Genomic DNA, 69,399 nt, shown 5'->3' on the forward strand with positions numbered 1-69,399 from the left:
GGAGGTCATCCTGTGAGGAGGATATTGAGAAAGGAAAAACAAAAAAGGCAGCGCTACCAGAAAAGACTGATCAGCCTCCAGTGACTTCCTGCTTTAAAACCAAGACCAATAATTCCTTTACTCACAACTTAAATCACTTTGAACCTGTGTCACCAGATCTGTTTAGGGGCATACCCGTTTTTTCTGGCAGCATGGGACAAGGTCTTTGTTGCCCTCCGCATCCTTCATCTCCACCGGGCCTCCCTCCGATATCATCAGTGCCCACATTTTCCGCTGTCCATTCCTCTCCTAAGCAACCTCAAGAGCACAGAGCTGTCAACATCCCCCCTATAATTACCCGAACCGAAAACTCTGTTCAACCCCAGGCCCCACAAGTCAAGCCTCCTCCATCATCAAAGTCACAGCAATCTCTCTCTACAGCCACTGTCCTTGCTCATCCTCCTCCACATCAAAACCAAGAGTCTGTCATCTCCAAGAAGGCTCCTATCAAGCCCCAGACAACAGATCAGAGATCTGCAGTGAAAAAGCCCATCAATGTGTCTTGTCAGAAATCTCGGGGTATCAACCCTAATGCTGCCCCCTTCATTTCAACTAAGGCACAAGGGCATCCTCTCCCACCACCACATCAAAACCAGGAGTCTGTTATTTCCAAGAAGGCTCCTATCAAGCCCCAGGCAACAGACCAAAGGCCTGCAGTGAAAAAGCCCCTCAAGATGACTTGTGAGAAATCTCTCAACCCTAATGCTGCTTCCTTCATTTCAACTAAGGCACAAGGGCCCACTAAGGTACAGCCCCTCACTGTTAAGGCATCATCAGGGACTGCACCCCCACTGAATGTATCAACTACTGCCTCTAGTGGTAACCGCGGTAGCAAGAGCAAAATGGACCCCCCTGAGGTCTCTGAGAAATCCTCATCTCTCAATGTGCCACCAAACTCTCCACTCTCCAAGAAAGCTTTAGAAAAGAGGATAGACTTCTGGTGAGTTTGTTGTCTGTTTTTACTCTATATCTTGAAGTCTTAAAATTTAAGATAATGTAAAATACATTTTCAATGTGATAGGGAGGGCCTCTACTTTATGTCTGATCTGTGTTGACGGGTGCCTAACAGATGGTCTGGTATGCTCCCTTATCAGCTTCATAAAGAATCAAGAGATCAACCCTTCGCCTCCTACTCTACACAAACAGGCAGTGGTGCGGAGGGCCCTAAATGGAGAGCCCTACAGTGAGGCTGCCAAAGGCCCTGTAACTAAAGTCAACCCCGCTCGCAAAGAGACAAAGGCCCAGAAGAAAATTAGAATCACCAAGCCATCAAGCAAACAAGCCACCGATTCTCCCTCTCTTGCTCCAGGGAATGACTCCAGCATTACACAAACAAGTCAGCCATCAAGTAAGCCTTCAAACATCCCAGCATCTATTGCACCCAGTGTTGCCCCAGTGCCTAGCACACCGGCAGTCACCCCAGAGCCAGTGCCTGGCAAACCAAGAGCTGCACCACTGCTTGGCAAACCTACTGTTGCAACAGTGCCTAGCACACCGATAGTTACGCAAGTCCCCATTGCCTCCGAACGTAACAAACCTACCTTTATTCCAGAGCCTATCAGAAAACCCTCATCATCCTTGGTTCCTTCTGCACAAAAAGAGAAGCTATTGGGAAATCAAGCTCAGGTAAATACTAAGGCAAAAGCGACTGAAACACTGGGGTTGAGAACCACCCCAAACAGTTCCAAACAACCAGCCATCCGGCCAGCGGGTAATCCCCACTGCTGTCCCAAATCAGAGCAGGGTCGTGCCTTGGCAGTCAGAATAAGGCTCCAGCTCAAGACGGCTCAACCAATAGATGGCAACCAGGGCACTCCTGAAAATGCTGAAGCAACTCCTGTCACCAAGCAAGTTAAGCTTCCCTCTGCAGAGAAGAAGCTCTTCCAGCAGGAGGCCAGCGCTGCCACAAAGGAAAAGAAGCATGAACCCGATCCACTCATAATGCCTTTGGCCACACAGGCTAAATACCATGCAGAGTCAGAGATATTGATGGACAGATTTAGGAAGCATACCATTGAAAAGGCGACACAAGACAATCCCTGTGTAATTGCAACTACACTTTCTGAATTTCACTATTACAGTGGTGAAGTACAAAAATATATAGATAAAAAATGCTCCAGTTTTTCCTGTAGTGCTACAATAGTGCCCCCACCACACATGAGTGACACCTCTATAGTCTTCAATGCCATTAGTGAGTTGTGCAAATCCAACACAACCACCACTACAGCGGCAGAAACAGAAACTACCCAATCACCAACCTCAGATGTCAACCCTACTGCAGCTCCAGCTCAGGGTGCTGCTACACTAGTTCCTCCAACCCAGGAAAGGTACCCACTAAAGGAACCCAAAGCATCATTTCCAGCTTATTCAAACAAGACTACAGGGAAGGAGAAGGAAGCGAGGCAGGATGACAAAGAGAGCAAAACAGAGGAGATTCAAGATGAGCCATCATCTCCTGAACGCCCACCCCGTCCAGAGGGCCGCTGGCACCCCTTCAGCGTGGACCGGTCCTGCTCACGCAAGGCACGCTGCCAGCACAACAATGCAGCGCTGCCGCGCAACATCACAAAGTGGTGAGTCACAAATCACACTTCAGACGTTCTCCTGGCAAGCTGCAAAACTATTCACCACAATGTTCAATGTGGCATTTCACTGGATTTTGTAATCAAAGGCAGTAGTGTTCAGTGGTGTAGTGGTCAGATCATATTAATTAATATTCTGCTGTTCCTTCCCACACCGATCCTCACTCCCTGCATTCATTCACCTATCCTCAGGTTGAATGTAAGCCGGAACTACCTGTGCGAACCTCCTTGGGTCACCACGGCAACACTAGCAGCTTCCTTAGCGCTGAGAGAGAGGCCAGAGGGAGGAGGATCTTGACAGTGAGAAGGCACTCACATCAGCCTTTCTTTTTTTAATGCTTCAAGCTAAATAGAGTGCAATATAGATTAGGGAGGATATTATATCCTGTCTTCTACAAACCCGCAAAATAAATGCACTTATTCAGGAAAAAAAGGTTTTATTTGGAATTTTAGTCATTCATATCAAGAGACAAACATTAGTAGTTCCCGCATCAGATTACAAACCATTTAGGGGGGACAAGTAATTACCATTTAAAACACCTGCAAACTTTAACAGCAATTCTCTTTGTCAGTTGCTAGGATACAAGGCAAGGGCGTTGAAATTGAGTTTTGTGAGCACTACTGAGGAAAACATTTACTTACATACAAAACTAGCTGCTATACTTCTTAGTACAACAAAATACCAAATACTAGGTGTGATTCAATAAGTCCCCATTATTCTGTGTGACACTGAAAGGCAAAGTATTATATGGTCACTATACTGGAGCAGTATATCTATTTGTTATTGGACTGCGACCAAACTGGTTCTGACAGGCCCAACTTAAACATGTTTCATTTTCAGTAATCGGTCAGGAGGGCACAAAATGTTCACATCAGCCTCCCCAATGCAATATGGCAACTTGGACAATAGAATGTACAGTCCTCAGCACTTTGAACTTTCCAAACAGACATGTTAGAAATCACTGCAGACATGGCCAATAAGTGATGCCACCACTTTATTACTTCAGTAAATCCCTTTTAAGTATAAGCACACTGTCATACTGGCTGATCCAAAACCCAAATAGTTAGCTAATGAGGACAGCCCAAAATGTTAAAGCCCAAATGTTGGATTACTTTGTGAAATCGAGTGACGGATCAATTAGTCTGACAACCTGTTTACATATATCATACAAGGAAATTGCTGTGTAACTGATGAGTGGTTATAGTGTGTGTGTGTGTGTGTGTGTGTGTGTGTGTGTGTGTATGTATGCGTGTGTGTTCCTCGAGTTGAACTACACAATCATTTCCAGCTGTCGTGCGTATTCGATGACCTGCTGTGCCAGCTCTGTGGAGGGTATGGTCACCTCTTCTGTCCGCTGCTGCTGACTGCTGAAAGAATAATAGCCATCTGAGCTCTGAGTCCATCCCCTCTGGAAAACAGCAAACAGCAAATAAATACATTTGACATGGGTGCAGGACCATGAACATATATTGTGCATGGAGAATTAGACACAAACCTTCTTGGCATACTCTGTCATCTTCTTTGGGGAGGAGAAAAAAAGCACCCGTGTAGCTTCATTAAACTGGATCTGCTCATAAGCCTTTTCTATGCACCCAGCAATCTCATCACTGCAAAAGGTAAAACATTGACAACTTTTGAGTTGAGCGTTCATTCTTGGTCTAACTGACATCTTCAATTTCTACAGGACATTGAGTGATTCAAATATTTGTTATGAATCTAAATCTCACATTACCCCCCTTACCGAATAGTGTCGAGCAGGATGTCAATGAAAAAGGTGTAGCTCTCAGCAGGGATATTTCCTTTGGCAAGAAATACCTTGTTGTAGCTTCCCTCCATCAAATACTATATTTAAAAAAAGAAAAGATTAAAGTTAATACTGCTGAAGTAACTGAGAGTGAATTTACCAAGCAACTAGAAGTAGAAGTAACTAAACACACCTGCTCAAGAGAAACTGGGTGCCTGATGTATACGTTGGTCTGTATGTCTCGTGCACTGAGCCTCTCCAGTTCTGTATGGAACTCTGATACCCGGTTCTGTGACAGCAGGAAGAGCAGATTCAGCCCAAGCAACTGGTGCATGTAGGCTGCATCAGGCAACTCCTCTCTAAATAAAGGGGAATAGTGAAAAAAGGAATAAATCGAAAAACCAACATTTGGGAACAGTTCAGAATTGAGCATATCACTTTTTAGAAATGGTTGAGTGCCTGATTGAAGCACACATTCAGATGAATAGATTATATTACTTGTAATCAAAGTAGTAGCATTTCAGCTGAGCCATGTATCTCTCAAAGGAAGGGATGTCCTTCTTGAGGATACTCCACAGGGCTCCAATCTCCAAAACATCACCTAGTTGAAACATGAAACTGTAATGGTAACATTGCTCATGTAAGCCTCTAAATTGCCTAAGAAAGTGATCATTTCGACAGTCCTTATTAGAATAAATGACTGTGGTAATATTAGCTAGCTGAATGATCAAATATGAAATAAGTCATTTTGTATACTGGAATATTGCCCTTCTCAGTCCTGTTGTCGCATTACGCTCGCTCATGCCAGACAACAGTCCTTTCACCCTCCATTCACTTCGCCGTCAAAATAAATCGGTGTCGGCCTATTTAGGAGAAGCTTCAAAGCACCGCCACCACCACAGAAGAAGACTACCTCGGAAAAATAATTTCACTCGGACAGAACGCGTCTAAAGTTATTTAATGGTAGCGCCGAGGCTTCAAACCCCAGCATTTGTTTAAATAGACCCTTTTGCTTAGGTAAGTGAAGTTTCATGTTTATCTGACACTTGTAAATATGAGCGCCTCTCCTAAATAGGCCGACACCTATTTATTTTGACGGCGAAGTGAATGGAGGGTGAAAGGACTTGTCTGGCATGAGCGAACGTAATGCGACAACAGGACTGAGAAGGGCTAACTGGAACAGTGAGATAAAATAAAAAATAAACAATCTGAATTCAAAACATGGTTTGACTAGGCTATTGGTTACATCATGTTATATCGCAAGCTGTGAGAACACGATAATATATACGTAATGCATCTATTTAGATGGGTATTTCAAAGCCACATTCTTAGAATTAATTGATATTGATTTTTTTTTGCTGACAGCCAAACGCTGCATTTGAATCACAGCATTTATTTGAATGCTTGAATACTCACGAGCTAAAATGAGCTGCTGTTTGGTGAGCTTGGTCCCAGATGTAGGCAAGAAGTTTAGTTCCAATAAGGAGATCTGAAAAAGATGAGACCCTCTTTACTGGACAACAGGATACGGAACTGAGTCACACAAGGCACAGTCTATTTACTGTGCAGTCCCGTAAAAAAGCATTAAACTCAGACGGCTGGCTTTAGCAATTTTGCTAATACAATCTATTTGTGTTTATAGTCTAATGGTGCGTTAGTTTATAACTGGGAGGTGGCAAATTGCGACTTGCTACTAGAAATTATTAAATAAAACGCTGCATGAACTCGCACTTCCTCGTCGCAAATTCGGATGTTTCTCAGCCCCCAGTTGCCGGCTGATGTCAATATCAGATCATATCATATATCATATCAGATCATATCAGATCATTCGCTCTAGCTCGAATGCAGGTCGGAGGTGGGGATTTTGCCACTTGCCACGTCCGACCACAAACGAACGCACCATTAGAGAGTATTCGGGTATTTTGGATACGGCTTCAGTAAACACGAGCCGTTCCGTGGGCTAGCTAGTTTTCCTGCAGTTTCAGGGAATAGTCGGAGCCCAGCTAACGTCAGCGTAAGTTAGCTAGCTAGCGAGCCAACCATAGCTGGCCAGACAGCTCATTTACAGTAAAACTCCCACAAGATTACAGTTTGAGGTCTAAGAAAGAATAACTTTACCTTAAGATTGCTCAGAATTTCTCCACATTTGGTAAGATTGGGATTTTTCTTGTTCCATTCAGTTTTCAGTGTTTCATACAGCCCCGCGGTCTCTCTCAACACAGACGCCATGGTGATTCTGCAAAATGTACGACACCGGCCGTATACAATACGGCCTGTGATTGTCGTAAACGTATCACTGTTACTAAGGTAACGTCTTCTTCGTTTTCGTTTCATTTTTCAGTCAAAATGCTCTTCCCTGCCCCCTACAGATGAATAACAAACATGTGCGTATAAAAAGCTATCCGCCAGATGGCGGCCATTCAACGTGGAACATATCTGTGGTTTCAGCCCCTTTCGTCCTTGGCTGGATGAGGAATTCCCCAAGTAAACACTATGTGACGTATTAGGGGACCCCTTTTTAGCGGATTCTCGTAGGGGTGTTCCATCCTTGGGAGGGTGTTCCATCCTTGGGAGGGTGCTCTGTTAGAGTTTTGACGACTATGTGAGTTTTGACTCGTGGTCAACCATGGTCTGTGTGCCACATACTGTACCCTAAGCTGTAGGCCCCTACTAGGCAGAAGATTTTCCATCACAGTAACAGTGCTCAGCAAACTCTTATTGAGCAATAACTAAATACTGCATTTTGTATTTAGTCTATCAGTTTGTTATGTAACAATTTAAAGATTTGACACTCCTGTGGGAATTAAGAGATGTTTCAGCAGTGATTTGGAAATGGGTATGGTGAAAGTCTGCTATTCATGGCATAAGTTACAGTAGGCTAGTTACTGCTCTGCTGGAACAAATGTTGATGAGAGTTGCAAACTTGATATTTCATTGAATGACTTAGCCTACCACAGTCTAAAACAGCTTTATAGACAAGTGCTCCCCCCATCTCTCTCTCTCTCTCTCTCTCTCTCTCACTCACTCACACACAGACACACACACAGAGGAACCAAGGGTGGGGTTTACTCATGTTTTGAAGGAAAACTCCAAATAGGGGGATGTTGTTAATGTCTGTCATAAAGGTACAGCGTCTAAATCTTGTGCAGCATGAGCCCAAGGAAACTTAGCAGACCCTAGGAAAGGAGATATTAATAACTCAGGCCAGCCCACATTCTTTGCATGTGAGTCACACTGTAAACCAGAGAGCGGGGAGGAATGAGGTGGATTGCCTCTGTTTTTCATTTGTATTTCTTTCCATGGAGGAGTGGACGAGGGAGGCAGTCAGGGAAACCACCCCTCCCGGCACAAACCTTGAAAGGTTCACAGAGACATGCTCACATACAGGTCACACATACATGCTCTGAGATGCACTTAACCAGAGAGTGTACAAAGAGTGTAAACAAGTAAGACCTAATAATATACATAAACGTTTGGTTAACCTGAACTGGAAGGCGCTATGAGATGGCTGTTTGTTCAGGAGAGAGAGAGATGGAGTGAGAGGGCACTCACTGGAAAATGGTGGTATGGAGACTTGGCAGGGTAGACTATGAGTCACTGTTCATCTGCTGTCACGAAGAGACTAGGCTGTGTGTGTGTGTGAAAGAAAAGGTCTGTCTGCAGTGAACTCCAAATGAAAACATAATCTTGTTAAAATGTTGTACAGCTACTGTATGTGGCTACAGTATATGTACAGTTATACATGATATATGGATGGCATGGATGGTTGTATCATTTCCCCACTCAAGTTCATCTAGTCATCAATCACCACATAAAGGTTGAAAGAATTAGTCAAAAATGGCAAAGGCACAGTCAATGAAATTTATTTGATAATGATAGTTGACATATGAAGCTGTTGGTGGAGCTGTGTACAGTAGTCAGTGAGATATTAATACATCTTTCTTTCAGTTCTATAATGGCATGTGACATTCATTTATAAAACAAGACAGGTTTGGCCTAGTACATACAAAATCAACAGCAATAATTACAAAATCTGAAAAAGTAAATCACAAAAATACATACAATATACTATTTTTTTGGTAGGGAAGGGAAATTGTGTCAGGGAAATATAGAAGTGCATTCAGGTTATTGGTTTGACCAGGATATGTCAGTCAGCGTTATCTTTAAAAAATCAGTTAAGCACAGATAATGCATATTATCAATTCTTTCTTGTTTATTTTCTTGCGTTGCTAGATACACTGTAAAGTAAATATGCTATGGTACAAGTGAAAAATGTGACATACCCTCATTAATGATGTGAACACCAAATGCTGCCATTAAACATTTGAATACAAAATGTGATCCTTTATTGCCATTGTTGTAGCAATAATATTGTAAACATTGTAGGAAAACTAATGAATCACATTTGTTCTGAATCTCCTCTTTCTTAACGAAAAAAGGCTCTACATAATAGAATGGTGCTAAAGAAATGCAACTAACTAGAAAGAATGGACACCAGTCTCTATTTTGCCGTAGCTTCACAAACACATCTGGATGAAATAATGAGAAGACTAGTAGGGGCACAAGAACATGGAGTATGGCGAGCAAAAGGAACTTGGTAACGGACAAACACGGGTCAGTGGCGGGAGTTTAGCAGCCATCAGAGGAGAGTCTCTGTAGGCCCCAGTGGCAGTGTGAAAAGTCTATGCATCAGAGCCTTTCTGCCTACGCTTGGAGGGGGGAATTAGCCGGTTGGGCAGCTCAGGGGGGAGGCCATGGCCCTCCAGCTTGACTTCAATCAGGTGGCTGGCCAGGGCAAACTCCTCATCATCCAGCATGCCGTCACGGTCCACGTCCGACAACTTCCAGATTCGGCCCAGCACTGAGTTGGGCAGACGGGTGCTCACCATCCAGTCCTTGGCCTTGGTGCCGCTCAGCTTCCCCTCGTTGGGCGCCAAGTTGTAGAAGATCTCGTCATACTTGGGCTTGTCTTTGGTCACCACCCAGGCCTCCTCCTCCTCCTCCTCACCGTTCTCCCTGTTGTGCTCGGCGAAGGGGTCCCCCTCCAAGAAGGGCCCGCCACGGGTCCCCAGGAAGGCTCCGCCCTGCACTCCCAGGTGGTCCCCGGCCTCCAGCTCCTCCTGACGCAGCAGGGGCATCAGCTTGGCGATGTCGTTGGACAGCAGCTCATCCAGGGCCACCATCAGGTTGGGCTTGAGGGTCTTGAACTTTGTGAAGTCATGGACCAGCAGCTGCTCCTGAGGGCGGGAAACAAAGGCATCACTCATCCTGGCCACAGTCATGACATCCTCAATAATGTAGTCATACGGGGTGACTCCTTTAGGCACTTTGTCAATGCAGTCAGACTGCGTATCTGTATTGGTAGACTGACCTGCATCTTGGCGCAGTCTGGGAAATCTCCGGGGGAGATGTGGTGCTGCAGCTGGATCTTGGAGAAGATGACTGGCAGCTGGTAGATCAGGTTCTTCTTCTTGTTGTCCTTCCTGAAGACTGAGGGCATCTCTTGCTTCAGATGGCTAATGATGTGGGCGTGAACCTGGGAACAGACAGAGGGATATCAATCTATATTTCCTTGAAGTTCCCTATAGGGAGGGAGGGAGAGAGAGAGAGAGGTATCCTCAGCCCCTCACCCTGACCAGCCGCGCCCTCTTCACCAGGTCGTTGAGCTTGCGCAACGCCGCGTTGCGAGGAAGGTTCTGGATGTCAGTGAACAGGTCCTCCTCCTCCAGCTCAAACAGCTTGCGGTTGTCTGGGACCAGCAGTGGCTCGGACCAGAAGGACCCGATGTAGACACGCAGGACCTCCGGGGTGCCAAACACCTTGCCCAGGGACCACATGAGGGCGCCGTACACGCGCATCAGCTGCTGGGTGTCCACCATGTCCGCCTTGTTCAGCACCACGCGCAGCTTGTCCTCGTTGCCCCTCAGCGCGCCAATGGCCTCGGAGAACTCGTCCGAGATCTCCAGCTTATGGGCGTCGAACAGCAGGATGATGCGGTCCACGCGCTCAGCGAACCAGCGCAGGACAGCTGGGAAGTCGTAGCCTGCAGAGAAGAGCGAGCGCCAACGGTCAGTCGGACATTCACACCTGACATTTAGCGGCATCTTAGGGTGTTAGGTTTAGCTTGGAGACATACAATAGCTCTCTCACGCAGACGCACGCACACACGCACACATGCACACACACACACACAGAGGGGAGGAGGTCAGCATAGACACAGACCGTTCACACCCCTTGTCTGACTCTTCACATCTCTCTCCTTATCTCTCTCTGTGTCTGTGTTGTGTCCATCTTCACACCACTGCTTCTCCCTCTATCTCTGTAATAGATTCCTACTCTACCAGCCGCCTTAGATGTGTTACAATGAGAACAAACAAGACCTTGGAGGGAACAGCTCCACCGCTAACAAATCATATTCAAATAGTACTTTTGTGTGAGTGCAAACTTTTCAATTTGCATTGTCTTGATTTCTCCAACATGATCATACTCATACTTGTGTTAGTTAGTCATGCACAAAGCTGTGTGTAATATTGGTTTGAACAAAGGGTGGATGAATGGAGTGAATGACAATAGATAGAAAGTGATGCGTGCTCAGAGGTTTTTTATCCTCATCAGTGTGCAGATGTACTGGAGGAATCGGAGGAACTCTTTGCCTGTGCTTTCCCTGTTCCTAATTATACCCTAACGCTCCTCTCCCTTACCCCAGAGGGAGGCGTGCCTCGCCCTGCCCTGCAGTCACACCGGGACGGGGGACACAACACATGGGTTAGCCAGGTGAGAGGAAGGAGATGAGGTGGTGAGCGGAGGTTCAGGGATGCGTGTCTCTGCAGGCGAGGCCCCCATACCCTCTCCTCACCTGGTCCACTTCGCTCACCTCTGCTCACCCGCTGCTTAGCTCCGGACAGGATGCCCGGCGTGTCGATGATGCTGATGCTCTCCAGGACCTGATTGGGCAGCTGGGCACACTGGAACCTGCAACACATGGCCAGAAAGAGGAAAACATTATAGACTCTTTTCCCCATTGACGTGAATGGAAAGAATGTGAAACATCTCTTATCATGGCAGCGAGTGTGATCTAAGGAGCAGACTGCGACCTTGCTGCGCCACTCCCAGTTGGCCCATTGTGTGGGAGCAGGCCTCCCAATGCTCTGGACTTCCTGAAGGAAAATGACCACTACAGCCAGAATCAAACAATACGTCCTGCTAATGATGTGTGGCTTAGAACAACAACCCCTACTTCCTGACTCAAAGTAGTTTAACGAGCCCGCTGTTTCCCAGGACAGGAAGTCAAGGAAAAAGGAGACATGCAAGTCACAAACAAAACCCGTGGAGGTGGAAAGGGACTCCCCTAGCCTAGAACATTGATGTCAGAGCTGAGCTGGACATTGTACAAAGCTCTGACTATAGGGAGTTCCTGGTTCCTGTCAACAATGGAGCTCACTGGCCCGGACCTACAGTATCTGTCCTGCTATTGGCCACTCCTCAGTCAAAGATGGGACTACAGTGTGATAGGTAAACATGGCTTCTATGACGCCCGTAGCCATAGGCTACTTGGAAAAATACCCAGAGAAGGCAGCCCCAAACACGGTGGAGGAAAGTACTGTCCTGAGTGTTATGTTTCGCGTACACACTCTCAGTTTGACCATGTCTCTGACCTCATCTGTTTGTCTCTGGGTTGCTGGGCTAAGAAGCCCTCTGACCCTGTCTTTGAACTGGCATACATTGCAGTTCTCCTCTGAGTACACCATCTTTCACCACCCTCTCTGGCGATATCGCTCCCTTTCACAATTTTTCCACAAATAAGGCAAGTCCCTCCCCACTCTGAAATTTGGCACGGAGGCTTGAAATTCCAGCGAGCAGAAACTGACGCAGTTTTTGTGTTATCTCTCCCTCCCTGCTCTCCTGATTCTTGTGGGGGGATGGGCTGGAAGGGGGGGGGGGTACACCTCTCACTTGGTCTCACCATCCCACGCTTTCATCCTTATCTTGCACCCTCAACATTGAAGTTCAAGTTCAAGCTCATTTGTCATATGGGGCTACAGTGTACAAGTGTGGTACAAACCAGTGTGAAAGGTTTAAAATCAACCTCAGCAGAACCCTCACACTATACAATGGGCGAGGCATTCCTGTTCTCACCTGTTGAGGAAGGTGTTTCCAAAGGGGTTGAGTTTGCGGAAGGGCTTGTTAGGGTCCACGATGAGAGCATTTCCTGGGATGACCCCCTCTACCTCTCCATGCATGATGGCAGTGAAGCAGTCGGTGGTGGGCTCAGGTCCCACCCTGCTACCAGGGACATCCTGCTCCAGCAGGTATCTTAACACACACGCACACACATCATCATTATCACACAGCAAATACTGTATATTGGAATATACCCATTAACAACCAGAGACTATTATGTCAATTGCTCAATCTAGTCACATCTCCCATTCGTAGCAATCTCTTACTTGATGAAGGTGGTCTTTCCTGTGGAGTACTGTCCCACCACCAGCACCATGGGCTTGTTGTCAAAGTCTGCGTCCTCCAGGCTCAGTGAGTGGAAGTCATGGAAGCCGTAGTACTGCTCAAGGGGCAATAGCTTCTTACGGTACAGGGACTTCAGCCCCTCGGTCACCGTGCGGATGACCTCAGGGGTCTTCTTCACGTCCTTCCTCCCCCAGCGTGACATGCTGATCGACTAGACGGATGTGAGGGAGCTAGGTAGTACCTGAAATGAGGTGTATATTACTTGTTGACGTGTATATGACTTGTTGACTCCTCTTTTTGCGTATGGATGCTTCCTGAAAGGGGAACCTCGGAAGGCCCTCGGGTGCTTCCTGTATTTATGTGCACGTCGATCACTTATCCTTGGACCCACCTCTTCTCTTCCAGAAAGACGTCGGAGCTGATGTCTGACTCGGACAGTGTGTTTTGCCTTCACCCGCTGTAGAAAGTCACCACACTGACTTTCAAAAGTCTCTAAAAAAAGACAAACAAAGAGTTGGATTGATGTGAGTGCAGTACCACTCCGCAGTTAAAGTAGACTAAATAAGCATCGGTCGGAGGCTTAAGCCGTGCTGTGAGAAGGCTCGCCTTGTCTTTTCCTATGGATGTGGATTCTGGAGCGAGCTTTAGCCCACTGGGAAAGTAGAGTGTTGTCAGTGCATGCCTGGAAAAAGTTGGTGTGTGGAAAACACACACCCTGCCCAGTGTCCACGTTAACACTAGCCTAGGTCATTTCCGTACATTGAAATTAGTAAGCTGTTCCATTTTTTCCAGAGGGCTGCTCTCAGTGGGACGTTAAATCAGTGATCGGTGACAGACTATCAATTGTTCGCACCGTGAAACGCTTGGAGTGGTTCTGGAGCAGACACAGCAGCGCCACACACACACACCGTCCCTACATGCACAGACACATTCTGCCCCTTTCATCTCACAGGCTTTGTATCCCACTCTGTCTACACCCAGAACAGAATTAGATACAGTATCAGCAGTGCGGTAATGTGAAGGTGTGGCAATGGTGGTGATACAGTGCTGTCCCTTCTTATTAGAGGTAGAGTGACGGAGCAGGACACCGACCGGACACACATCAGCGGACACCAAGTCATTGATGGAGAGGCACTCACACTGGCAAGCCTCATCTGAACTGACAGAGAAACTCTGCCTGCCAGAGAGTAGGCTGGAGAGCGCAGATATGGCGAAGAGGGTTTGTCAAAATGGCGCAGCTTGCAGATGGCTGAAGAGGGGCTGGCAGCTTGGCATGAGGCATGTCATTTGAGCTAATAGATTTGAGATAGTAATCTCTGCGGTAGCATCTGTGAGAGATGATTTGCTACATGCTCCTACATGTATACTCATGGTCTGGGTTAGGCTTTGACTGGAAGTCTCAAACTTAAAATATGATGGAGAATGGAATGGAAAATGCCTTGTGGGTTTGTTCACCGCAAGTGCAATGGTCTTTGGACCTGGAACAAGAAAGTGAACAATTTACATTGCAAAAGCAAAATGTAATCTATGTGAAAAAGAACTGTATTTGAATGAAGAGAAAGCAAATATATTTTAACGTTAACATGCACACAGTTTAGTAGTAGTTTATATAGGCCTATGTATGGACAGCATGTGGCACTTAAGATTTCAGTGGAAATTGTTACTCTGGTACCTTACGGCTGGCTCTCACATACAAACCTTCCTGCTTCACTTAACACAATTAAGGCTTAATTTTTTCCATTAACACAATTTACATGAGTGTCTGGGATATGAAATATAGTCAAGGGGCATTTTGTATTAAAGATGGACAGAAATAAACATAGCCCACTTCTAGAATAGAAAAAAAACATGTTTTTACCTGATGATGATGATAGTTTTTCCGAGCACCTAAATCTCTCCTCTGCCTTCTGAAGTCTGGAAAAAGTTTTGACTCGAGGACAGCAGATAAAGGGATCTCTGGGATGGGCTGCTGCTACATGTATGGGTGCACGTATGTCAATAAAGATGAGCCTTCAGCAGCGGATGATTGCTCTCCAGGGTTCTAATAGGTTTGAGCTGAGATCCGGGTCTGTCAGAGGTCCTTGATCTGCTTGCTGAGGGAACACAGGGACTCTCGTCTCAATGCACCTCCTCTTCAGGGATGCCTGCTGATCTCTCTGGGGCAAGCCTTAAAGCCCTGCTGTGTGGGGCAGGGATGAGACCTGGTATGGCCCGGGAAGGGTGTGTACATGTGAGAGGGGGGTTCTGAATAAATGATTTGGGTGGAGTCAGTTCCTCTTAGCTAGGTGACATAACACACCACACAAAGGCATCACTGTGCCTTTATGCCCATTTGACATTATAAATTGGTTGACAAACACAATCTCGTGGTAGATCCTTTGCACAAAAAAGTTTTTTTTCCCCATCATTCCTATCTTTTAGGACTACCACATGACTCACTGTAAAAGGCTTGACAGTTTTTCCCCTCATCAGTCTTAACCATGGATGTGGCCTAAACCCTGTTGCTCCACCCAAACTCTCTGAACCCTTCAAGCGCTCATCTGATTTTTCCAGCTCCACGCACCCCCTGGTGGCTGGAACATGAATCACACCATCCCCTCAATCCCTTCTCTATCATCATTAGTCATCCACTGGTATGTACCCTACCCAGCCTATCAGAGATTTGTTTCTAGGCACTGACCGCGAGCGATTCTAGACGTACACGTGATGAATGTTTCATAAAAGAAGCAAGGTTTAATTTACAGTTTTACTAAATGTACATTGCTTTTTAAAAAGTGTCATTATACACAATAAATACAATACAAAATTAATCTGTAATACTATACTTCAAATTCTCTTAAGGTCTTTTTTTCTGTTTTCTTACATTATTGTTCTTTTTTCCGTGTCATTGCTCTCGCTGTGTTTGAACTGTCCACCAGGCTGAGAAGACGGATGAGGGGGGAGAAGAGACCGTGAGTGGGACAAAGTAGAGGCAGAGGTTGATAAAACGTGAAAAACGGCCATCTGAAGACTGGCCTGCCACCTGTTGACAGAAATGCATAACGTCCCGAATCTGGCATCGCCAGCAAGAGGGGTCTACAAAACATGTGCCTGAAAAATCAACGTTCAAACAGAAGAGGAAAGTGTTTTAGCATGTCAATTTCATTATTACACGTTCATTTTACACCTTGTTGTTACAGTAATACAATTCCCAAGAGCAGCCACAAAGTAAACCACTTCACTATAAAACCAGCTGGCTCAGCATGATACACCTAATCAAATATTCAACATGGATATGAAATGTAGATTAACTGCCTAGTGGGAGATTTACAGACTAAACCAGTGTGTTTGTGGTGTCATCACACTTTGAAGAAAGAGTAAAGGAATTGTATAATGAGCTGATAATGAAACCAAACCAGGTCACATGCCCCCCCCCCCCCTCCACTCTCCTCCATTCCCCCTCTCCCTCCCTCCCTCTCTATCCATCTCATTCTGGTTTGGGGTCACCTAGAGGGCAGATGGAAGCTGGGAGCTCTGCTGAGTGCTGACAGCTGCTCTGTGGGCGCGGGCTGCCTGGGGACAGGTCAGGTGGGCAGCCACCAACAACACATGATAGAGGAATGTAACAATGCAGGGGGCTGAATGAAGAGTGACTCGGACAATAATAACCTCAGACAAACTTGTCTAATTCTGTGACCGTAGTAGAGGGCTAACTGTGACAGCTTCAAGCTACATACTTTCCACACGACAGAATGACCTCCGACCCCTCCTCTTCTTTATCCACCCACGGTGAGAGCATTAACACAAGCTGTAAACAACAAAGAAATGTTTTTTTGGACAACTCAAATAAGCAAAACAAGGCCAACAGAGCTCGGCAGAGCACAGTGATACTGTTTAGAGACTGTCCCCCTCTCTCTCTCTCTCTCTCTCTCTCTCCCTCTCCAAGTCCCGTGTGTGTGTGTGTGTGTGTGTGTATGTGTGTCAGTCTGCCCTCAGGCTGAGGGGCTGTTATCTGCTATGAGTCTGGGGCACCAGGCTGCCATTGTGACCACGGCCAGCCACCTGAGGGCGCTGGACCAGGGAGGGGGACGAGGAGGACGACGAAGATGAGGGGGGAACTGAGGGTCTGTGGGCCGCCGCAGCCGAGCCCCCTGGCCGCTGGCTTTGGTGGTGGTGGTGGTGCCGGGCGCCGCCCCCTTTAGTTCCATGCCTGCGGGCGGAGGGCCCTTGCTGCAGGTTCAGGATGCTGTCGATAGCGCTCTGCAGGTGATCGGTCAGAGAGTCGTCAGGCGGGCTTCCGCTGGAGAAGCTGGCGTTGTCCATGTCCATGTCGGGGGAATCGGACTTACAGCGTTTGGCGGGAAGCGAAGAGTCTCTGGTGCAGGACTCGGCGGGGGAGGGGGGCCCCGGGGCATGCTGGTCCATCCTAAATGTCCCGCCCGCCCTCTGTCTGTTTTTGCTGCTCGTCCTCTTGTGCCTCCCTATATCGGCCCCGGGTTCCGCGTGCTCCGCCTCTCTCTCCTCCTCCTCCCCCTCCTCCTCTCGGTCTGAGAGGTGCGGGCGGTGGTGGTGGTGGTGCTGGGTGTTTTTGACCCCGCGGTAGAAGGCGTCCTCTACGTGGTCCAGGCTCTGCGCGGGGTCCCCCAGCCTCCCCCCACCATGGCCCGGGTCCGAGTGGGGCTGCGAGGCCTTGGCTCCGCCCCTCTTCTCCAGCGTCACGCTGGCTATCACCGTCCGCTCGGGGGCGGAGGGGGGAGAGGGCACCTGGGGTTTGGGGGGAGAGGAAGGGACGGGCCTGGGGTAGGGCAGGCTGTCGCCGCCTCCCCCCGGCACGCCCGGACGGACGCGGGGGCTGATGTTCACCCGGTAGGTCTTCCTCAGGGGCAGACGGCACGTGGTCTGGGGGGGCGTGGCCGTGGAGGCGGGGCTGCGTTTGACGCCGCCCGCGTCGTGGTGCTCCAGAGTACCGTTCATCTGAGCCGTGGAGGAGGTAGAGGACGCCGACGACCAGGCATGGGAGGAGGAAGGGGCGGAGGAAGACGACGAAGGGGGCGGGGCCGCGCCGGAGGGGGCCGTGCCGTCCCTCTGGGTGGGGTTGGGTTGCGTGGTGGCTACGGCGGCTGTGGAGGAGGAGGCCGCGCTACAGGTAGGGGGTGAAGTCCTGATGACAGTAGTTATGGAAGGCGCGGCTGAGCGGGCCTTCGGTTGTGGCTCGGGGGTCTCGGGCTGGGGCTGGGGCTGAGGCTGGGGCTGAGGCTGAGGCTGGGGCTGAGGCTGGGGCTGAGGCTGGAGGTTGTGTTGCTGTGGCTGCCTGTGGACCGGGTCTAAGGCCGTGTTGTGGACCACTTTGCTGAAGCCCGCCTCCTGTTTGATCTTCAGCTTCAAGCCGATGCGACGGCGCGCCTCGTAGGTCTTCATGGGCGGTTTGCTGGTTCGCTGAGGGAGAGTGTCGTCGTCATCGGCTGGCCGGGAGGAGGAGGAAGAGGAGTAGGAGGACGAAGAGGGGGGCGGGGAGCGGCCGAAGGACGAGCTCTGCCTGGACGCCTTGTCCGCAGGCCTGACCGATGGCGCCGGGGCTGGAGAGCAGCTGCTCGACCAGGACACAGACGCCCCCCCTCCTCCCTGCTTTATGACCAGTTTAGTGGGGGGGAAGTGGCCGGCGGGAGGGGCCGCAGCGGCGACGGGGGCCAGGGAGGGAGCCGGGGGCGGGGCGACCGCGGGAACAGCGGTCGCGGCGGGGGCCACAGGCACAGGAGCTGGCCCGAGCGCAGACATCCCGCTGTTTGCTGAGCTGGGCTCGGCAGACAGGGGGCGCTGCTGGGCTATGGCAGCTGCACTCTCCAGCATACGGGAATTGGCCACATACTCTTCTGGGGAGAGAGAAAAACAACAGAAAATAAAATCATGAGGAGGGAATACCAGTTAGGGAGCGAAGACCACTTTAGCTACGAACGCTTGTGTGCGTGTCTCGCCGGGGCAGGTCAGCGTACCGGGCCTCTCCTTGGCCAGGATCCTGTCCTGACTCAGAGCGATCTTCTCCTCCTGGATGAACATCCTGTCGATCATCACCATCTCTGCTGAGGGACCTAGCCTCTGCTCGGGTTCAAACGTCAAGCACAGTTTAAAATACAACTCGAGTGCGAGGGAGACGGTGATTCATATTGAGGGATGGGGGGGGGGGGGGGCTACGCATGTGTAACTTGTAACTTATAAACTTACTTTGGATTCCTCAAAGAGCAAGTGGCGATATTTATCGATCATAGCCTGGGTTCGTCTCAGCAGCTGACTGGAGACGCTCTCGAACTCGTCGTCCACTGAAGAGGGGAGAGGAGGAACGGTTTGAGACTCTGCGGGCGGGGCGGGGGTGTGGATCGTGAACGGGGGTGTACGGACGGGAGGGTGCGGGGGAGGCTGGGGGAGGGGGTGAGGGGTTACCTCTGAGGTAGTCGTGCGGGGAGGACGTGGTTCCCTGGTAGAGATGGTAAGGCAGCAGTCTGTGCAGTGTGTCCTCCAAGGAGCGGAACGGAGAGCTGTGGTCGGGATGCAGCACCGAGCCCTGCTGCTTCCTCAGCTGCTCCAGCATCCTGCACACGCACACACACGCATAGACGCACACACACACAAATGTGTGCGCACACACAACACGCAATTCAACACACAAGACTCTTTTACTATATCTTAATTTACAAGAGCCTGCTATTCTAGAAGAATCCAAACACCACACCCACACAGACAGACCACCATACCTGGCTTCCTTGCTGGGCTCCATGCTGAAAGGCATCTTCACAGTTGCAGTCTGTGACATGGGACAAAGGAAAAACACCATGAAAACCAGCACCAGGACAACCTGGAAAAGCTAAATAAAGCTAATAAAGTAATATACTAATATACTTAAGCTATATAAACGAAGCCATGGTTTATATTCCGGAGAGGAAACGTGTCCTTACCTGCGTCTGTACTGGAGCAGGGGGCTGTGGAAGAGTCATCTGAGACAGACCTGTTCCCAACACCTGGATCTGCATCCCAGCCTTGCCCAGGGACAGACCGCCCACCGAGCTGATCACTCCTGGCTTTTGGCAGAAACGGGGGGGGGGGGGGGGGGGGAGAGATAGACAGAGAGAGAGAGGAGAGAGAGAGGAGAGAGAGAGTTAGAGCAGTGCAAGGCTTTCCAGAGGGATATGGCCAGCCAGTGGGAAAAAGTAGCCAGCTATGGTGGTAACATTTTGGCTATAAAAGCCCAAATTTGGTCGCCTCTGGTACATCCTAATGCCAATATTCTATCATATACACTGATCTCAATTATTGCATATATTAAAGGAGTAGTAAAGGGAAAAATCATGTTTAGCCCTGTTTTAAGGTTACTTCTGATCATATACAATGGTTCAGATCAAGTTGACAAAACTAGCACTTTTGAGAAAGTTGATAATTGCTCTACCACCGTTTTGGTCATTCAATGGATGTATGTGGGTGGGCACCGTGAAAAATCATTCAAAAAACGTTAAAACGTCAAAAAATGTTAAACTCTCAATTTCAAAGACAAGAAACTCACCGAGGTGTTAGTTGGCGTTCTGACATATAATTCGCCATAAAGTAAGATTCTAGTTCATCTGGAAAGGCTTTTTTAAATATTTAGCATAGAACTATTGTCATAGAAATTGTAATTTCACTACCTCCCTCAACCTTTCACATAGCCCTTTTCAGTCCTGTTTTCGCATGCTCGCTCATGCCAGACAACAGTCCTTTCACCCTCCATTCACTTCGGCGTCAAAATAAATAGGTGTCGGCCTATTTAGGAGAGGCGCTCATATTTACAAGTGTCAGATAAACATAAAACTTCACTTACCTAAGCAAAAGGGTCTATTTAAACAAATGCTGGGTTTTGAAGCCTCGGCGCTACTATTAAATAATTTATTTTAGACGCGTTCTGTCGAAGTGAATTTATTTTTCCGAGATAGTCTTCTTCTGTGGTGGTGGCGGTCTCTTTGAAGCTTCATATAATAGCTTCATAGCTTCATTAAATATTTAGCATAGAACTATTTAGTCGCAGCACATACGTGTGTAAACTTCTGCAAACTAGGTAGCCTAGCAACATAAACAATAACAATAGCTACCGTAAGTAGTTCCGCTTCCTGAATCCCCTCTGCGGATTGATCTACATATCTACAACGGTCGCGTCAATACAAGTCGATGGATTTCATAAAATGATCAATAAAACCTTACAGGATTCATACTTTGCGGCGAATTGGATGTCAGAACACCAACGGACACCAATTACCCCCTCGGTGAGCTTCTTGTCTTTGAAATCGAGAGTTTAACATGTTTTTGAAAGATTTTTCAAGGTGCCCACCCACATCCATTGTATGACCAAAACGGTGGTAGAGCAATTATCAGACTTTCTCAAAAGTGCTAGTTTTGTCAACGTTTTGATCTGAACCATTGTATATGATCATAAGTAACCTTGAAACAGGGCTAAACATGATTTTTCCCTTTACTACTCCTTTAATGAGTTTGCCTGCCTGATTGTAAAATTGTAGTGACTTATTGTGAAGAAGAATTAGGCTTTTTGTGTGTTTTAGTCCACAGTCCTATTAATATTTAAAACCATGCATATTCCTGAGTGATCAGAACTTTTTTAATTAAGTCGACCTTATTTTTCATTTTATTTATTGACACCTTCACTGTAAGGATTATCAAGACGTGCCACAATGATGGTTAATGTATTGTTTTACTAAAAACATGAATGCACTCTTATTAAAATATAAGGTTTTCAGGAAGAACATGCTTTTATGTCTAGCCTACGTATTGATCATGTACAGTTGTTGAATGAAATTGGTTGTCTTCTCGTCGATCTAGTGGTCAGTATAATTGACTTATTAACTTACTCTTGCTAGCATTGTTCTGAGCAGTTTGGAATTGATTAGTGTAGTTATAGGCATGGGGAAACACCGCCCATTGACCACCTCACACCTTTAACGAAGGGTTCTGTGTAATATGACACATATGTAACTTATGAATATTTTATGCAACGGGTAGTTTCGACCTCGCAATCTGATTGGTTAAGAGCCGTTGTATATTTACGATATACCATGGGCAAAGCCTCTTTACCGTTCTATGTGAAATATTACTGCGCCAATTATTACTGCCTGTAAAAACGTTAGTTCCATTGTGTAACAGTCTGTTACATTACGGTTTCTCCTCAAGAAAAATGGAAACATTCAATGTCAATTTTGAGTTGTTATATCCGTCCTGTAGCCTACCACTCTGGTTTATCATCACCACTTTTGCAACTCTCAGTTGCACAGCAAAGGTACACTTCGTTCATGGCTAGCTAGGTTGGTCAGGAGCATTAGTTTGGTTGCTAGGGCTCATTGTTTGTCGTTTTGAAACTCCATAGCAATGTGATGGCTTTAGGAACTACCTTTCTTGTCAGAGTTCACTAAAATCGATATTAAGACACAAATAGTAGGTATTTATCCCTTAAATGTTTCCCGATGATGTAACCTTTGTATAAAAGCAATAACTCACTTGATGGTTGTGGTATATGGCCAATATACCACGGATTGTGCTGGTCGACGGCACTCAGCTGCGCCTCGCGCCTATGACCGCAGCACAACCCGTGGTATATTGGCCATATACCTCACCCTCTCATGAGTTATTGGCTCTGCCCAGCGACTGCTGGCGGAGGGTATATTTTCAGTCTTGTGTGTTATTTTGTTCGTTCGGTCACATAGCAGGATTATACAAAAAAAAGCGATTTTCATGAAACTCGGTAGAGGGGTGTAGCATTGGCCAAGTAAGAACACATTCAATTTTGGTGCGGATCAGAATCACTGGGCGGATACACAAAGTAAAAGAAAACAACATTTTCCATACTTGGACCGGCTTCCTTCACTTAATATCTACTTCTCCTGCTGGGTTTACTATACTGCCAGTGGCCGAGCGGTAAAGTATCAGTTTAGCAATGCAACAACAGGGGTTCCCGAGGTCGGCTTTTGATATCAACTTTTTGTTTTTGCTGTTTACACCTAATATTGTCTTATGTTTCTATGCATGTAAAAGAAAATCATATCTGATTCATGAAAAACAAATCAGATAAACACTGTATTAGGAAAAGTCGCATTTTCTTAGCCTGGATCCTGTGGTATTAGCCCACATATAAATCATAAGCTCCCTGCACATCTGGGCTGAGGTTTTGCCCCTCGAGTATCAGGTTTAACTCACTATGTGTTCTTTTTAATTTGGGTGTTGACGCAAACGAAAAATAGTATTATCCGTCACATAGCCCTCCCAGAGGCATGGACACAGGACTAGTGCACTTCTACCCCTCCCAGAGACATGGACACTGGACTAGTGCACTTCTACCCCTCCCAGAGACATGGACACTGGACTAGTGCACTTCTACCCCTCCCAGAGACATGGACACTGGACTAGTGCCGTCCTTTTTACCCCCCAGAGGAATGAACACTGGACTTAATTTCTGAATATAATTTTGTCTTTTATGTCTTCTGTTATTGTCTGTAATGGCTGATTGAAAAAAAGTACACAAGTATGTTCAGTTGTGTTCATACATGAACACAATAATAAAAACCACTATCAGTTACACCACCAAAAAGCTTACTCTTGTGCTATATTTATACCGAGAAGTGAATTTAACCATTTCAACTCGATTACACCAGCAAAATGCATTAACGGGCGGAGCCCGGTGCTCTGAGCTTTTTTTACATCCGACCGTTTGCAGCTAAATGAAAGGATTCTGTGTAAATATTTAACTTCTGACCATTGTGTTACATTCATCCTACTCTATCAAACTATGATTGCACAGTAAAGCAAATATCAAGGTTCAAGAAGCATACAATTATTTTCACAGGGCTATATGCACCTATCTCTGCTCTCAGTGTTGTCCCACTCCGCATAAAGGCCTAAACGTTTGACATGACATGAAACAGGACCGACAATTTTCTTCTTTAAGAAGCCGGCCAGAGGCTGTAGATTTCCACAGCACTCTAGCTTCCTTCTGGGTGGCATCCTTCCTCTCTCCTTTCCATAAGCCGGCGCTTATGGAAAGCTCTGGAACAGGTGTGATAGATTCTCAACTGCAGATCCCATTTTGTCCTGTTGCTCACCTGTAAAGACTGTGTAAGGCTGGCTGGAGTCACCACCTGGTTAACCGTTGCTCCACTGGGTCCTTGGCCTCCTGAGAATACCTGCAGGTCATTGGGCGCTGAGGAGAGACAATACAAATAAAGGGGATACGTTATTATTATTTTTTTTTTTACAAATGTACAGTCACCCATGGATGGGCACGCTAACCATAGCCTGTGTTTTTATTTATCTTTACACTCATACATACTATAGTTCATGCATGCCACATGTCTGACCTGCGACAGGAGCCTTGACCAGCACTGACGTCTGCTGCAAGAGTGGAGGGAGTTGAGGGAGTTGAGCAGGTGGGCCGGCGTTGGCTGCCGATGTCACCACCTGAGCGACAGGCACGTCTTGCTGAGTGGCGAACTGAGGTTGGGCCTGGGTGTGCTGCTTGGCCTGCAGGAGGATGTTGTGCTGGACCTGAGAAAGGGGACGGGAGAGAGTTTATGACGCGTACCAGGTGACCTCCTTTAGGCAAAACCAGTATAAAAGCAGTCTACCTACCAACGGGAGCTCTCTATTACCTGGTGCAGTTTGTCCAGCAGCTGCTTCTGCTGAGGCGAGGGTTGGGCGATGGAGGACAGCGTTTGAAGCCGAGCCCCCACTAGCTGGAGGTGGTGCTGCTGCTCTGCCGTCAGGCCCGGCAGGGGCACCGGGGCCTTCACCGCCGCGTTGAGCGGGGCTCCCACAGTGGGCGCAGCAAACTGGAACTGGGCGGGCGGGGCCTGGGGGGGCTTGGGGGAGCAGGACGCAGGGGGCATGTCCGGCTGGAAGGGCGCGGGCTGGGAGGGCGGTCGCGCCTGAGGCTGCAGCTGAATGTGAGCCTGCTGGGGCTGCTGCTGTGGGGCCGGAGGGGGCGACCCGGGAAGCTGGTTGTGGACGATGAAGAGGGGGGGTAGGGACGAGGGCGTGCAGGAGCGGGAGGGGGTCTGGGGCTGGGGCTGAGAGGGCGGGCGGGACTGCTGCTGGTGGTGCGGCGACTGGATGTGCTGGCCCAGGGTGAGCGGGGACAGGGAGGGCTGGGGGCTGTCGGCCAGGGAGGGCGCCGCCGTGTGCGTGGCCAGCGGCTGGGAGGGGGACATGCTCTGGATCTTTAGAGGCTGCTGATGTCCAGCGGAGGGAACCTGAGGTCAGAGCGAACGAGAAAACCGTTACACAGCGGGAACGCGCCTTCTCGGTTCCCCAAATACAATAAGGATATTTGGGCTAAACTACAGCATATTGACAGGATTTTAACAACAGGAGGGAAAAGGACATCAGGCACAAAACCGCACATAACAGGTCTGCAAGCAGAAATAGGACGGATTCGGTTACATAGACTACACACATCATCAGTAGCTGGCCAACTGCCTGTGAACAGCAGGCTATAGCAAGTCTGGATAAGACTACCTTGAATTGCCTGTAATTTAAGATAACTAGGACAAAGTGCACAAAATCATTTTCAATGTAGTTGAAAAGGAAAGATAATCCTGTGTTGGGTGAAAGGAAAACGGTGGGCACCAGCAAAGGGTCGAGGTCAGCAGGTCGGTGATGGAGCTTGCGTGGTGATTCGAGGGTTTTGGGGGAGCGGGTCAACTACGGTAGCAGTTAAAAGGGAACTGAAAGCTTTGGGTGTAGTTACTGAGTCAATACGAGAGGTGTAGGCTGCATTTGGGGGGGAGGGGAAGAGAATGCCAGTAATTGGTCCTTTGTGCAAGTGAGAGGTGAGTGAGTTGCATGTGATCATGCAGAGAAACATGTATGAGTGACATGAGAAATGACATCATGTGATGGTGGCAGAGTAAGTAGTTGGATGATTGTTTTTGATGTCATTCTAAGAGGCACAAGCGTGATTCATTAGCCTACAAATTGATGTGAAAATGAACATGCTCAAAGCAATATAACCCATACTAGTCATTTATACCATTAAAGCGTGTAGTGCTAGCAAGTAGCGACTAATGTCTAACGAAAAAGAAAGTACAAACAACCAAACCTTTGTGCAGACACAGAAAAGGATGCGAGCAGCCAAACACACAAATAAGACCACAGAGGACTCGACATGCATGGACAGTGGACATGGTTTGAAACATAAGCCAATGCTGATGAGAGGAAGAGGTCAAAAGACTTGCATAGCAAAGGTTATGACAGGGCATAGGAGACAAAGCAGAGGAAGGAAATGAGGGAAGATATAGGCTCAATGCGAATGAGGAAAGCACATTAGGAAATGACACAGTGAGAAAAGCCTTAAGGGGACAGACATGACCCTGGCGCAGTGGCAACGACAGTGGCAGCAACAGGAGGGGTGTGGGGGGGGGCGGGGGCTTAGCGTAAGGGGGCATTTCTACCTGCTTTACCATGTGGGTGGGGCCAGGGGAGGGGCTGGGCCTCTGGCCCACCCGAGTCTCAGATAATAGGCTGTCATGGCCTGAGGGGGCTGGACCAGTGCTGCCGCTGCTGCTGCTGCTGACGATAACGGACGCCGGTACACCCACAGAGGGGGCGGAGTCATTCTCTGTTTGCTGGTGCTGGTCCTGACATGAGCATAATTACCAATGTGGGAAGGAGGGGAGTGGGTGGGAGGGGGTAAAAATAGTAAACCAGAGAGGTCAGACCAGGGTATCACTCCGTGCATGTTATCTTTTAGTCAACTCCAACTGCTAACACAAATAACGTCGACAAGGAGGAGGGGAGCACACTGACCTGTTGCAGGAACATTTGCAGGGACTCCTGGCTGAGGATCATGCTCGTCCCCTGGGGGGTGAACAGGACCCTCCCCGGGCTGTGCTGGGCCTGGGGGGGGGCCAGCCCCACCGCCGTCAGGGAGGACGAGGTGGACACGGACAAGGACGGAGAGGAGGAGGGGACAGAGACGGCGGGCGCGGAGGGGGCCGGCTGCATGGTGAGGATGGAGGACTGCGGCGCGTGCTGACCGGGGTGGGCGGCCTGCTCCGCGGAGCTGGCGGGCACGGTGACGCTCTCCCCCGGCTGGCCCTGGGCCATGGCCGCGGCTCCGCTGCTGCTGCTGCTGCTGGGCACCCCCCCGGCCTGGGGCTGCAGGGCTGGCTGCAGGCTGACCGCCGGGCTCAGGCCCTCCACCTGGCTCAGCATGGCCAGGGAGTTCTGGATGGGCATTCCCTGGATGACCGTCTGGGCGTGGCCCGTGATAGGGTGGGTCTGGGTCTGGGTCTGGGCCAGCGTGACAGGCATCTGGAAGAGAGTGGGGTGGCCCATCTGGCCAGGCTGAAGTTGGATGTGTCCCGAGAGGATGTGGGCGGCGCCCGGGTGCCCCTGCGAGGTCAACACCTGGCCCAGGTTGATGTTCTGGTTGGCAGCCAGGATCTGGTTGGTAATGAGCTGGCCCCCGGGGCCCTGGCTGGTGATGATGTGCCCCCCAGGGTGCTGGGTCAAGATCTGCCCGCCCGCCTGCAGGTGGGGCAGGAGGAACTGGTGGTTCTGACCTTGCAGGACAGTCTGCACAATGCTGCCCGACTGATTCAACAACACACTGAGGGGCTTGCCCGACGCGGGGGCCGTCTGCTGCTTGAACAGGGCTTGTTGGAACTGGGCGGCCTGCGATGCAGCCTGGGTGCTCAGGACTACATTAGAGCCTGGCTTGCCTGTTAGGAAGGCTACATTCTGAGCAGCAGAAACTGGGACTTGCTGCACCCCTAGAGCCTTGTTGGCATCGTTTTGCAGGGGATGGGGCAGTGGCTGCTGCTGCTGTTGCTGCTTGAAGATTTTGGGCTGGATGGCTCCCCCCTGCGGGGGCTTGGGCTGGATGGGGGTTGGCGTGCGTTGGATGATCACGTTCTGCATGATCTGGCCTTGAGGTTGGGGTCCCAGCCCTGTGTTCAGAGTTGTACCGCCAAAGCCCACGAGGCCAGGGGGAGCGGTCACAGTGCCGCCGCCGCTGCTGTTTGTGCTGCTGACACAGACAGCTGGTCCGTTTAAAGCGGGAGATCCCAGAGTGGCTTTGCCCCCTTGGATCAAAAGTCCTCCTCCAGAGCTCAGAACGGAGGCACCGAGCCCCGCCTGCGCCCCTGCGCCTGCAGCCTCTGGCCCCGGTTGGTGCAGCTGGTAGCCACCCATGGCTTTGGCCAGGATTGGCTGACCAGCCTGGTTTATAGTCATAACTGTGGGCTGGCCCACCACCTGAATCTGTCCAATGCCCAAATGTCCAGACTGACTCCCATTAGGAAGAGCTTGGAGACTTGAAATGGATTGAAGAGTCATGTTTCCGAGGCCCACTTGCTGCATGAAGGGCTGAACACTAATAGCCTTGTTCATGACCTGGGACTGGAGCTGTAGGCCCTGGTGAGCCAGGACAGACCCCAGCATGTCAGCAGTGGCATTGGAAGGAGTGGCAGTGGCACTAGGGCCTGACCCAGGGAAGATTGTTGTTGCTCCCCCAACACCCACTCCTATTCCTACACCAACTGCAGTGCCCCCAGCCCCAGACAGGCTGGCATCGGGTAGAGTCTGGACCACCTGCGCCAGGCCCGGGATGCCAAAGGAGCCCAGGTCCAGCTCAGCCTCTGCCTCCTGCAGGCTCTGCTCTGTGATGTTGGCCTCAGCCAGGCTCTGCTGCAGGATGTCACACGGCTCGTGATTTGTCCCGATGCCATTGCTCCCGCCGTCCCCGGCTCCGGGGGATCCCCCCAGGATGTCATCGTCCTCCAGGAAGTCCAGGTCCACACTGACTCTGGGCAGGCCTGGCGGCTCAATGGCTGACAGCTGGACAGGGGCCTGGACCTCAGGAACATGGCCCTAGGACAGAAGCAGGAAGAATGAGGCACAGTGATGGGGGATTCATGAAAATGGCATGGGGTGAATTGGGGTTGAGCGGTCTGCAAGATGTCGACAAAGCAGGCCCCTTGCACTTCTGGGGTCACAGCAGAGCCAGCTCAGCTGGGAGTGTGTAGTATGTTATTGGAAGGGTGGACGGTGGTAGACGCATGCGACATATATGGATGGAGACAGAAGGACGGGGGATGGGGGATGTTACTCACCCCAGCAGTGGAGAAGAACGAGCTGGAGGGGTCACTCGAGCCATCCAAAAGGTCGTCAGTGTCCAGCTACAGACAGACACCCAGGATAGGACAGACAGACACCACAGGCACCCAGACAAACAGGAAAGGGGAGAAATGCCGCAAGGACATAAGAGGAAGGCAGACAGGCCATCAAACGGAGGGCAAAGAAGGGACAGTGTACAGATCCATCGATGGACCCAAGATTGAAGTGACAGGAAAGTGATAAGGTATTGGGGCAGAAAGACAAAAGGACAGGAAAAAATTCCAAAGGTAGGTAGCTTTAGATTAGTATTTGTCATTTTGTGTATTGATAAAAGGGAAGACTGCAGGTTGAAATTATATAGAAAACAGTAAAGACACCCATAAGCACAAGAGCCCAGTGAAACAGAAAGAACACACAAACCACCTGGGAGGGAGGGGGGGGGGGGGGGGGGGGGCGGACAGACAGTGTTCCCTATGTGTTGCATGCATGTGATGAGATTTTGTCTCCAGGCAATAGATATCAAGAGCATCCATCATTGTATACTAACCACTTAAGTCAGGCACAGTGGAAATTATGTACACTTAAAGCATCTTTGAGAAAACTATCAGGCAATACTCACATGGGTCTCTGATCCATGAAGAAAGTCGTTGAGTGCTTGTGGGTCACTGTGAGAGACATCATACACCATCATTCCTATTTTATAATAATCTTATACCCATCTTATACTTATATCACAAATGGAAACAACAAATAAACAACGGGTTGAATGCTTACCAAATTACATCTAGCAGGCACCTGCCGTCTTCATCATCCATGTCAACTGCAAACCATGGAAACGACAGAAAAAAGTTAAGTTAAGCAACTATACTCAAACAGCAAATGTAGGTACACACACACACACACACACACACACACACAAAGATTGAACACAATGTACACTGCACTAGAGATATGTACACTAGGCTATTCGGTGTTTATCACCAGGGTCTCTGTGACATGGACGATCTGTGCTGAATGATGAAAATTGTTCAGTGTTGCTAGAATTCTAATAATCACCCCCATTTCATCACAAAGATAGCAATGTGAAATTGCTTTTCACACATGATGTGAAAACGCGCGGTTTTGAGCCAGCCACTATTTTCGTTGTCTGTGTGTATCTATCTAGCTAGCTAAGCTAATTACTAGCCTACCAGTTCGCTACCTGTATTACCCACCACAACAAGATGCGTGACCAAATCTCAAGATAAAGTCTAATTATACAGCGTGAGCGACATCTCAATCGATTGTATCCCAAATCGCCGCTCTCCATAGTGAGAGGGAAACAGTCGTAGCCATTGCATGCAGCAGTCAGGGCACTGGAGAAGCGGTGCGCAGGATATGAATGGAGGTATACTGCGAAACGCTAGCTCGCTAGCCATTAGCCAGCTTTGCACTGAGCTAATGTATCAAGATCATAGCTTCATTCTAGCTAATGTCCTGCGGTTTATCAATCCATATTGACATGGCTCGTACTTATTTGACAATTCGATGTCCATAATTCGTCTTTATAATTTGAGCGGTTCGATCAAATTAACTAGTTTTCAATTACGTTAGCTAGCTACGTAGCTAGCATTAGCTAGCTGAGCAGTCTTTCCAGCGGACTATCAACATTTTGGTGTTGATTCAGACGTAGCCAATACATCTGACATTCAAAACACACCATGACCTGATTTAGTTTCTTAAAACAATAGCATTGCACTGTTGCATTCGATCTCAGTTCACACCACGAAGTATTTTGCTTGCTTTAAACGCAATTGCGTAGCTATTCTTGCAAGCAAAATATGAGTTAATGTTGGAATACTCTTGGATCAGGGGGTATGCTTGGGAATTTGTTCGGATAATGAATATGGTTGCCTGGGCGTGCAGGAGTCCAGCATTTGTCCATGACATATGCAAGGTTTGGGATCTGCTTGCAATATGCAAATGTTGTGGCTTTATTATAGTTATTCAGATTAATAGAGAAATTGCTACATTGTAGCAAACTCACCCGAGACGATAGAGGTGCAGGCAGCGCGGGGTCTCCAGGACAGCCTCGCACGGGCTTCCATACAGGACCCAACTACAGGCAGGAAACAGAGGACCATGCATTTGCCTTACCAAAAACATTGTTTGCATGAGAATATTTGTTTGTGTATTCAACTGTTCTATAACCTCCTTTCCAATCAGCCAAATAAAGGCACATAGCTAGTATGTTCGCCCCCAGTAAAACGAGTTTTCATCTATCTAATAGTAATAGATCAGCAAGCCTATAGCATATGTGCTACAACTATGCCAGTCATTTGTTAGACACATCAGGATAATAATGTGCAATGTAATTCGATTTTTGATTATCCTCAGTTTTGGTGTAGATTTTGTGTTATAGATAGGTAGGCTACTTTATCCCAGAAAGAAATTGCATCGATACAGCAGCAGTACATCTAACCTAAAAGGACGAACTTAAATCCCAAAATATCTAAAGCGGATTAAATTAGAAAACAGGAAATCAAGCATATATCCGAGTGTAACAGTTACACTTACACCCTTACCCTAACACTGACAAACCCTCCTAAATCTGCAAGTAAACATATGCTATATGGTATAAAGAGAAGACATTTGGAACGTTTTTTAGATACCAAAGAAGAACATTATACAAAATGGCCATGGTGATACGCTCACTATCTGCCCTGCTTCTGCTTTTTAGTAAAGAAAACAAACTGAAACAGACGCTCTCAAATTTCCCACACCCCACGTGACTGGGGATGGTGATGATGATGATGATGATGATGACGGTCAGATTGTTGATTCCTGTGTCACCCGCTCGGCGTCCTTGTTAACTGAGGTTAGGAACACTTTGTCCACAATGGATAACTCTGGAAAAGAAAAAGAAGCAGAGGCTCTGATGGCGGAGGCAGAAAAGAAAGTTAAATCATCCCAGTCGTTTTTTGGGAATCTCTTTGGGTGAGCATACAATTTGACTTGCTAGTTATATGCTATATGTTCTAGCCTAGCTAGCTAACAGTGGCAATCACCGCGGAAGAGGAATGTTTACAGTAGCAGGGAAGCTGGCTAATCACCAATGTCATAATTTCAGCGTTTTTGCCACATTTGTTGGTCGTTTTCTAGTTGGTTACATGCGGTGTATGGTTGGATTGATTGTTTAAGTTGTGCAACTATCCTGACTAGCATGTGAGGTTGTATTTCGTAGGACAGTCGTTTAGTGTGCCCGGACTGCCCAGTGATCTGGTGACCGGGTTGCCACGGATTGCATTCGTTTACGAGCTAGTTCCTGACGAGTCAGTGTGGTGTTACCCTGGTCAATCAAAACGAATGAACATAGTGTAGACGACTCGACAGCTACACTCTTGCTAGGGGACATCTGCAAGTACAAGCTAGCTAAATTGTGCTGTAGCTAAATATTATTAGTAGTTAAATGTAAGCCAGCTTGTAGTGATTCTTGACCAGCAGTTGCTTTGGTTTATTATGGTTTTGCTAACGAGCAGTGACACTTAAAACTCAAAGGTAGCTAGCTGTAAACTTAAGCTAACCCTCGTCCAAGTTGGACGGAAGCTTGTTACTTCTCTGGCTACAGCCAGGCAGATGATTTCGAAATGTGCCACTTCAACTTGTTTGTCGTCCCATCCCCCGATGATCCCACTTGGACTAACACAATTAGATATAGACTTACTAAAGCTAGCGTTAGTGGGGTTTCAAAGCATAAAAATAAATTCAGACGGCATCACACTGCCAAAAATAGAAAATATTGTCGTCAATATGATGTTTTGAAGTCACTGACGAACTGTCTTCTCAACTAGAAGAATATGACCCAACATTAGAAGTACCCACAAGAAAGAGTTAAACCTTGTAGGCCCATTGCTACCACGTTTCTAAAAACAATGGGCTACAAACCCTGATGAAGACCTACAGTCAATATATGCATTGGTCTGTCTAGTTGCGTAGGTTCTACGAATAAATCGATTTTTACTTTTAGACTAGATTGTTTTAGTTTTTTCCTGGTTGCCACCAGCAACTTCCTGGAATTTGTAATATACCTCTACCGGCATCACTAAAGAGCACCTGTCATCGAATACACTACTAGATCCATGTAGCACTTCCTTCTCCTGCTGTCAAACAATGGGCGTCATTCTCAAACAAAGTTAAGAATTTCTTAAGAAACATTTCTTCTTAAACTCCACTTACACAATTTCCAAGAAAATTCAGGTATTCACCAATGTTCTCACATGTGGGAACTAAGAACAGAATCTACGAAGAATCTACACTGGAGGGAAGGCTACAAGTGTAGTACAGACATTCATGCAAAATACATGTTTATTTCATCATCCCTGATCTCCAAAAACAATGAGGACCTACCTGAAGGAGGTGGGGCTTCTGAGTTCTGACCCAGTGGTGTCAGGAAAACAACCTCCATCTGAACGAAAGGAGACGCTGCTGGACTTTGGGAGAAAGCAGGAAAGGAACTACACCCCCTTAATCATCAACAGGACCTCTAGAGAGAGTGGACAGTTTCAAGTACCTTGGCATCCAGATCACCAAGGCTCTGACATGGTCAACACACAGACACTGTGGTGAGCATGTCAGAGACTACCACCTCAGACAACTGAGGAAATTCAGAGCATTCCACCAGATTCTATGGAGCTTCTACTCATGCACGGTTGACCTGCCTGGGAATATCACCACCTGGTACAGAAGCAGCAGGATCACAAGGCCCTACAGAGAGTGGTATGGTCAGCTAAATGTACTTTAGGGGAGCCACTCCCTCACCTCGAGGATATCTACACTACTTATTATCTGTAGCACTTTGAGATTGTTCATTCGATGTAAAGTGCACTTACAAATAAAATGTATTATTATTACACCAAGAGGTGCAAGACCAACAGAATCCTGAAGGACCCCAGCCACCCAGGCAATGGACTGTTCTTTCTCTGCTTCGGTCAGGGCAGGGGTCTGCAACCTGCGGCTCCCGGAGCTGCATGCGGCTCTTTAGCCCCTCTCCAGTGGCTCCCTGGCTTTGACAAAAATTATATGGAAATGAATAACTAAATATATCTATTACTATTAAATAGTAATCCAGATGGATAGATAGATAGATAGTTAAGTTTTATTTCTGTGTCATACGCCATATGGCGCCCAGCCCACATGGGCTTACAAGACACAATCCATTCAGATTCATCAAAACAAACAAATTAAGTCTAATATTTATTTATTACTTAAATAAATGGCTACGTTGACATTCAAGTCTAGCCAACTAGCTAAATAGCAGTAGTTTGGCTAATCCAGCACACATTGGTGCATAAAAATTCACCAGAATGCTGAAAATAAAAGTGTTTGACGCTCCAAATTTCCATGGGGAGGGCCTCCCTTTAAAGTGGAACAATGGCCATTTTGTTAAAAAATAGATACTATTCTGGAGGCTATATAACATGATGAGAAAAATACTGCAACCTCACGTGCCTGCAGATTGTTTGGACACGCCGGGAAACTGGTAGGTGGCAGTGTCATCAAAGTAAACAGCCCCTGACTCCCAATGGCAATTCAAATTTCAACTACATTTGCAATTTAAATAAATATGCTGCCACTTTCTGAAACTATTCTATAGTGAAGACGGGGAAACTGTGCCATACCTTTCGGACTTCTTTCGTCTTCTAGTAATTATAATTTATGCAAGTGCTGCCCAACGGAACTCTGAAATCCACTGGAGTGATCCATGACGGGATTTCAGCGCATGTCAAGTCAATTATGTTTTGGTAACTTTAGCCAGCTAGCTAGCTAGCAAGCTGTAATTCAATAGATACAAGACCTTTATTGACAATCATGGCGGCAGTAGTAGTAGTAGTTCTGAAGATTAAGAACGGAACTTAGGAAGATATTGGTGAATGAGGCCCATTGTCATCTTACGATTTTCAGGGACCATAGTTTTTGTTCACAGGCAAGTCATTGAAAACTAAGGACATGAGTACAAGGGTGGATGGCAGGTTGCACACCAAGGTCTGAGCAAAGACCTATGTGTGTTCATTGCCCACATCGCCCCTTGTTTCACTACTTCTCTTGCTCTTATTTCAGGGGCTCCTCAAAGATGGAGGAGGCATGTGACCTGTATGCAAGGGCTGCCAATATGTTCAAGATGGCCAAGAATTGGTGTGGTAAGGTTTTGATTGCCTTGCAGCCAGACATTTGACAATGTCTAATGCCCGCAATACATTTATTGTTAATGCCAGCTGTTATATATTTTTTAATGTTGGAATGAAAATGTGTTTTTCAGCTGCAGGAAATGCCTTCTCTCAGGCTGCCCTTCTTCATCTGCAAATGCAGAGTAAACACGATGCGGCTACTAACTTCATAGATGCTGGGAATTCCTTCAAGAAGGCTGATCCACAAGGTATTCCTCACACCCTAACCCTGAAAACAGTGTTACAGCTGATAACTTGGAACGTTGAATTTACAAGCAGAGGCATTACATGGGCTTTCTGCATGCTAAGGTATTCTGTGGTTAATTTTTTTCCAAACCGTAAACCACCATTCTCAGAACATGATTGTGTTTGCTCACAGTTCTATTTAAAAAAAAAAAAAAAAAAAAATCTGTTCTGTCCATTCATTCTGTCATTTGGTCGTGGTTTGGATTGAAGAAGTCTGACATTGACACTTCACTTGTACAGGCCAGGCCAATCATTCGTTTAAGACCTAGGCTTTTACCGTATTTGAGACTTCAGAGACTGAAGACTGTGGAACATTTGCTTTTTCATCTTAAAGACTTCAAATATTAAATTGCAAGTGTTTAAGTTGTTTAGTTTACACTTACAATTTATTTATTGGGTTTAGAGAGAAACAGGCCTACAGTAGAGCCTAATAATTATCAAGACTAGAAACAGTAGGCTTGACAGCTCACCTGGAGTTTGACAAAAGGCACCTAGAGGACTCTTAAACCCTTAGAATCAAGATTCTCTGGTCTGATGAAACCAAGCTTGAACTTTTTGGCCTGAATTCCAAGCATCATGTCTGGAGGAAACCAGGCGCCGCTCATCACCGGGCTGATACCATCCCTACAGTGAAGCATAACGGTGGCGGCATCATGATGTGTAGATGCATTTCAGCAGCGAGAACTGGGCGACTAGTCCTGATAGAGGGAAAGATGAATGCAGCTAAGTACATGGAGATCCTTAAATAAAACCTGCTCCAGAGCACTCTGGACCTCAAACTGGGGTGAAGGTTCATCTTCCAACAGGACAAAGACCCTAAGCACACAGCCAAGATAACAAAGGAGTGGCTTCGGGACAAGTCTGTGAATGTCTTGTGAATGAGTTCCCATTTGAGGTCCTGGGAAATGGTGGTGCCCAGGAAGCGGAAGAAGTCGATAGTGGACACTGAGGTGTCATTCAGTGTCATGGGGGATGGGGGGGCTGGTTTCTTCCTGAAGTCCAGTGTCATCTCCACTGTCTTGAGAGTGTTGAGCTCCAGGTTGTTTAGGCCGCACCAGGACAGCAGCTGGTTGATCTCCCACCTGTAGGCAGACTCCCTCAGAGATGAGTCAGATGAGGGTGGTGTCGTCCACAAACATCAGGAGCTTGACAGACTGGTGGCTGGAGGTGCAGCTGTTGGTGTACAGGGAGAAGAGTAGGGGGGAAAGGACGCAGCCCTGGGGGGAGTGTAGGGGGAGAAGGATACAGTAACCATGTACAATGAAATATATGAAGTGGATTTAAATGTGTGTTTTCCAGTGACTTTTCTCTCTCCCTTATAGAGGCCATAAACTGTCTGAACCGGGCTATAGAGATATACACAGACATGGTGAGATTCATAGTGTGACCAGTTTACACTACTGCACTAAGTATTACAATGTCACATCACATATTCAGAAACATTTAGGCCTATAAATAATCAGTGTGTTAGCAGTCATGTGTTCTCTAGTTCTACTGTTTATTTTTGTTAACTTTTTTGTTCCTCTCATTTATGTGTTAGGGGAGGTTCACGATTGCCGCCAAACACCACATCACTATTGCTGAAATATTTGAAACTGAGCTGGTAGACATTGATAAGGTCAGAGAAAACTTCATCCATTTCACTCCTCTTAGTTTACCATGATGTTATTAGTAGTTTTTTTTCTTCTCAGACACAGTCAAGTAACCTTTTCTTAAAACTGTACTTTGAATTTAATATGAGTGTTTGTCAGTTGTCAGGTGTTGTATGAGGTGCAGAATGATACATAAATCAGTTCATGCAAAAACAATACATTGCTACTAGGTATCCAAATTACAGTATCAAGAATGAAGCACTTCCTGAAGGAACTGAGTCAAGTAAGGGAAATTCACAATTAAAGTTAAAGTCCCAATGATTGTCACACACCCGACCTGGGGTGGTGAAATTAGTTCTCTGCATTTGACCCATCCCCTGGGGGAGCGGTGAGCAGCAGCGGTGCCGCGCTCGAGAATCATTTGGGGTTGTAGCCCTCCAATTCCAGCCCTTGATGCTGAGTGCCAAGCAGGGAGGTAATGGGTACCAATTTTTTTAATAGTCTTTGGTATGACTCGGCCGAGGATCGAACTCACGACCTCCCAGTCTCAGGGCGGACACTCTAACCACAAGGCCACTGAGCTGTTCAATTCAATAGCCAACTATCCATTTCAGTGTTGCCTTTTGTTTCTGCAGGCCATTGCTCACTACGAACAGGCAGCAGACTACTACAAAGGAGAGGAGTCAATCAGGTGGGTGTATTTTGAGGTAAGCATGTATCTTTGACTTATTATTGTGAGTGGCTGTGCTAAAATGTCTCTTTTTCTGAACTCTCAGCTCTGCTAACAAGTGCCTTCTCAAAGTTGCAACCTATGCAGCTCAGCTGGAGCAGTACCAGAAAGCTGTTGAGATCTATGAACAGGTGAACCCTCCTCTTTCTTCAGGACAGCTCCTCATTGCTTAAACAGTTGCAAGTCTTAAGTAACACAAAATGTAGGAATATAAATTTAGAATTGGAAATCTTATACCAATTACGCTGACATCAGTTTAAATGTGTACTCTTGGAATGATGCTGATTGCATCTAATAAGAAACAAGCATAGACTTAACATTTAGTGCACAAAAGAGATGCGTGTCATTCAAGGCGATGCTGCATTCATGCTTTTTTGTGATTGATCCTCTTGTTTTAGGTTGGAACCCATGCGATGGACAGCACGCTGCTGAAGTACAGTGCAAAGGACTACTTCTTCAAGGCAGCGCTCTGTCACTTCTGTGTGGACATGCTGAATGCCAAAGTAAGTCCTTCCCACTCTAAGGTCTGTCTATCTCAGCTGTTGAGGATTTCAGCTCTAACTTCATTCCTCCTCCTCCTCCTCCTCCTCCTCCTCCCACCTCCTAGCTTGCCATGCAGAAGTACGAAGAAATGTTTCCAGCCTTTTCAGATTCTCGAGAATGCAAACTGGTGAAAGTAAGTACATTTTCGTTTTATGCGTTTAACTTCTTTAGTTGTTGGCATGGGTACTTGATAAGTATTTTGAGCAGAGGAAGGAAACGTAATTCATTTCTTAACATTTCGTTGAACAGAACCACAGTTGTTTTGTTTCCAGTTCACTGTTCCGAGCAGCATAGTAAAGTTCCTGACTGGTTAGAGCAGAACCAGAATTAATAACGTTCCATATTTCTTTCAAATTGCTTTTATTATAGCATTACAGCTGACTTTATTTGGAGGGGAAGGCAGTACATTGAGTGAACTGTTCTAGATTTGTATGCAAATATAGGCTAATTTGTCTCGTCTCCCACCAGAAACTTTTAGACGCCTTTGAGGAACAGAACGTGGAGGCATATACTGATGCAGTAAGTAGAACCATGTCTTTTGTGTTTACATGAAGTAGTAAGGTATAACAGTCACAACGATCTCCATCCTAACCTCCCCGCCCACACCCCACACACACACACACCTGTCTGTCCCACAGGTGAAGGAATATGACACTATTTCAAGATTGGATCAGTGGCTCACCACCATGCTTCTCCGTATCAAGAAAACCATTCAAGAGGATGAGAGTGACCTCCGTTAATGTCCCCGCCTACCTTTGACCTGAGGTCCCCAGCCTCTACAGTGTACAGCCCTGCTTCTGCTTTTTCTTCCTTACTTTATCATGCATTTCAGCAGTGGACAATCTTGCCTAAGATATCCTCATATAATTAATCAACTCTTTGTTGATTAGACATAAACACTCTTGTGTCTACCTCCAACCCCAATACAGTGTTTCACTGCTGAACTACCCCCTCCAGTTTTGCCTAATGTGCACCACCAGCAATAATTTGTGGTCCTTCCACTTGATGAACACTAGCCTTCAGAGTGCACAGTGTTTTTCGGTGGGGAAGATGACTTCAGCGTGAAACCAATTATGGAGTGCTGTGGATGGCTCCCAGCAGAAGAATAATGGTGTGTTAGGGTGACCTCGGAAACTGGGAAATTACAAGTTGAGTTTAGTGGTAAATGTCAAATGCTGGATTCAGTGTCACAGTTGGAAATATGGCCAGCCACGGCAGTTACATTTCAGCATCAAAATAGTATTGTTATTCATGTTTTACATAATAGCAACTAGGCAATTGTCTTTCAAATTTTATCCATTTGGATCCTGAGATCCGATGGTTCTTCTGACCACAGTGTAACATTTTAAACTAGTCCTAATGTCTGTCAACATCTGTTCCATATATTTTTTAAATCCAAAGCTTTAATTCCAACCATATTGCCATAAAGAATATGCATGCTAGTATGTGTGGAAGGTGGAAGTTTATGGATGAACGGTCACAACTGAAACATTTGAAATTTTGAAAGTGAAACGTAAAATCTCCCAGTTTCTGAAGCGAATGCACCATAAAGCCTGAGTGTCTCACAGGGCAGATGTCCATGTTGTGCGTAGCCCTCGGGAATGGGGGAAGGCTAGGCACAAACAAATGCATCTTCTCTTGAGGTAATATTTGCTTTTTACATCATTAGATGGTTCAAAGCCTGTACTTCTCTACACAGCTGCTGCCATTCCATTCATATCAGATCAATTATTTCTCCAATGATGGATGCATTTTAGATCACCAGGGGCCTTAGATTTGATTAGCTACTCACAAAGTGGCCTTAGAAAAGACAAACTTGTTTATTATGATGTTGAGAACGATTGTGACCACATTAAATGTTTGTTGACCGTTAAAAAAGATGCTCTATAATGCTGACATGAATGAAGTGCCTAAGCATTGTCTTATGTAAACATTTATAAAGCTTTTAAGAACAAAAGCAAATAATATTCCAGTTTCTTTGTTCCATTGCTATTTGAAGTGCTGTTTTTAAATTATACTTTTGTCTCTTAATCCTATAATCTACATTGTAGGCCTACTCAATATACTAGGCTTTGAGAAAAGATGTCTTTGCTTTTCATTTTGGGCTATTAATATTAGTCAGATGAGCAACCATTTTTTAGTCAATACAGTGATCATTGCCCTTCTGTGCCTTACTTTTAGGGCTTTCTTAGTTGAATAACTTTTTTTTTTTTTGAATTGTCATAGTACACTACACAGTATTGTGAGAAATGTGTATGGGTCCCAATCCTCTGGTTTGTTGTTTTGAAAACTTGAGTATGAATATCTCATTAAACAGTTTCTTTGTGATATCGTTCTATGCTCCATCTAATCTATAGCATAGGGGGGAGGTGGGCATTGACTCCTATTACAATAACGTGCTGTACAATGCATACAGCAGCACAGGGTGAGGTCATCCTTTCTTACTATAGATGGGGTATTGACGTTGATACCTCAACAATACCAGAGTCCACCACATGGGGGAGCCCGCCACAATGAATTTGTCCCATTGCCAAGTACAATTCCTTTGTACATGAAAACCAGGCCAGGCCCAGCCTGGCTTATGTGTGTGGCTGGCTTGTTTCTGTTCAGGACTGGTAGGACAAAAGCAAGTCATGCCACTGAAATAGCTGTGAATTGAAATGACATGAAATAATGTCTGATAAATTAAGATAGGTCTTGTCGCCTGGACACATCAGTTCCAATGCTTCCAATGCTAATCCAGCACAATAAGAGCGGGATAGCCAGTTAGCTCATGAGCTCACAACAACTAGCAGCAGCTTTCATAACATTAATGGTAGCGTTCAGTGGATAAAGCAGTTACACTGATGATTCCTGTAATGGTTGCTATTTTGCTGCAATTGGTTCAATTTCTGTTTCTGGACAAAGGTAAGGGATAAACCCAGATAACACAAGGCTAGCGGACCTACAGCGGGTCCCTGATGGATGAGTTGGCCGACCTCCGGCCGAATCCGCTGGCGGGTTCCTGGCCATTTGAATCGAATGGCAAGCGGACCTCTGGCAGATTATTAGCGTCAGGGACAGCGGTCTGCTAGTAATCCGAAATGCTCCCACTATTGCTCCACTTCCATTCCAACGGTAGTTTATTGTCTATATCCTAGGCCCATTGGCCCTAGGCTTATGGATTTCTATTGCTAAATTAACGACATTGAAAGAGAAAACTGTTATGGTTCAGGTCGGGTCCGCCCTGGCTCACCCCCTGCTCCCAGTCTGGACCCGCGTCCCTGCCCCGGACCCCTGATTCGCCCCGGACCCCTGGTCCACTCTGCTCACCCCCTGTTCCCGGCCTGGATTCCTCACCCTGAACTCCTGTGCCCCCTGGACCTTCCTGGACCCTGAGCACCTCCTCTTCCAGTGACTGCCCCTGCACTACCCCCAGATACTTTTGTACACTTTGGTCACTGTCACTTGGTTTTGTTCTGCCTCCTTGTGTGTTTGGTCTTGTGTTCGTTGTCTTGTCTGTTGTATTGTCTTCTATGTTGGTTTGTGTCCTCCCAGCTCTAGACACCTGTTCCCTCACTAGTCTCACATCACTCCAGTCCCTCCTCTCCTGGCCCTCTAGTTTCCCGCCCAGTCCCTTTCCCTGTCCCAGCCTTGTTCCCTGTTCTCCTCCCTTGTGTCCTTGTTCCTCTGTCCTTGTGTTGGTGTCTTGTTGGAATCCCTCCATGTCCTTGTCTGGGTGATTGTCTGCACCTGTGTCTCGTTATGTCTTGTTGCACACCTGTACGTTGTTCCTTGATTGTTCTCCCAGAGTCTATGCCCTCCTGTTTCCTTTGTTCTCTGTCGGTTCATTGTTAATGTTAGTGTTTCCTCCCAGTGTTCCTCTGTTTGCTTTTTTGGATATTAAAACCTATATTTTGAACCTGCGCTGCTGGCCTGCCGTCTGCTATTGAGTCCTACCTCCACCAGCCTCACCCTAACAGAAAACAACACTACCTCTGCACTTGTTTTATTCCAGCTCACAGGAACATAGTGGTCGATGATCAGCCCAGACAGGAATGAAGGTCACAAGGTCACAACCCATGCATTATCAATTTTGTTAGACTCACTGACAAGAAAAGTAGACACTACCATTGCTTAAAAATAGGTAAAACTGTATAAACTTGTGATCATGATCATGATGCTGAGCCCAGTTTTTTAAGTGAGAGGAGAGCATACTTGCGCTTGTTGCACGCAAGCATTTCTCAGTATTGTGACAATATTACTACTTTTTAACCCCTTAATAAGCATTATTTGACCTTTCAATTCTCTTCACTTACATAAACAGACAGTGAGTGTGTGGTCTCTGAAATAAGAAAGAAATATAATATATAACTAACAGAAATACTTACACAAATAACTAACTAAATAGCCTAACTCAAATACTCATTGAATTGCTTGAATTGCTGAAACTGAACAAGGAACACAGTCTATCTAAGCCTGTTGCTTGCCCTCCCGTGGCCGAAAATGGCAAATGCAGTCTATCACCGGTAATACACCTTGTAGCCAACTAACAAGAACGTATACTAAATCATACTTGGACAACAGAACGTAATGAAAATAAAAATCAAACAAAGTACCAGAGATTACATGATAACAGTATGAAGAAGCTGTCAAAATCCCTACCGAAGCCATAGCTAGCAACATGGGGTTACACTCTACCGGGCATTCCTAAGCAATGATAAAACATCATGGTAGAATCTCACCATTAATCGATTGAACAAGTAGCCTACACTTTCATCACCTTGCTCAAATATAATTATCCCTCACACAATTATCCATCTTTATACTAATAAAAGACTTAGAACTAAAGTAAGGTGACCATATTTCTGAAATGAAAACCGGGACATTTCCTCTTCAGCAGTCAGAAATCATGAAATATTATCATTATGAAATGAAAAACAGGGACAATGGTTTCATGTATTTTGATACATTTATTTTTCAAATAAACAAAACTAAGCAAACAAACTTGGTTGCATAGGTCTGAACAGCCAGTCAGTGGTCCTTGTAGTCTGGGTAGAATAAGAGCAGAGAACATGAGCAAAATTGAAAGAGAAGTAAGTGAAATAGCCTACTTAACAACATAAGAAACAAGATGATCTATTCTATATAAATCACTTTGAATTGCCTCAATGTATGAAATGTGCAATACAAATACACTTCCCTTGCTTGCTTGAAGAATGTATTTTCTTGAGGACTGCTCTGTCTTTGGCCAGCATCTCCATGAACTCCTGGCAAGGGAGGTTGCTGTTTGTCTTCACAATAAGCATGGCCTTGATAACAGTGAACCTATTTCTGGCTTCTGTCCATATATCATTCACAGGGTTGCCAAGTTTGACCAAAAGTTTGGAGTGAGATTTTTTCACTCAGTCTCAGTCCCCCCCCCCCCCCCCCCCCCCCCAGTCATTCTCTTGGAAGTGGGTAAACACTGTGCTCCATCTCTGACTAAGGGTCCGTCCCCACTGGTCATCTGTCACTCGCAGGGAATGCATGTGTGTCCGCGTGCACTCCGTTTTCATTGCTTGGGTGGGCGTGAAGGGTAACAAGCGTTGGGAAGGGAAGTGTATTTGTATAACACATTTCATACACCGAGGCAATTCAAAGGGATTTACATAGAATAGATCATCTTGTTTCTTATGTTGTTAAGTAGGCTATTTCACTTACTATTGTCTCTGTTTTTTCAATTTTGCTCATGTTCTCTTGTTCTCTCCTCTTATTCTATCCAGACTACAAGGACACATAAAATGATCCCCATCGGGTCTTGAACCCCGATTTCCCGGGTGGGAGTCGAATACTTTCACCGCTACTCTACTTGTGCAGTGGGTTGATTTTGGTGTCCTTCTTTATTTTGGTGTGCTGGGATTACTGCTTCTTGTGGTGCCAACAGGGAAATGCAGGTCAACAACCGACAGAGTAAGGAAGGGAAGGAGGGAGGGAGGGAGTGACAACCCGACAAACGCTATCTATGGTGCTGGCTTCCAGCCATGCACAAAATAGAAAACAGTTTTACAGTTTTCTTGGGGTAGACTAATGACATGCAATGTTTTTTTTATGTAATCAACTCTGATTTAACATTTTAATAGCTCATGTATTTTTTCAAGAAGTAAGTAGTACATATTTGTGTGGTGTAATAATCTTAGTCCAGGCTCCTGTCAGGGGCTCAGTCTAGGATCAAGCCCAAGGTCCAGTTCAGAGCCCTATCCACTCTTAGCCCTTTTCCACCAAAAGAACTCTGGTTCGTGAACTGGTTCGTTTCAAAATTCCTGGAACCTTGGTTCTGTCCAGAGAACGAGCCCGCATTTCGACCAGTTTTGAGCCAAACCGTTGTACGTCAGCCCACGCCCATGATGTCGTCACGGTCCGCACTGAAAAACCTACTATTTTGTGGTGCCGGTTCGGAACCAGCTTTCGGGTTCCCAAACTCATTTCTTTTTGGTCCAAATGCTCGGAACCATTCAAAATTAGGTTCGCGAACTGGCACCGAACCGGTTCCCTCTTGGTGGAAAAGGCCTATCTGGGGTCAAGCTTGTCTCCACTCCATCATCCAGCCAAGCCCAGTCTCCAGTAGGCCTCGCTACAGGGTCCAGGGCTGAGCCTATGCTCCAGTACGGGATCCAGGCCCAGAACCCAGTCCAAGTCAAACAGCTTCTATCATTCTTTTTAAATACTGAAATAATTTAATGAGAAAGAAAAAGTTGTGTCTCGTGTTATTCTTAGAATGATTTTTCCAAGAAATGTGGATAAAGAACTCAGATTTATAGAAATTTGTGTATGCCCTTTTTGGAAATCCAGAATGTGCATGGTCTAAGAGCTAAAACTGCCACATACATTTTTAATTAAGATTGATCATCCCCTTTTAAAGGTGCTCAGTTCGATTTTTTTCGGCCACTAGATGGGGCAGCGGTGCAGCGTATCATATATAAAGTGGGCGTTTTCACTCCATATATGGACATGCACCCTCACCCCACCCCCCCAGCCGCATATTCGCTAGTCAGTTAGATTAGATTAGATTAGACTTTATTGTCCCACAAGGGGAAATTTGTTTTCACAGGACTGCAGGACATGGCACAATACATTTAACAACGAACAACATTTTACATAGACACCATAGGTGGACATTACATAGACATTGACAGTATAGTACAGTGAGACACCACCGCCCATGGACTGACACTACCAAGTTACAACCATCACCATCAACATGAACAGACCTCCTTCAGCGTGGTCTGCTGTTCAGGGCAGCGATCGCTGTAGGGATCAGGCTCTTCCCAAGGCGGGCCCTCCTGCACTTGAATGTCCTGTATCTACATCCAGAGGGTAGTGGCGTAAGGTGGTGGTTGAGTGGATGAGTGAGGTCCTGTTCTATTGTGGATGCTATGCGGGTGATGGCTATGTTGTTCAGTTTCGAGAGGTTGGGTGTGGGGAGGCCAATTATCTTGGCAGCGATGGTGGTGACGTGTGTGAGTTTGGCCTGGTTGGTGACTGACAGCATGTTGAAGAAGCAGGTGGAGCAGTACAGAAGGATGGGCTGGATGATACTCTGGTACAGGAGCAGAAGGAGATGAGGGGCAACATGAAGTTCTCTGAGTCTTCGGATGGCAGAGAGACGTTGGTGGGACCTTTTCTGGATGTCGTGGGTGTGATGGTCGAAACTGAGTTTACTGTCCAGGGTGATGCCGAGGTATTTGAAGGTGTCAACTGTTTCTACTGATTGGTTGTTGATGAGGATGGGTTGTTGAGGTGAGGGGTGACCAACTGTTAGTTCCTTGGTTTTGCTGACATTGAGCTGTTAGTTCCTTGGTTTTGCTGACATTGAGCTGTTAGTTCCTTGGTTTTGCTGACATTGAGGTGCAGATGGTTAGCCTCACAACACTCAGTGAAATGTACAACTGTGCTGTGGTATTCTGTGACTGAGTGACTGTCAGTGAGTAGTGCGAGTATGGCTGTCATCAGAGTACTTAAGGTAGGTGGTGATGGGTGATGTGCTGGTGCAGTCGTTGGTGTAAAGGGTGTACAGGAACGGGCTCAGCACACAACCCTGTAGAAATAGGAAGGGCTCTCTGTAGCTCAAACGTCAATCAAGATGACGCTGCCCCTCTCTTATGCGGTGCCGTTCAGGGGGTGGGGCACAGCGCCGGGCCGGCTTCGCTCATAATAAAAAGAAATTCTGCATTTGCTCCACAGGCACTACACCGTTGGCTATATTTTCTGTACAGATAGTTATGACTCCCTTGGACCTATGTATTGCATATATTGGATTTTGATTTGATTTGATTTTTTTTTTTTTACAAAAAGTGCAGTAAATCGAACAGAGCACCTTTAAGAAAACCAAAGGGTGAGCTGCTCAACAAGGGTGTTTGTAGTTTGTTGTGTCTAGGCCATTTCGACCAAATAACTATTGATTAAATTCAAAAACTCAGTAATTTATTTTTAATGAAATAATCAGCAAACCAAAGGGTGTGCATCATATATATATATCTTAGAATAAGAGTTAAATCATGTTCGTCAAGCTATACAAATGAAAAGTGTTCAATACTAATCTGTGTATGGAAGGGGGCGATTTGGGAAGTTGAGGGTGGCTCCTCCCATGAAGGCGTGGCCACACCTGGTTCAAAGCGTGCGCGATTCTATCATCGCACTGGGCGTTCCTTTACTGCCTGATTTGGGAGTGTAGGCGGACCCAAACGCTGGAAGAAAGGATTTTCACCCGCAGGCAGCTCAGCTCATGAGGCAGTTAAACCTTGGCAACTAGCTTTCGGAGGACCAAATAGTAGGCGAATATCAGAGCAGCTTTACTAGGGCCCAAAGCAGCTTTACTAGGACCCAAAGCAGCTTTACTAGGACCCAAAGCAGCTTTACTAGGACCCAAAGCAGCTTTACTAGGGCCCAAAGCAGCGCGCAGTGACGCGCGCCAGAGCCGCTCCAAGACACAAGGTGCGCTTGTGGCCTGATCTGCAATTTTAGGAAAGGTACTTTTCGGATAAAGACTGTTGGATACTAAAGAGGCACGCCGAAAGGAACGTAAGTAAACTTTCGTTTTGTATAATTATTGGACTATCCAACCACATTGCGCTAACTTGTATTTCGCAATAAACTGAAGTGGAAACACCTGAAAGCATGGCTGGTAAATGGCACAATGGCTACAAGCTTAACAGTCAACAAAAACAAATAACATGTATTTTAATGTTCATTTTTTAGTCGTTCAAAACTACCCCAATAAAAGCTTGCCAGCTGCAAATTCGCTTTAAAAGTAGGCTTGACGTCGTGGTAAATCCGGGCTTTTGACACTGTCTGAATTCAGCACCTATACCGAAATATGAATAAAACCCTAAGATTTTTTGTCCATACAGGCGTGGTATTTTCCCATTTCAGTATAGCACGCGGTATAGACCTGAGTATTCTCCAAACTCTAGTAGGCTAGTCTAGCCTATCCCCATAGGGGATAGCGTTTGTTCAAGGTGTGTGGAGATGCTAATTAATCACCTGAGACGATGGTGCGCAAGTGACAAGTCCCGAGAGAATAAGCGAGTGTCTCGCCTTGGATTATGATATTGTAATAAACCTTAGTTGGGGCATTCAACAGAAACGGTGGCATTTGGGATTGTAACATGTCATCTTAATATATTAAGCCTACATTATAGGCTACTTAATCAAAATCTATTGTACAATATGAATTAACATCTTAAATTAACAATCCACAAAAATGAAACTTAATATTCGTTTTATACATTCACTCAAAGAATGCTTGTCCCGTCTTTTTTCAACCATTGGTGTTGCTTTTACCAAAAACAATATTAAAAGCTTCTCCGAATTTTTTCTCTATTCAACCTTCACACTCAAAGACATGGTAGAAAATATTTTAAAGAAACATGTTTATTTATTTATTATAATCAGGTACTTGTTAAGTTATATTGACATTTTTTCATGTATGACATCATGTCTTGCTATATAATATCAACAGAAACTGAAGGATAGTCATCAAAATTGAATGAAAGGCTATGCTATCCTTAACATGACAACTCATGAATAAAGCAACAATCAACAAACAGTCAAATTGACACCAAAAAAAGTCAAAATGACACCAATATCATCAAACATGCAGTAACACCAGCACAATTAAACAATGACTTGACCCCAGACTATTTTAAACAACTCAATGAGATTATTACATTTCATCTAACCAATGTGCTTTAAAAAATAATAATAAAAAAAACAGAATTGAGAGCAAAGAGGAGCACAATAAAGACCAAAACCAAGAAGGATTGTCATCAACTTCAAAGTCACCATTTTCATTAAAACTCATAAAACATGTAGCTTTGTTCATCCTCAACATGTGTATGGCATATAGCAGACTCAAGGCTAAACTACAATAGCAGGCACCGTGGCTGTAAAACATTCAAACGGGTATTTCACTTTCTGGTATTTCAAGTATTTCTCTACATCACCTACAGCATGACTTCCAGCAACTGGTATTTTACTTGGTAGTCACACATGCAGGTGATCATCTATCATATTCAAACCTTGTGGTAAACATGAACTATCCGTTTGTTCACAGGAATGGTTCTGCCACAGCAGTTTACAACTTGTTTTGGGCTTGGCCAGAAAAACCGGTTTGCTCAATTATTCACTGTCACTTATCACTTCACTTTTATGTTATGCTCTTCCTCCTCCAAAATAAAGCCATGTGGTGAGTCATAACATCAATATCCAAGTCACATCATAGCCTACACTACAGGTATAAATTGCAGTAGAATGCAATTGCTCCAAGGTGTGCTTAATAAGTAGAGTAAAAAAAAAAAGTAGAAAATGCAGTAAAACACGAAAAAATAAAAGAACAGATAAAAAATCTATACAAGCATGGGATGAATAGATAAGCATGTACTGTACGATCTGGGTAAATATATAGATAGGCATTATGTATAAAATATATGGTACTGTACCACTCTCTGCAGGGCCTTTCAGTTCTGCATGGTGCTGCTCCCATAACAGGCAGTCATATCCCCAGCCAGAATGCTCTCAAATGTATAGGAACTCCGAAGTATACAGGAGGGACACTCGGAATTTCCTCAGACGTCTGAGGTGATATTTTCTGCAGTGACTTCTTCACCAGTGTCTGTTTGTTGTTCATGCCAGGTCGTTGGTGATCTGGACACCAAGATATTTGGAGTTGTCCCGTTGATGTTTATATGGCTGTAGGTCCTCTCGTGCTTCCGTCCATAGTGCAATAGCATCTCATTCGTCTTATTGACATACAGGTGGAGGTTCTTGACACCACCTTATCAAGCATTCCATCTCCTCCAGGTAGGCCTTCTCATTGTTTTAAGAGATCAGGCCTACTGTACCACAGCTATATTGTCAGTGAACATGATAATTGTTTTTATTTAAACCTTTATTTAACCAGGGGAAATCCTGTTGATATTGAAATCTCTTTTGCAAAGGAGCCATGGCCAGGAGTGGCCACAGTAAAAAAAAACAAAAAAACAAGAACATTAAGTCAGACAATACAGTAAAAGTTTTTTTTGAAAACACACAAAACATAGAGGCAAATGATTACAACATGAAATACCCCATAGCAAAAAGCATAATACATTGGAAGTGCACTATGATTACAATACCACATAGCAACCACCAAACACATGAAGCTAGAGTCATAAAGCTAGAGTCATAGCCTACATGGAGAAAAGGGTTTCAGGGGGACAGAAACCTGTCCAGGGAAGCAGCTACAGGTTTTTAAAAGCATTGAGTGGGATCAGCTCCTTAAGCTTCAGATCTGCCTGCAGGAGCTTCCAGGCTGAGAACATGAAGGCCTGCTTGCCAAGCTCTGTACCAGCCCTGGGGACAGACAACAGGAGTGTGTCATTTGAACGTAGGGAGTAAGTGCTGGTGTGCAGTGCAGTGTGATGTACCTGCATAGGTAGGAGGGAAGCAGGCTGATAATGGACTTGTAAATGTAAATATACCAGTGTGTTAGTCTGCGCAGAGCCAGTGAGGGCCACTGGACTTTGGCATTACGAGTGCAGTGGAGGGTCAGAGCTTTGCACCCTGTGATGAACCTCAGGGCCCTGTGGGACACAGTGTCCAGCCAGTGCAGGTGTTGCACAGAGACGTGCATGTATAAAGTCACCATAATCGAACAGGGGCAGGAATATGACCTCAAATAAAATTGTCTTTACAGCATAGGAGCAGCAGGATTTGTTTCTATTGTAGAAGCCTAGCTTTAACTTACATTTCTTTACCAGATTTTCAATATGCAGTCTAAGAGTTAATCGGTTATCAATTTGGAAACCCAAGTACTTATACTACAACACTACTTCAATTGGACTTCCCCACATGGTCACAATATCAGGAAGAGAAGCTGCTGTACTCCTGGCATTACAGAACATCCAACTTCAGCATTCAGCACAAGTTTCAAGTTGAACAGCCGTTCCTGTACAATAACACAGGCAGACTGCAAGTACTGTGTTGGAATCAAGAGTGTCTATGCAGACGTGTGAACAAGGAGTACAGCAGTGGGGCAAAAGACACTCCAGTGTTGAGGAAGAGGAAAGATGATGATTACCGTCTGAGCACTTCCTGACAGGCAGACGAGGATCCACCTGAACAGGGAGGTGTTCATTTCCTGTTCCTGGAGTCTGGTCTCTTTGTAGTTCGTCATTGACCTTAGTCTTTGCCAAATGCTTCTAGGATCACCCTGTTTGATTTGTGATTCCGCATTCTTCCCGTATTTCCATTTTGCTTCTCTCACTGTTCTCCTTACGTTGTATATGGCTGCCTTGTAATCCTCCATATTGTCCTGTATTGTAGGCCACGGTGTTCATGTTCAGAGCATCGCGGATGGCTCGTCAATCCAAGGTTTCTGGTTTGGGAATGACTTGACAGACACTTTGGGTATAGCTTGTTTGAGGGGACACTTTCTGTAGGTGGCACAGCACCTACAATGTTTTCTTGGAGACTGTTAACATGGGCAATCCCACACGTCCTCTGCTATCTGGCAGAAATGACTATGGCCCTGTGTTTGAGGATGCCAGGCGTGATGCTTAAAACCAGATGCATTTTCATGTTCCACTTTATTTTCACAAGGTATCTACAGTATTGTCTTGCCTGGTTGACTCGCCACGCCATAGGTTAAATGAAGTACCATGGGTAGCCAATGTGCATCATTGTAGCTTGAAGCCACTGACGTTGACAAATCAGCTTTGACTATTAGTCTTCTGATGACCTCCATTTAGATCCCTTTACAGCTAAGCTCACCTGCATTAAAGTAAAGTAATAATAGCTTCTATAAATGTAATCAGAAAAACGCACAAATGACTCTCCTCAATTGTCTGGCAAAGAGCCAATGTGCACCAGTCAGCATTTGGCTTGCATTGTGACCGTTTGCATCTAAAGCCCAACAGTTAAGCATTGAACTTCACCCAACCCTTCCTTTTCAGAGATAAGCCACACCTTCTGGGTCCAGCACTGGACTCAGATAATGAACGTGGAAGACGGACATATTATTAGGAAACACTTGAGGGCATGGAGAGTAACCTGACCTTGCTTGTTCACATTGTTCTGTTCAGAGCATACCTCGGATCACAGAATCAAATTACCTCCCGCATGCAGTGCCAGCATGACATTTACTCCCCACCTACTGGCTTCCTCACATTTGAAGACATGACTTATACTCTCTCTGATCTCTCTGGTCTGACCTGCAGCTGCTGACAGGTAATGGTACTTCATGAATTGGGACATTGCTAACAAGTCTTTCTTTGGGATTTATAAAGGCTATCGATCACCAACTCATTCAATACCCCTCCCACGTCTACTGCCCCCTGTAGACCAAGGTAAGGGTATTACCTCTGCCCCAGCAGCTGGGCAAGAGGTCATGTTTTTGGTGGCATATGTACATCCGTAAGTAGGAGGATTATCCAAAAACTCCTGCACCGATTTTCATGAAATTCGGTGGAAGGGTGTAGCATGGGCCACGTTAGAACCCATTACCTTTTGGAGAAGATCCGAATCACGGGGACGGTCCACAAGCCGTTCCTTGGTTTGTTTGTTTATTTATTAGCAGAATTGTGCAAAAACCACAAGAGCGATTTTCCTGAAACCCGGTAGAGGGGTGTAGCATGGGCCAACGGGGTGGGTCCACAAGATCCGTATCACGGGGCGGGTCCAGAAAATCCATATCACGGAGCGGGTCCACACGCTGCCCAAACACGGCCGGGCAGATCCGTATCAGGGGGCGGGTCCACACGCTGCCCAAACACGGCCGGGCAGATCCGTATCAGGGGGCGGGTCCACACGCTGCCCAAACAAGGCCGGGCAGATCCGTATCACGGGGCGGGTCCACACGCTGCCCAAACACGGCCAGCCATTCACCTCCATTCATTCTCTAGACCAGGTTTACACTAAAGCTATCTGACTGATTTTCATTAAACTTGGTGGAGGGATGTAGCATGGGTCAATTTAACAGAGCATTAAATTCTGGAGTGGATCTTAATCACGGGGTGAACCATTCACCGCCATTCATTTTTTTGGACTAGGTTTATGTAAAAACTTACCAGACCACTTTCATGAAACTCGGTGGAGGGGTGTAGCATGGGCCAATTTATTGGTTTGTGTTTTTGTCAAATATATTGGCAAAGTTATTCATCTAAGCGAAATGAAATATATTTTAAATGAATTATTTAATTTTAATACATTGCCAATATACGTTTGTGAAAAAAAAAAGGTTGTGGAAGAAGACTAAATATTACTGGAATAATTGAGTCGTGCTTTTTTTAAAATCTTAAGCAGTCTGAATGTTATAATAAATCTGGAAAATTAGTTTCTTAAATGAACACAAAAAAAAAGAATGGGAGGAGGAACACACAGGTTCCTGATTATGATTATACTTGTATCTCAGTCAGTCCCTAACTAAGGCACAGAATGTTGAATGTCTGTTGAATGTCCAATATCTTAGATAAAGATGTCTATCTCTTATCCACCACTAGGCCTTTTTTTTTGCCCCTTATTTGTTTTCACTGTTTCCCTATCTTGAAGTTAAGTTCTTTTCTATGTTTTTTTTCTACAAATCAGCCAACCCATTGTTAGCTTGGTGTCATTGTTCCCCTCACAGGAATTGTCACCATTTTGTGAACATGCAAAAAACAAACAAAGTGATGGCCTGTTGACACTAGTTAGGCTGGCAGGTGGAACGGGTCTTATTACAGCCACTCCTTGAGAAACCTGTATGGTTTGTGTCCTGTATGGTTTAATGGTTAGGTCATTCTCACTTTAGGGCCCTTGTCTTACATGAGTTCCAGAAGGACCACTAGGAAGTCACTGAAGCCTTGTTCTCTGTTAAATAATTATATTAAATAATGTATGTGTATATTATTAGATTAGATTGTAGAATTCTTTTCACTTGCCCAAAACCCCAAATGTGTTTTCATCTCACATCCCAGTATGCAATGCATTCAAGTAAATTATTGATAAAAAACCTACCACAATGTTTCATAATATGTTGTATTCCAAAGTAACGTAATTAAGCAATAAACCACTCAAGGCCACTCCGCTTCGCGTTGTGCCTAACAACGCCCCCTAGCTGTTATAAAATCACTATAACACACAGCCTCGAGTGGTTTATTGCTTTTATACAACGGTTACTACAGCTATTAGTGTAAAATAAACACACAGCAATCAGAATCAAGAACCAGAACTAACCATTGTATAAAATAATATAATAGTTTACTGTTAACATTCTGTACATTTGAAAGCAAGTTTTGCTATGAAAAGCTACTAGAAGGTATGTCAACGTCTTAATATTCTTTTGTAATTTACAACAGAATAATAAAAAGAGAACACCGCAGTTCAAACACTGAGTGACCTTCCTATCCTTTTGAAAATTGTTGCAGACACTGATGCGTGCTATACAGTCATGAAATATAAAGGAGGAGGGACCACAAAACAAAACTTTGCTTGGGGTAACGTGGGTAAGTGAGGGTGGAAACAAAACTGAGAGTATAGAGTATAGATGAGCGACGTAGGGCTGGGTATCGATTTGAATTTCAAGAATCGATTCGATTCCGATTCACAAGGTTCAGAATCGATTATCATGATTCGATTCAATATCGATTTGGTTACTGTTACTAAAACCTGTTTTGTTTTTTTTAGCTGTAACCTTAATTACATGACTGCCAAGTTATGCAACACAGCAATACTACGGCTGGGTATCGATACTGATTTCCAAAAATGAATGAATGAATCATTGAATGCATTAATGAACTATTCATTCCATCATTTATTCATTCATTAAATAAATAAAAGATCGATTTTGGGATTCATGAATCGATTAATCGTTTTTTTTTTTAACCCAGCCCTAAAGCACAGTGACGCGTGTTACACTTCTGTCGGGAAGGCCAAGGAACATAAAAAAGAAGGAAGCAGACACATCATACTGTACACAGGGCAAGTCACAGAACATTAGAAGTAGTCTCACTTATTGACTTCCAGTGTAACGTTGACAGTAGTCAACTGGTATGTAAAGGTAAATGTATTCTACTAGTAATTACTTAGAGCCATCATAGATTTACAGTCTAGGCCTTAACTGCATATTTGGTGATCTACCTTGAATGATGCCGACATGATTGGCAGCATGTTGCCATCTCATAAAGCAAGGCAAGGCAAGTTTATTTGTATAGCACATTTCAGCAACAAGGTAATTCAAAGTGCTTTACATGAGACACTAAAAGTTACAGTGCAGTGTATGAATGAATAATTATTTGATTTAATAAAAAGCAGCGGCAAAAAGAAAAGTCTTCAGTCTTGATTTAAAAGAACTGAGAGTTGCAGCAGACCTGCAGTTTTCTGGAGGTTTTTTCCAGATATGTGTAGCATAAAAACAGAACGCTGCTTCTCCATGTTTTGTTTTAACTCTGGGGACAGAAATAAGAGGTTTACGTCCAATAATGGCTTAATAAAAATGTCAAAGTAACTAGTAATGGTGCTCAGAGAGCACGACCTCCACCCCCAATGTATTTCGTGGCTCTGTGTGCACCAACATTTAATGGGTTCTAAATTGGCCCATGCTACACCCCTTCACTGAGTTTCATGAAAAGGGGTTTGGTAGTTTTTGCGTTATCCTAGTAAAAAAAATGAATGGAGGTGAATGGCCGGCCGTGTTTGTGAGGCTCCAGGACCCGCCCTGTTATGCGGATCTGCTCCAAAATGTAATGAAAATCAGTCTGGTAGTTTTTGCATAACCCTTGTCCAAAAAATGAATGGCAGGCTGTGTTTGGGTGGCTGGCTCATGAACCTGCCCCCGTAATTTGGATCTGCTCCTAAATTGAATGGGTTCTAGGCCCATGCCACACCCTCCCACGAGATTCGTGGCGGAGGCAATAACAACAACAGCAGCAATGCTGTGGATGTGGACAATCGGGCCATACTGTCCCAGCAATTCTTGGCAAGACCAACATGACTGTTGGCAAACTGCCTTTTGATAACTGTTGCACAACCTTTGGCAGGAAGGGCGAGGTTGTGTTTTTTTTTAATTATGGTGTTTGGAGACACAAGGACGGCCACCCTGTGGTTCCAAATATATTGTTGCTCTACAGTAGTGGAGCAGATAAATGCTATAATCTTTCAATTTGTGATACAAGCGTGAACATTTGCATGAGCAGTAGGGTTGCCATCTTCAATGTGTAAACATAAGGGACAACTTGCCAGCGGCCTCATGCCCGGGGACACAAATGAAGCGGGGGTCTGGGTGTCCTCCCCCAGGAGATTGAGCATCAGACACTTCATTTCCTGCATTCTAGTGAGTTTGTCTTTGTACCCATTTGTGTTCTAAGCATCAATTTCAAAGTCCTCTGCTATTCTCATCATGAATAAAGGAAAGAGTCAATAAGAGTAAAGCACAGTTGCATCAATTATATTAAGATCAAATCAATAAACATCAGATCATAGTGATGAATCTAGGGAGAAATGTCTATATAACATCTACAGAGTTATAATGCTAACATAATATAACATAATAATAATATAATATAACATAATAATGATAACACCATGCGGGGAGGGAAGTCGAAGGCCACGACTTCGCGCCCACAGCAGAGAAGCAGGGAGAGAGAGAGAGAGACTAGGGAAACATCTGAGTGTTCCATGTGAGTGTATCTCTGTGAAATAAATCTATCATCTGTCGCCGCTTCCAATCCCGTGTTGGGTGATTTCATCAATGATTATCACGTCAAGAACAGGCAATTAACATCGTGGTTCATAATTAGCTGGTGCTGCAACTCTTATCAAGGCTTATAAAAAAAATTACACAACGCAGAGCAACAAAGAAGACCTCAAAAGCCAACAATAGACATGGGCAAAATGTTTGTTCTGATAAACTTGGAAATGGCAAATGACCTGGTTGACCACAGAGTAGACCACAGAGACCAGACAATGGTTGTTTATGGTTGGATTAAGTTTCATCATCACGTTATCAGTGGCAAGTGTAAAGTCCGCCAACATCTATCATGCCATCATGTCATGTCATGAGTTTTATTACTGTAATAGTCTACCTGGTGTAGTCGTTCTTGCATGTTTCTTGGTTTTATTTCTCGTATCATTCCTAGCATGTGAAAACGTAGACCTACAGGTATTGTATATGCATTAGAGTGGGGTGTGCATGAAAATATGGGACAAATCGCATCCCGTATTGATTCGGTAACGCTGTGATCACACCAGAGCGGCAACTGCCAGGCTGCGCCGCTGGGTTCACTCTGATCTCGCCGCAGAATTCGGCGGTACCGGCGGTGAGCGGTACCGCTGGAATTTCACCGCAGATTGGCGCGCACATATTGAAATGTGGAGTCACCGCAAATCCACCGCAAAAGTTGAGAAAATCCAACTCTGGCGTTTTGCCGCTGGCGGTGGTTCGCCCGTGCCGATCCGCCTGATTTGCTCCTACTGCGCCGCCTGGCTGGACGGCTGCGGCGTGCCGCCCAATTCACGCAAATTTGATTGACTTTCAATGTAAACTCGCCGCAAGAATCGGCAGTGAATCGCGTAGGTGTGAACACAGCATAAGGGACAGTGAATTGTATTGATCAATACAGGATGTTCCCTTATTATACGGGAAGGGCGGCAACCTTAATCCACATGGCGGGCAGCAGCCATCTTGAAAAATGGCCTCTATCTTGAAATTTCAAATGTCTGGGAGAATTTTCTTGTTAAGTGACCCTTTGAGACGGCTCATGGCAATTTTCATGCTTGTATCACCGACTAAATGTTTACTTAGGCTTAACTGCTCCACTAGGGTGTAGAGTTCTGAGCTGTCACTCAGTAAGAGTGTAATTTTAAGGGTGTAGTAAAACAAGTCATCCTCACATTAGCTCTAGTATGAGGAAGCACTTAAAATCCCAGGATCGTGTCTCAAAAGCAGCCACACGTATATGAGCCTTTTCCTAAATCTGGTTTAAGTTGTGGTCTTATAACTGACAAATTTTATAAGATTCATAAGATCTCATGCAAAATACAAATCAAATGCATCAAATTTGGGTAACACTTTCTATAAAGGTCATGTTTATGCCTCATAAGCACATTCATAATACATTATAATGCACTTATAAGCTTTTATAAAACTCTTTATAAATGTTTATAGTTATGCATGACGCCTTATAACAAGATTTATAAATTATTAGAAGCGGTAGTGTAGATATGTATTATACCTCCATACTACACAGCACAATATAACTACCAAACGTAACTACCATAACGCCAGTTATGAAGACACAGAACTGCTCTAATGTATCATAACAGATTATACATTCTGAAAAGGTTTCTGAAATGGAATAATGTCTTATGAACATCAACAACACGCTATAGCATAACTTTGTGAGCTTTAAGTGGCAGGACTGTAAACGGTTATTAGCAATTGTATACTATAAAACAATTATTCATGTTTTTGTCTTACAGTACACTTACAGCCAACAAAAACTGCTCATAAGACCTCATAATTGTGTTATAGTATCATACAATTTCTAATAACCTCATACAGTGCTGTCACTTACAGCCTACAAATACTGTTCATAAAAATTGGTTTGGTAGTTTTTGCGTAATCGTACAAAAAACGAATGGAGGTGAATGGCCAGCCCGGCTGTGTTTGGGCGGCCTGTGAACCCGACCTGTGATTCGGATCCACTCCAAAATTGAATGGGTTCAAAGTTGGACCATGCTACACCCTTCCACTAAGTTTTGTGAAAATTGGTCAGGTAGTTTTTGCGTAAACCTGCTAACGGACAAACACGCACGAACAAACGCACGCCACTGAAAACATTGCCTCTCGCCCTGCCCTGTCGCTGGGGTGGAGGTAACGAGATGAAACCTTTGTCAAAATTGGGTTGAAAATGTGCCAAAAAAGCTGCTTAAAAGTCAATTTTGTAGTTCTCTTTGTTATTAGTTTCACAAGTGTTTTAATAACAAATTTAGATTTGTTCAGTGACAAGCTATTGCTTGACAGTCCTGTTTTTTCCTCTTCATGTATTTTGTGAACTAACCACTGAATTATCTACATGCAAAAGATGAGATGATAATACTGCACAATGAGGTACACTTCTGTGTTCACCAAAGTAACGCTGTCTAAGTCACTGATGTTCTCTTTCTCATTGATAGGCATCCCAAGGAAGAGGATGAAAACCCCAAAATGAATCACCAAAAAACAAGACCTGGCATACATTAGCTTCCAAGTACAAATCTCCTGAAACGATAGGCTCATTCTGGAAACTTCATGATAAACACTTTCTCTTGTGTACTGGTTATCTAATTCATCCCCTCACTGAGGTGTCAACCATGAGGCACCGGATGAGACGCATGCATGTCCTCATAGCTATGGTTGCATTGAGCAGCCTTGTGCTTGTATATTTCTACCCCTTCCTTCACCTCCAGATGCCACCGAACCGTAGGTCTCTATTAGAGGACAGCCCAGTCGATCCTATTATCCAGGACCCTGATATCACACTCTTACCCAAGCCGGACGATGACATTAAATTCCCACCCAAGCAGGAAACTGTCCCCCAAATGCCAACCCCTGTTTCGATAACCCGACCTGTCCAGAAGGCTGTCCAGAAGGCTGCCCAGAAGGTTGTCCCCCAAATGCCAACCCCTGTTTCGATAACCCGACCTGTCCAGAAGGCTGTCCAGAAGGCTGCCCAGAAGGTTGTCCCCCAAATGCCAACCCCTGTTTCGATAACCCGACCTGTCCAGAAGGCTGTCCAGAAGGCTGCCCAGAAGGTTGTCAGACCTCTCTCTGTCTCCGACAGCTTCAGAAAAGCAATTCCTCAGGACACGGCTTTCTGGAACCGAAAGCTGGGCTGGCTCATGAAGCAGCTGGACAAGGGAGAATACTCTGCAGAGAAAAACAAACTCAACTGGCTGAGCTGCAGAGAAATGAACCAAGATCTGCTGCAGACGAACATGCACGACTTCGGCGCTTACCCAGACCTGCACCAGGACTTCTTGCGCGGCATGGACTGCAGAGATCCACCCATCGTGATCAATCAACCCAACAAGTGCAGCGCCGACGGGGGCGATGGCCATACGTTCCTCCTCTTCGCCATCAAGTCGACGGCTAATAATTTTGAGGAAAGGCAAGTGGTGCGCGAGACCTGGGGAAAAGAGGGGACGTACGGGGGGGGGCTGATGGTGCGCACCGTGTTCCTTGTGGGCGGCTCTTCCATGGACGATCCTGACCTGTCTAAGCTGCTGTTGTTTGAGGCGAAGCACTTCGGAGACGTGCTCCAGTGGGATTTTTATGACACGTTTTTCAACTTGACCCTGAAAGAGCATGTGTTCTACAGATGGGCTATGGATCACTGTCCCAATGTCTCTTTTGTTTTCAAAGGGGATGATGATGTCTTTGTCAATACCCCTGTCGTCCTCAGCTACCTGCAGTCTCTGACTCCAGATGAGGCCTCCAATTCCTACACAGGGCATATCATTTACTCAGCCAGTCCCCTGCGCAACCCTCAAAGCAAGTACTTTGTCCCTTTGACCTTCTACAACGGGCCTTACCCCCCCTATGCTGGAGGTGGAGGCTACCTCTTTTCAGGGGGTCTTATCGAGTCCCTTTACTACATCTCCCAGTTGATCCCTCTCTTCCCCATTGATGACGTCTACACTGGGATGTGCTTCCAGGCGCTGGGAATAACTCCAAAGGTTCATGGAGGCTTCCAGACCTTTGACATTCAAGAGCAGGATCGTGAAAATCTGTGTATTCATAAATCCCTGCTCCTGGTCCACAAGCGCAGTCCAAAGCAGTTGAAGAAGCTGTGGAGAGGTGTGAACAGCCCTCTGCTGACATGCTGATGCCACTGGGGAACACAAAGAAACCACCTACACTTGTCATGCATTACACAACGTTGAATCAAGCTCCATCTCTAGCTTTTTGTGTTTTGTCTCTGTAGACCATGGACAAGATTGAACATTTGAAAATCCCTGTTCTTTTGTGATCTGACTTCTCAGAGTAATGAATTATAGGAAACATGAGTTGCTGCTTCTGTTAGCCTAAGTCATCTGTGCATTAAATTTTCTGAAAAACTCGAAGGAATAAAGTGTAACAAAGTCTTGTTCTATTTTCTGACAAACTAGTTAATGAAGAAAAGCTTTTGTAAATTAATAAAATAGATTTTGTTCATTAAGCAATTTGTACTGAAGATTATTTTACTCAAGAGCATATGGTAACAGTAAAGCTTGACAGGTGTATTTTGATCACATTTTTATTACATTTTTATAACATGTTGGGCTAAATCAAATACTCTTACCTACACATTTTATATGTAACAGACTGTGTACATTTTCCTTAAATTATCAAAAAGGTCAGCACTACCGTTGATTCAACGAGAACCCACAAACCCTTACAGGCACACTATTAAGCACGATTTCAAATCCTACAATGGGAAAATCCTATTCCAAAGAAACACAAAACACATCATTCACCCAGTTAACAGTGGGCAGAAAATACCACAGGACAGTATTTTGTTACAAGAGCTCTGTAGAAATTTTCAAGGAATTGGTGAAACAAAAGGTGTAGCTCATAAGTTGTATGCATTGTATGGTTTTAACTGACCTACAGTACGGAGTAGTTCAGAGACTACTAGCTTTGTCAGATTCTCTTAATCAAGGCACAAAAGCCAGAGAGATATTTTTAAGAACACAATCATTACGTTTCCTCCCTCCCATTTTGCAGAATGTAGAGATTTATTAATGGAATATCAAAACTATAATTGTATGCATTACAGTAGAATAGAACATGTGCAACAGTCTACTTCAACTTCACACTCCATCTGTCCTGCTGACCCTGTTCCAAACAGGTGACGCGGTTACTTGTCAAAGACGTCTAGGGGGTAGTGCTCCTTGTATTGCTGCACATGCCTCCACATGGCCTCCCTCTGCTTGATCAGGTTGGGGGTCATCTCCTCGTACACGTCGGAGAAGAGCAGGTCAATCTTAGGCTTCAGCCGCTTCTCTGCCTTCTCAAAGGCTTCCATCACCATCTTGCGGGACTGCTTCCTCCAGGTCCTCTCATCCTCCTCGCTCCACCAACTGCGGGCGGTCATGTAGTGCCTCAGGCGAGAGATGGGGTGGTCCTGCTTGTCCCAGTAGTTGACCTCATCCACGGAGCGGTAGGCCGAGCTGTCATCACTGGTGCTGTGGTGACCGATTCTAAGGAATGGACGACAGTGTTAATAAATGTCAGAGGATTGCACACATCTCTTAACGCTCAACATAAAGAAGGGAAATGCTTTACATAAAGTAGAGTAAGGTTATTTACGTTTCTACTAACTAGTCAGTTAATGCCAATGTGACAGCTAACCTGTAGGTCATAGCCTCAATGAGGAAGGGCTGGTTCTCTGCCACAGCTCTGCGACGGGCTTCTTTTGTGGCATTGTACACTGCAAAGACGTCATTTCCATCTACACGGATTGACATCATGCCATAGCCTGGGCCTCGTGCAGCTGATGAATGAAAGAAAGACATGTGTTTGTCATTGTAAGAGGGGGACTCCCAGTCTTAATTTCTACCATCATTGTAAAGCAATAATGTGTTTGCTTTATTGTTAGGAAGGTAGGCTATATAATAAAAACTGGAAGGAGTTTGTTAAAGCTGCAGTATTTAGGATTTTCATGAGATTTAAAACATTTAAATATTGCTATTACTACACTATGATAAATCGAGAGGGGTAAGTGATTGAGCTCCTCTGTGACAACTAGGGATGTTAATAGTTAATCAACTATCAATTAATTGCCGATAAGAATTTACTTTACGAGTAAGATTTGGTTACTCGATTAATTGCTTGTTAATGGAACAGAACTTTTTTTGGGGGGAATGAACGTTATCAACGGGAGTTGCGTGAAATGTTATCACGATTTAGGGTTTGACTACACATGAAGGCGCCCCGCCATGTAGTGAAGGCTAATTGGGATTCCGGAAAATTTCAACGACAGTGGAAGACGACAAAAAAATGAAGCGAGCAAAGCGCAGTCCAGCGTGGGACGTTCTTATCAATTAATCGACCATTGTTTGTTAAGGTTAACAGTTATCGATTAATGAAATTCCATGAAATTTGCAACCCTATTGACAACCACATCTTTGTATATTGTAAACTGCTGTTTGGCTCTGCTACAGACATTATAATAATTATTAGTTATTATATAATTACCCCCCACGTATTTCCCCAAACATTTTTGGAGGCCACACCTGGTTCAAAGCGTGTGCTGAGATCGAATCAACAACACGGGCTACTCTTCCTTGGCCTCATGGATACCCATACCCACAAATGTTCCCTCCTAGCTGGCTTGGCAGCTGGCTTGTGGCAGGCTCATATTGCAGCATTACATACTGCAGCTTTAAAGTGCAACTTACCATGACTACATGCATTCCCCAGAGGTATCAGCAACATCAGTAACAGGTTTGTGCTTGTTAAAGAAATGCAAACAAACCGGGCACAGATTTGAGATGGGACAGGACACTTACCTATACCATCCCCCCTGTACTGTTCGTTGGTGGGGGTAGAGATGGCATAACCATTGTTGCGACAGAAAAATATGAGTGGGCATTCCAGGGTGGCAGCAAAGTTGAACCCGGCATGGGCATCCCCCTCACTAGCTGCTCCCTCTCCGAAATAGCAGATCACGGCGCGATTGGAGTTCTCCCGCTTGGCTGCATATGCTGCCCCAGCCGCTGAACAACGACAGGTGAGGGTAGACAAACAGGAGTCAGCATCTCAGTCTCCCATGACCAAGACCTCAAATGAATGCAAGACATGAGATTGGAGGCTCACCCTGCGGAATTTGTGTGGCCAGAGGTGAGGAAATGGTGACAAAGTTGAGGTCCTTGCTGCCGTAATGGACTGGCATCTGACGACCCTTGCCAAGGTCATCGGTGTTAGCATAGCACTGTGCCATGAACAGGTCCAGTGGGAAACCACGGTACATAAGCACTCCTAAGGAGCAGACAACAATATGGTTGAGTCTCTATATTGAGCTAGGCCTGAAATGAAAATGACTGTGTCCTTTGAAGCCATGTTGCTTGAAAATCAGACAAATATACGGACAAACATTCTACTAATAGCTGTAACGTGCACTTTTATGCTGATGACAGTAATTTATTCTTCTGCTCCTACTTTGGGAGGAGCATTATCTATTCTGCAGACAGCTTTTGACTCAATCTAGCACTCACTCCTAGAGCTTAAACTTAAATGCAACAAAAATTAAATGTATGCAATTCTCTATAACCCGATCCTACAAGGTACTTTATTTTGCTCTATGGATGGCTCTGGAATTGAGAGTGTACCCTTGTAAAAGTATCTGGCCATTATTACTGATGAAAAGTTGTCCTTCAAGGCTTCAACTATGCAAAAGGTTAGGGGTGAAACTTGGGTTCTTTTATCGAAATAAGTAATGTACTGAGTACATGTACAAGTACAGTCCACTTTCCTGTCAGTATTTGATTATGGTGACATTATTTATATGCCCCTACTACCTTGAAACAACTTGACACTATCACTCAGCACTTTGCTTCATCACTGGTGATCATTTTAGAATGAACCACTTTAATTTGTATCAGGCAGTGGGTTGGCTGTCCCCACAGGAGCACTAGCTCCTGTATGTGTACAAAGCCATCCTAGTCAACTACCTAACATCCCTCATCACATGGCAGGCTAGTCATCACCAGACAAGGTCTCAGGACTGGGTGACTCTTAAGGTCCCTAGAGTCAAAACTGAACTTGGAACAACTGCTTTTAGTTATGGTGCTCCTAGAGCATGTATTAGGCTTCAGGAGACTTTTAAATTGGATGCCTTAGTCACTTTGGACATTTTCAAACATATGATTCGAGAATTTGGAGTCGAAGTCTGTTTATGTTCTGTATATGTTGTCATTGGATTTAATTGTGTAAAATATATGAATGTTTTTAAATTATTATATTGTTTATGTTGGTATATAATCATGTATGTAATCAGGGCACCACTCTAAATGAGACATTGGTCTCAGTGGACTCCCCTGGATATATAAAGGTAATAAAAAGGTAATAAAAAAAACAACCACATATAAACCTTGTCGTTTCATCCTTACCGGCTTCTCTGTACTGGCCAAAGACCAGGTCTTTTGGATCGAGGGCAGCAGCACTGCCAATGTGAGTCCCCTCCTCTCCATAGTTGGTCATGTAGAAGGAGATTCGACCCTGTGATTACAATCTCATTAGCCTCTCCTCTCACACTGTCCTTGACTGGCATTCCATCCAACGACAAGCTCAGGGTCATAGACCTTACCTGTCTCTGAGATTCATACAGAATGCGGTCCATCGTGTTGAGCAGAGTCATATTCTGATAAAAGTTTAAAACTGTCTCCTTGGAAAGCTGAATGGGGGGGAGATATACAGTCATTAAAGGGATAATGCACTTGAAATCAATATCATATCACAATAGCCTGCAGTACATGGCAAACCTGTCTGTGACCTACTATGTTTGCTTTTGAAGAAGGCCTGAATCAATTTATTAAAGAAATAATATGGAGCCAGAGTGTGCAACACTTTTTTCCTACCTGCCTGGGGAATCAACGGGGAAACAACTGTTGTTTACATGGGTACACACCTCTTAAAACATTATTAAAAGTGAATGTAATAGTCTTACTACAGCATTTTGCCATTAGGCTCCTCTGTCTTTGTGTGGAGGGAAGTTGTACCTGTGGGTCTTCTGATGGGTTGATGATTTGACCTGCCCTGTCCATCACCCTGTACACTGGGATCCCAGAAATAACATTGGGCTGGATGAACTCCAGTCGTTCCACAAACTCTGCTGAAGCTCCAGGAAACTGAGGCTTCTCTGTCGTGGAGTCAAAAGGCTGTTGTCGGTGAACTCCCTGAAGGACAAAAGCCACTAGTCAATATCAATTTGACACAGTATTACTTGAATAATGTATCCATAAGAAATAACAAACCTCAATTTTAGACCAATACAATACTGCTCTACAATCGGAATCTCGTTCAGCTAAGATTAAATGTGTCATGGTATTGCTGCATGAGATGAGCAAATTGCATTCCCCATCACTGATACCAGATGAGACTACTTTAGAGTCAGTCTCACTGAAAACGTGGTATCAGTGCATTCCTATCCATGACAACACTATTGGGCCTAATACAGACATACAAATAATGTTATTAACTAGAAAATAAAAACATACAAATACATGTTAAAAACACCAGGTTTCAATTGAATGATAGTGCCGAATGGTGCTTTACACTACACAGGTCAGGAGTGAGACAGCGTGTTTGAAGGTTAGATCTAGGACAGGATTTACTTTACAGCGCTTCCCTGGGCCTATGCAACATTATTGTTTGTCACTCACAACATAAGGTATGATTACATGTTCGACTAGCTGGCAATCATTAGTGCTGTCTGAACGGTATGATACACCCCTGCAATTGCCCAATCAGGTTGCGAGAAACAGCAGCTAACGTATGCAAACTGACTAGCTAACGTTAGCCGTTGTATCTAGCTAGCCAACTTTAACTTTGAATCAATTCAAGGTTAAATACGAATTTAGCCAATCGGTGTATTATTAAATACCCAATCAAGCCATTAAACCCCACCAAAAATGATTTTGGTGACAAGATTGTCTTTTATTAGCTAACAGGGTCTGCCCAAGACGCAAGTTCAGCTGGTGGTGTTTCGATCCTGTGCACACGTCGAACGCTCAAACATTCAAAGATCTGCATCTCCACTCCTCCGTATACTTACATTGACCCTGAACGCTCTTTGTTGAAGGAGCCTTGCTGCTTTCAATCCAGTAGTTTGGCGAATTGCGTGAAAGCTGATCCCATACATTTTCTTCAAACCTCTTACCGTCGCCATCTTGCACCACTGTAGGCTTCTAGCTACATGCTACTAAACAGTATGCTACTAGCTACAACGTATGCCAAGGACGAACAATCGAGCTAATATCTAAACATCGAACTTTATGAGCGGCATTATCTTTAAGAACATTATCCACGGCACTAACACACCCCAAGCTGAAGGTACGCCATATTTTTCCACCTAATACATTTTTATCAAACATATATGATGCAGCAAGGATTAGGATAGAAGAAAATTATCTTGTGCTGTCGAACGATTCATAACGAAACATAACGTTACGTCACCCGTATGCGACAGTCAAGTTATACGCACGATGGAGGTGTGTAAATCTTCGAGCCCTACTCTGAGGGAATTTGGCTGCGAACAAAGTTTATTATCACGACCAGACGGTTCTTCTTCGTTTATCCAAGGTATGTTAATAAACAGATAGCTAACTAGTAACGTTAGCAGAGCGGTTGAAAGGCACTTGAGCCTCATGTGTGAGACCCGTCATGTCTGTGGAAAGCCACTGGCCTGGAAATACATCGCTTCCACCTCAAAAACCAACGATGCTCGTTTACTGCATCAGTAAAAGAACCCGACAGCCCATTTTTTCAACTTAATCCCATCCTCCAAACGGAAGCCCAAGATCTTATTCGATAAGATTAACAATAGTGTTGTTTCTCACCGCCACCATCTGCAGTACCCTGTTTTTCTACAGACCACTGTAACTTTCTTGCCTTTTTGTTGACAAGCTATTAGGTCCAATATCCCCCAACGGCACAACCCGCCTAACCTCAGCCCTCCACCATCTCACACTGTCCTGGACTCTTTCCAGCCCATTTTTACATGATCTGATGGATGTGATCAGTCAAATGATCGTAACATTTCTGTAACATGCCACATCTGCCTTGTGCTATATATTATGTTTTATCTCTGTTGGATGCTTTTTCCTGTCTGTCATTGTCGTGTTGTTCTTGGAGGGGTAATGTGTTATGCCCAGCTTTTGTACCTATGTTTTTATCATCTCTGTGAAGCACTTTGTGACCATGTCTGAGAAAAGCACTTTAAAAATAAACTTTACTTACTTACTTTTACTGTAGCAGTGCACCCAAAGTCGAGGAAGACATGCGCTCAAGAAAATCAACAAATTAGCTAGCTAGCTAAATGTAGAATCTAGAAGGAACAATTTCATCCATATAACGTTATTCATTCAGGCGGAGGTACCGATGTAAGGTCCTCAGGGGCTACCTTTGATCCACTGCTTCAAATTCAAATGCAGAGACACTGTCTCACTGTGACCCCAGTCAGTGTATCTGTTTAGTAATTTTTACCCAGCATATCTTTATCTCTGTGGATCACTGGATGAGGATCACATAAAAAATGTTTGTGTTGCGTATCTATATAGGTAACATCTCTCTCCCCTTTCTTCCTGTCTGTCTGAAGGGGACTCCAGTGTGTTGGCTGGGGTGTATGGACCAGCCGAGGTGAAAGTCAGCAAGGAGATCTACGACAGAGCAACTTTGGAGGTAGTGATACAACCCAAAGTAGGATTACCAAGTGAGTATTATTCAGACATTTTCTTGATTTTAAGTAGCCAAAGGTCAACTGCTCAAATGGGCTTAACCATAAACCCCCCTATTCAAATAGTTTTGGAGAGCACTGTGTTATCCCAAACTGAAGGAAACTTCCCTTTGATGTCATGCACTTCTCACCAAAAGGTGGTAGTATAATGCTAACTTCCCGCAACCAACCTTACCGCTGTTCATCCACAATCTTGTTTTAGGTGTTAGGGAGCGAGCCCGAGAGCAGTGTGTGCGGGAAACTTGTGAGGCGTCTTTACTGTCTACACTTCATCCACGCTCCTCCCTCACACTCATCCTTCAAGTGGTTCACGATGATGGCTCTGTATCCTTTACTCAAATTAATTTCCTACATTTCTCTATTATGTGCATGTGATTCTATGCACACTATTATTTGTTGTTGTCTGCTGGGGAGGCAACACCAGGTATGGGGAGACAAACTGAACAAGCTGGTTAGGAGGGCCAGCTCTGTTGTGGGGCAACAACTGGGCAGCCTGGAGGCTGTGGTGGAGAGGAGGATGAGGGACAAACCTGGACATCCCCTCCCATCCTCTCTATGATGAGCTGTGGCAGAGGGGGAGCACCTTCAGCTCATCCTACCCAGGTGCAAAACAGAGCGGTTCAGGCATTGGCCATCAGACTCTATAACAGTACCTGAGCATTGTGAAGGTGTGCATGTGTGTGTGTGTGTGTGTGTGTGTGTGTGTGTGTATATACACAGTCTGGATGTATATATTCTATATTTAACACATGCTGGATGGATGGATGGATGGATGGATATATTCCTTGTTCTTTTTATGCTTATTCTCTACTATGTATATTCTGTATTCTGCATTTCCAACCTTTGCTCTAATTTCACACTGCTGAAATGCCAAATTTCCTTCTATTATTATTTTATTCAATTTTGTATTGATTATTAAGGTTCATGTCTTTCTGTCTGCCTGCCTGTCTGTCTCGGTCCTTCAGGCCCTGTAGGAATGAGCATTATGGCCAATGGTAACATATTTTAGCATTGTTTCATACCATCCCTAGTGTACCAATAGCCTGGTATCCATCCAGCCATTCTGATCATGTGAGCTCACATTTTGTTTCTCTTTGCAGATCAGTCTGGTAATTCAGACAGATTTTTACCCAGTCCGTTCTGGACCGGGCCAATTACAACCCTTTCTATAATATGGGGCAGGTTTAAT

The 69,399-nt window shown here is 45.2% G+C and overlaps 7 protein-coding genes across 7 annotated transcripts in view; 3 read left to right on the forward strand and 4 right to left on the reverse strand.

The window, feature by feature from the left end:
* Positions 1 to 3,061: 3,061 nt before the first annotated feature.
* On the reverse strand, positions 3,062 to 6,620 carry psmd8 (proteasome 26S subunit, non-ATPase 8). The gene is made up of 7 exons (XM_084443386.1): positions 6,485 to 6,620; positions 5,783 to 5,855; positions 4,865 to 4,967; positions 4,560 to 4,725; positions 4,364 to 4,464; positions 4,118 to 4,229; positions 3,062 to 4,030 (listed from the first exon to the last, which is right to left on the reverse strand). Exons 1-7 carry the CDS (start codon positions 6,593 to 6,595, stop codon positions 3,893 to 3,895), a joined length of 804 nt encoding a protein of 267 aa, XP_084299512.1. The 5' UTR covers positions 6,596 to 6,620; the 3' UTR covers positions 3,062 to 3,892.
* Positions 6,621 to 8,257: 1,637 nt separating this feature from the next.
* On the reverse strand, positions 8,258 to 14,985 carry ehd2b (EH-domain containing 2b). The gene is made up of 8 exons (XM_084437659.1): positions 14,691 to 14,985; positions 13,224 to 13,324; positions 12,814 to 13,073; positions 12,503 to 12,679; positions 11,241 to 11,338; positions 9,997 to 10,409; positions 9,738 to 9,902; positions 8,258 to 9,603 (listed from the first exon to the last, which is right to left on the reverse strand). Exons 3-8 carry the CDS (start codon positions 13,032 to 13,034, stop codon positions 9,049 to 9,051), a joined length of 1,629 nt encoding a protein of 542 aa, XP_084293785.1. The 5' UTR covers positions 13,035 to 13,073; positions 13,224 to 13,324; positions 14,691 to 14,985; the 3' UTR covers positions 8,258 to 9,048.
* Positions 14,986 to 16,302: 1,317 nt separating this feature from the next.
* On the reverse strand, positions 16,303 to 31,023 carry bicra (BRD4 interacting chromatin remodeling complex associated protein). Its single transcript, XM_084445073.1, has 15 exons — positions 30,975 to 31,023; positions 29,723 to 29,768; positions 29,568 to 29,613; positions 28,945 to 29,010; positions 26,636 to 28,702; positions 26,290 to 26,466; positions 24,481 to 25,080; positions 24,190 to 24,376; positions 23,935 to 24,032; positions 19,759 to 19,881; positions 19,558 to 19,607; positions 19,247 to 19,395; positions 19,031 to 19,125; positions 18,802 to 18,907; positions 16,303 to 18,681 (listed from the first exon to the last, which is right to left on the reverse strand). The coding sequence occupies exons 2-15, from the start codon at positions 29,761 to 29,763 to the stop codon at positions 16,820 to 16,822; spliced, it is 5,667 nt and encodes a 1,888-aa protein (XP_084301199.1). The 5' UTR covers positions 29,764 to 29,768; positions 30,975 to 31,023; the 3' UTR covers positions 16,303 to 16,819.
* Positions 31,024 to 31,779: 756 nt separating this feature from the next.
* On the forward strand, positions 31,780 to 40,520 carry napab (N-ethylmaleimide-sensitive factor attachment protein, alpha b). The gene is made up of 11 exons (XM_084448676.1): positions 31,780 to 31,924; positions 35,045 to 35,124; positions 35,244 to 35,360; positions 36,720 to 36,766; positions 36,938 to 37,015; positions 37,625 to 37,680; positions 37,766 to 37,850; positions 38,118 to 38,222; positions 38,327 to 38,395; positions 38,731 to 38,781; positions 38,901 to 40,520. Exons 1-11 carry the CDS (start codon positions 31,827 to 31,829, stop codon positions 39,000 to 39,002), a joined length of 888 nt encoding a protein of 295 aa, XP_084304802.1. The 5' UTR covers positions 31,780 to 31,826; the 3' UTR covers positions 39,003 to 40,520.
* Positions 40,521 to 46,956: 6,436 nt separating this feature from the next.
* Positions 46,957 to 60,913, forward strand: b3gnt2l (UDP-GlcNAc:betaGal beta-1,3-N-acetylglucosaminyltransferase 2, like). Its single transcript, XM_084439722.1, has 2 exons — positions 46,957 to 47,301; positions 58,909 to 60,913. Exon 2 carries the CDS (start codon positions 59,086 to 59,088, stop codon positions 60,598 to 60,600), a length of 1,515 nt encoding a protein of 504 aa, XP_084295848.1. The 5' UTR covers positions 46,957 to 47,301; positions 58,909 to 59,085; the 3' UTR covers positions 60,601 to 60,913.
* A 90-nt stretch (positions 60,914 to 61,003) lies between these two features.
* Positions 61,004 to 66,777, reverse strand: bckdha (branched chain keto acid dehydrogenase E1 subunit alpha). The gene is made up of 8 exons (XM_084440929.1): positions 66,531 to 66,777; positions 65,476 to 65,652; positions 65,064 to 65,150; positions 64,867 to 64,975; positions 63,575 to 63,736; positions 63,268 to 63,474; positions 62,108 to 62,249; positions 61,004 to 61,956 (listed from the first exon to the last, which is right to left on the reverse strand). Exons 1-8 carry the CDS (start codon positions 66,642 to 66,644, stop codon positions 61,614 to 61,616), a joined length of 1,341 nt encoding a protein of 446 aa, XP_084297055.1. The 5' UTR covers positions 66,645 to 66,777; the 3' UTR covers positions 61,004 to 61,613.
* A 154-nt stretch (positions 66,778 to 66,931) lies between these two features.
* Positions 66,932 to 69,399, forward strand: part of exosc5 (exosome component 5) — a 3,414-nt gene continuing 946 nt past the window's right edge. Inside the window, exons 1-3 of the mRNA XM_084447311.1 lie at positions 66,932 to 67,057; positions 68,073 to 68,186; positions 68,413 to 68,534. Of these exons, the coding sequence (XP_084303437.1) occupies positions 66,961 to 67,057; positions 68,073 to 68,186; positions 68,413 to 68,534 (333 nt within the window). The 5' untranslated portion in view covers positions 66,932 to 66,960. The remainder of the gene's footprint in view (positions 67,058 to 68,072; positions 68,187 to 68,412; positions 68,535 to 69,399) is intronic.

Source organism: Borostomias antarcticus, assembly GCF_949987555.1.
Source record: "Borostomias antarcticus genome assembly, chromosome: 1".
In the NCBI taxonomy this organism is placed as follows: domain Eukaryota; kingdom Metazoa; phylum Chordata; class Actinopteri; order Stomiiformes; family Stomiidae; genus Borostomias; species Borostomias antarcticus.

Excerpts from the sequence above, each read along its gene's own strand:
- bicra (XM_084445073.1), bottom strand. The coding sequence starts at position 29,763 with ATGGATGATGAAGACGGCAGGTGCCTGCTAGATGTAATTTG. Across the intron at positions 29,614-29,722 it reads TGCCTGCTAGATGTAATTTG|TGACCCACAAGCACTCAACG; the intron begins GTAAGCATTCAA and ends TGTCTCTCACAG. Across the intron at positions 29,011-29,567 it reads TTCATGGATCAGAGACCCAT|CTGGACACTGACGACCTTTT; the intron begins GTGAGTATTGCC and ends GTCTGTCTGTAG.
- b3gnt2l (XM_084439722.1), top strand. The coding sequence starts at position 59,086 with ATGAGGCACCGGATGAGACGCATGCATGTCCTCATAGCTATGGTTGCA.
- napab (XM_084448676.1), top strand. The coding sequence starts at position 31,827 with ATGGATAACTCTGGAAAAGAAAAAGAAGCAGAGGCTCTGATGGCGGAG. Across the intron at positions 31,925-35,044 it reads TTTTTTGGGAATCTCTTTGG|GGGCTCCTCAAAGATGGAGG; the intron begins GTGAGCATACAA and ends CTCTTATTTCAG. Across the intron at positions 38,223-38,326 it reads TGGACATGCTGAATGCCAAA|CTTGCCATGCAGAAGTACGA; the intron begins GTAAGTCCTTCC and ends CCCACCTCCTAG.
- bckdha (XM_084440929.1), bottom strand. The coding sequence starts at position 66,644 with ATGGCGACGGTAAGAGGTTTGAAGAAAATGTATGGGATCAGCTTTCAC. Across the intron at positions 62,250-63,267 it reads GTACAGGGGGGATGGTATAG|CTGCACGAGGCCCAGGCTAT; the intron begins GTAAGTGTCCTG and ends TTCATTCATCAG. Across the intron at positions 61,957-62,107 it reads ATTGAGGCTATGACCTACAG|AATCGGTCACCACAGCACCA; the intron begins GTTAGCTGTCAC and ends TCCATTCCTTAG.
- psmd8 (XM_084443386.1), bottom strand. The coding sequence starts at position 6,595 with ATGGCGTCTGTGTTGAGAGAGACCGCGGGGCTGTATGAAACACTGAAA. Across the intron at positions 5,856-6,484 it reads AAATTCTGAGCAATCTTAAG|ATCTCCTTATTGGAACTAAA; the intron begins GTAAAGTTATTC and ends CATCTTTTTCAG. Across the intron at positions 4,726-4,864 it reads TGCTACTACTTTGATTACAA|AGAGGAGTTGCCTGATGCAG; the intron begins GTAATATAATCT and ends CCCTTTATTTAG.
- ehd2b (XM_084437659.1), bottom strand. The coding sequence starts at position 13,034 with ATGTCACGCTGGGGGAGGAAGGACGTGAAGAAGACCCCTGAGGTCATC. Across the intron at positions 12,680-12,813 it reads GGAAAGACCACCTTCATCAA|ATACCTGCTGGAGCAGGATG; the intron begins GTAAGAGATTGC and ends GTGTGTGTTAAG. Across the intron at positions 11,339-12,502 it reads GGAAACACCTTCCTCAACAG|GTTCCAGTGTGCCCAGCTGC; the intron begins GTGAGAACAGGA and ends CATGTGTTGCAG.